General features: G+C 40.4%; 3 protein-coding genes and 2 non-coding genes across 10 annotated transcripts in view; 1 reads left to right on the top strand and 4 right to left on the bottom strand.

Annotated features, from left to right (window-relative positions):
- Positions 1-3164: 3164 nt before the first annotated feature.
- On the top strand, positions 3165-10810 carry IKBIP (IKBKB interacting protein). Of its 2 annotated transcripts, XM_009490711.2 has the most exons (4): positions 3165-3374; positions 5020-5137; positions 6085-6911; positions 9743-9800. In XM_009490711.2, the coding sequence occupies exons 1-4, from the start codon at positions 3181-3183 to the stop codon at positions 9762-9764; spliced, it is 1161 nt and encodes a 386-aa protein (XP_009488986.2). In that variant the 5' UTR covers positions 3165-3180; the 3' UTR covers positions 9765-9800. The 2 variants fall into 2 exon arrangements, with proteins under 2 accessions (XP_009488986.2, XP_009488987.2); XM_009490712.2 differs by lacking the exon at positions 6085-6911 and having other exon boundaries at positions 9743-10810.
- A 5751-nt stretch (positions 10811-16561) lies between these two features.
- Positions 16562-25912, bottom strand: SLC25A3 (solute carrier family 25 member 3). Of its 3 annotated transcripts, none has more exons than XM_075706840.1 (7): positions 25765-25912; positions 21978-22099; positions 18892-19071; positions 18593-18774; positions 17683-17855; positions 17015-17125; positions 16562-16897 (listed from the first exon to the last, which is right to left on the bottom strand). In XM_075706840.1, the coding sequence occupies exons 1-7, from the start codon at positions 25910-25912 to the stop codon at positions 16737-16739; spliced, it is 1077 nt and encodes a 358-aa protein (XP_075562955.1). In that variant the 3' UTR covers positions 16562-16736. The 3 variants fall into 3 exon arrangements, with proteins under 3 accessions (XP_075562955.1, XP_075562951.1, XP_075562962.1); XM_075706836.1 differs by lacking the exon at positions 21978-22099 and adding an exon at positions 21692-21813; XM_075706847.1 differs by lacking the exon at positions 25765-25912 and adding an exon at positions 21692-21813 and having other exon boundaries at positions 21978-22021.
- On the bottom strand, positions 18169-18408 carry LOC142597222 (small nucleolar RNA SNORA53). The gene has a single exon (XR_012832039.1). It is a non-coding gene; the product is annotated as a small nucleolar RNA SNORA53 (small nucleolar RNA).
- Positions 25913-32530: 6618 nt separating the features above from the next.
- TMPO (thymopoietin) lies at positions 32531-56710 on the bottom strand. 3 transcript variants are annotated; one of them, XM_075706231.1, is made up of 9 exons: positions 56287-56710; positions 46758-46884; positions 44164-44322; positions 42540-42640; positions 37146-37265; positions 36943-37038; positions 36296-36406; positions 34940-35034; positions 32531-33677 (listed from the first exon to the last, which is right to left on the bottom strand). In XM_075706231.1, exons 1-9 carry the CDS (start codon positions 56524-56526, stop codon positions 33413-33415), a joined length of 1314 nt encoding a protein of 437 aa, XP_075562346.1. In that variant the 5' UTR covers positions 56527-56710; the 3' UTR covers positions 32531-33412. The 3 variants fall into 3 exon arrangements, with proteins under 3 accessions (XP_075562346.1, XP_075562357.1, XP_075562367.1); XM_075706242.1 differs by lacking the exon at positions 37146-37265; XM_075706252.1 differs by lacking the exons at positions 36296-36406; positions 36943-37038; positions 37146-37265.
- Positions 56711-63869: 7159 nt separating this feature from the next.
- Positions 63870-63872, bottom strand: part of TRNAW-CCA (transfer RNA tryptophan (anticodon CCA)) — a 72-nt gene continuing 69 nt past the window's right edge. Inside the window, exon 1 of the tRNA in view lies at positions 63870-63872. This exon is cut by the window's right edge and continues 69 nt beyond it. This is a non-coding gene — a tRNA (tRNA-Trp).

Here is a 63872-nt window from a genome sequence, read left to right as displayed (position 1 = left end):
CTCCCCTCCCACTACATCCCTCAAATTTTTGAAATCCTTGGATCACGTGATTGGGACAACAGGATGAGAAAGAAGTCTTGTGGCTGACAGCACTGGACAGAACTACAACAGAAAAGAAACTCCCTGTGTACCAAATCCCATGAGATAAACTCAATTTTATCTCCAACTCCAGGACTCCATACAAGTACACTCGGATCTTGACACATGATGGAAGATGGAGCACCCACAGAGCCAATGAGTGAGCTATACCTTCGTCAGTATCTGACACACAACTATAAATTTGCGTTCTTCCCTTATGTCATTAAAAAAAAAAAAAAAAAGAATCGCCTGAAGACGATATCAGATGAAAACTATTGTCGACCACGCAAAAGTTTTTCAGTACGGATAGCTGCCCCTGAGAGCCCCTAACGATCAAATTGATCTCTCTGATCACTCTCCGCTGCAACGACCGAAGGCTCCCTCGGCACTTGCAAGCTCCTCCACAGAGCAACTCCGCAGCTGCCTGCACAAGTGTTCACCTTTTCCTTCACTCCCTCCTTCAGGAGCCAAGTAGACGCAGAACAGCTGCCTTTGGGCAAGCCCGCGATGGGGTGCTTCTTCCGCCGTACTGGCAGAATTTCCTATTTTCACTGAAAATTACGTGGTTAGGAAAGTCTTCCACCCTACCTTTACCCCACCGCACCGCTCAGGAAGGGGATTTGAAAGCTCTCCGCTACTCCCAGTCGAAAAACGTCCACGTTAATAATAGTAATAATAATAATAATACAGGTAAAGCAACTACAAAAAGAAAGCACCCCACAAACACAAGCCACAAACACACACCACCACGGGTTACCTCACCCACACCTAGGCACGCCTCACCGCAGCCGCCGTTACCAGCCGCTGGGAGAGCGAAACAGAAACCGGAGCGCTCCGACCAGCCGCCCGCCGCCGACCCCCACCCCGCCGGGCCGGGGGGCTCTGCCCGGCCACCTCCGCAACCTCCCCCCCCTCCCCCGAGGCGGGGGGTGCAAGCCGTCTCGCCGCGGAGGGCTCCGGAGCCGCGGGCTGGGGTCAGCCTCAGGGGCACCGCGGCGAAACCGCCCGGGCACGGCCCTTCCTCACCCCCGGCTCCGCCACGGCCACTCACCTGGCGGGCAGCGCGGGGCCGTCAGCAGCCGCCGGCAACAAGTTCTCGCCTCACCCTGAGGAGAAGCCGCTGCCCCACCGCGGGGAAGCAGCGCTCCGCCAGCACTTCCTCCTTCCGGGCCCGGGGGTGGGAGAGGGGCCGGGCCGCCCGCTGTCTTCCCCGGCCCCCGGCAGCAGCCCGGCCCCCGCCTGCCCCGCACGGAACAAAGCCCGGCGCTGCCGCGCCGGCGCAGAGCCTCGGCTGCCTCGGCGGCGGCGGCAGCAGCGCGCCTGACGTGGCGCGCCGCAGGCTGAGGGAGCAGCGGCGGCGGTTGGCAACGGCTGCAACGGGCGCGGCGCTTGGCGCGTGAACGTGGTAACGGCCCTCCCCGCCGCCTCCGCCTTGCAGCTGAGGCCGGAGGAAGCGCTGAGGGTACGGAGGGCGGCCCGGCGGAGGAGCGTGGCAGCGGCAGGAGGGGGTGCCGGGCTGCCCGGGGAGGGGGAAAGGAGGCCCGAAGCGCTGGGGCTCGGTGGCGCCGCGGGCGGCCGCTGGAGCGCCGGGGCCGCGGGAGAAAGGGTGTCGTCGGGGTCGGCTGGCGCCCCGCAGGCCTGCTGCGAGGGCGGGCCGGGGGGCTCCTGGGCTGGGGGAGCTCCCTGGGAGCCCCGAGGGCGGAGGGGGTGTGGAAGTGCCCCGGAGGGAGGGGGCAGCCGGGCGCTGTGGGTGCCCCGGACCGAGCGTAGGCAGGGCTGTGCCGGGGGAGAGGGACGAGGACGGGCATGGGCGGCTCGGGAGGGTCTCTGGCGAGCTGCGGCTCCCTCCTCAGCGCTGCACTGGGCTGCTCTCTGGGGTGTCTTGTTAAAGCCGGGTGGTCGTTCCTGTATTAAACTATTTCTCTAACTACCGTTCACATCTTTTTTTTTTTTTTTTTTACTTCATAATACGTGCTCTCAACCCCAAAGGTGTTTTAAAAGTTACAAAATAGCATTTTTACTATTTTTTTGGAGACCAAGCGGTGGGTTTTTCCTACATGCATCAAACTCAGAGCATGCTTCCTAGTACTGTGACTCACAAACAGCTCTAAGCTTCGTGCTCTTGTGACAGATTTAGATTTTAAACAGTGCCTCTTATGCATGTATGTGACTTTGTAAGTATCTCTAATACTTAAATGCTTATATTTTGGAATGTGAGTAAGCAACAATACTGCAAAATGATCCAGAAAGCAGCACATTTTTGTCTCAAATTGTGCTAAACCAAATCCACCAAGGATCTAGTCTATTTTGAGTAGTATAGTGGAAGATTTTAGGCTTAAAAATTCCACTCTGTACATCTGCTTGGTTAGAATATGAGCTTTTGTACTCTTTGGAACTGGAGATTCATATTGCCAGAATCTATTCGGACCTTAATTTTAGCAAAGAGGAAATTAGAGCTTTTTTAGATGCATTATTTCATTAATCTGTATTTTTCTATTAATGGCTTTCTATTAACTGATGTCTGTGCTTTTATAGATGACATAAAATCATTACAACAGAACTATTTCTAAATTAAATCTTCATTTGCAATCCCATTTTTAAAAATGAGAAAATTAATTTTCCCCTTTAATCTGGAATAGGTGATCATTTTTTTAAAAAAACCTACAAGTAAAAGAGGATAGTGAAATTGCTGATGAAATTGTGACAGTAATCTGCTATAAAAAGAAATGTCACGCTTTCAGTCCCTGTGATTTTAAATATATCTTCAAAATGGCTTATTGTACAACAGATGAAATATTTCTGGAAAGGTGAAATTAGCTAAAGTTTGAAAAGTCAGTTCAGTTTGAGAAAAATAGGAAAGCACTCTATAGTATAGAAAACAAACTTTCACAAAGTCTTACGATATTATGACACTTTATGAAAGTTCACATAACTAGAAAACATAGTAAACACTGAAGGAAATGTTTTTGGGGGTGTATTTGTGTAACTAAAGGCCAAAAATTGTATTTGGGGATGTTTAGAAGTAACTAGTCCCTTTTGGTTTTATTTTGTTCCCCCCCTCCCCCAGCTCTCTCTTTTGCTTCTGCTTTTTAAAAACACAAAATGTCTGAAGTTAAGCAGAGGAAAAAAGGTACTTCTTCATCCAAGACCGGTGAAGGTTCACAAAAGGTTGAGAAGCACAGTAATTGTGGGAAGCTGGCGAGTCCCAGGACCAGCGATAATCGGTGTTCCTTTTGGATGGACTCACGGACAAGCTTGAGCGTAATTTCCCTTGCTGTTTGCCTAGTGCTAACCTGGTAGGTAAGCCTCTAAAGTGGATTTTAATATTTTCTTTTGTATTCTGTAGTGTATTCAGTCACGGTCAATATGATTAGTTACATTTGAATAGAGTGTTTGGGTTAAGTGACTGTAGAAATTTGTTAAAGCTAGAAGGATCAAGAAAAGAATAGCAGTATTCACAAGTGTGGAAACATTGGCATACAGTGAGGTATTATAGAAGCTCGATCTGTTCTATCATGTTGGAAGTTTAAAAGGTGCCTTGATCATGAATTGTAAATACCTGCTTTGGAGACTACATCTAACTCTGAAGAACCTTAATCTGACCAATAAGTACAAAAAGGCTCATCTGGCATGTAATCAATAATCAATAGTAGAAGTGGAGTTTTCTGTAAATAATTTGCTCGGCAGTGTGGTAAATTGTTCATCGGGTGGACTCTTCAAGTAAAGGTCATATATCTTTGTAAAAGATGTTTTAGAATATCTTAGCAGCATCAGTACCTTAGTTCCATCAGAAACTGAGCTGCTTGCAGAAATGGTATGATGAAATTCTGAGAACTCTAGTGCAAGAAATGAGTGTAATAATCTGGACTATAGACATCAGTCTGAAAATCGAGGTAAAATTTGTTCTTATTTTAACATCACCCAGATTTCATTACCTAAAATCTCTAAGAAACAGAATGACACAGTGGAATAAAATGATTAGTGATGCTTCTGCTTACTGTTTTATGTATATCTGTTTTGCGTGTGTCTTATCTATAGCTAGCATTTTAGCTTCTATTGCCTAACTTCATCTGTATAGACTACTCTAGGTCTTTTGAAACTTCTAATTGCTATGCAATATACTAATAAATATAAATTTATGAAAGCACGAGTATTTTAAATAAACTCTATTGTTCTAGATAAAATTGTTCTTACTACTCAGAGGACCCCTGCACAGTCTACAATAAACCTTATTTTGGGATTAATAAATATCCAGCAAAATTCAGGTTTCTTGCATGGTTGTTGCATTTTCTTTTTAACTGTATAAAGTGCTTACAGTTCAGAAAGCTCCCAAGTTCACCGTTTATGAATCAAGAATGTATATAAAGTACAGAATTGAGATCTCTACTGTCTGTTCACAAAGCTAGCATCATCATAACAGTAGCTATACAAAGCTTTGCCACAACGCACCATGTTTTTGAGCAGTTACAATTAAACAACACTAGAGTCAACCAGCCTTTCTAAAGCCAAAGGCTTCTGTACATGATGTTGCAATGCTTTGCAAGAAAGTAGAAATTTTTTTGTGTGTGTTTTATTTCCACTGGTTAAATAATACTTTATCCATAAAATATGTTGTAAGGCAATGCATTACGAGCATGTAATGGCCTCCCTATGTCAGCAGTCTTATCTGATGTTTTTCCTCTTTGAATGGCATACAGTGTAAAAACGAAGCACATCTGTGGATGTTTCCTTATTTTTTCATGTCTCTTGGAAGACAACTCCAGTATGAAGACAGATCAACTTTATTAAATCCTAATTTTTTTTTTCTTCCATGTATTGATCTAGCAAATTCTGTGAACACAAATCCCTGCAGTAGCAGATTGCTGTGAATCGGGTCTCGGAACACTTAATACATGCTAATTATGTAGTTATGTTTACTGTTTATTTACTTGCAATTTGCAGGTTCCTATTTCAGCAGTCAGGTCAATTTGCTGATATGGAAAAAAAGTACAATTTCTTACAGCAAGAAGCTGAAAAATTCCTGGACGTGGAAAATAAAGTTAACTTAATTTCTGGAAAGGTAACCATTAACATCTTAATTGGATAATCTCTAGTGAATGTTCACTGTTGTTTTACTTTGTTGTCATTTAGTTAAATTTAACTGACTGTTTTAAAATAAATTTACATAATGTATTCTACTTCCCTGTGAATAGGCCTCTGGAGAATATTTCATGTGACTAAATGTGTCAATCCATACCACTATTCAAGTATGTGAATATAGTGATTGTATCTCAGTATTATTTTTTTAGACACTAAACTATTTTTAAAAACTTAGATTTATACACATACTTCATTCTACCAGTATTGTTCTGTGTATAAGTCTAATATACATTGATTTGAAGAAAATTTACAGGCATTTTTATGTAGTAGACCTGTTCTAATAATATGAAAGACATAATGAAGTGATAGTATTTTTTCATTGCTATTTTATTTTCTTATTTATGTGTGACATTATCAAGTAGAAAACTTGGGCTGGCTGCCAAATTATCCTCTGTATCTTACTGATAATGATGGGAGTGCAGCATGGCTTATGCCAGTGATGTTGTTTTAGCACTGATCTCATAATGATGTCATTTATACGTGATGTAATTTGGATATTTACATACTACACTTCAGATTGCAAAATGTTGCATGGGATTTAGGTAGTGTGATACGTTTTTAAAAAAAAAAAAAACAAAACAAAAAAACCAAAACCCCAACCAAAACCACCATGGAAAACAAGGGATTGACAACAAAGAAAAAGGCATGTATTCTATAGAAGTTCAACAACAAACATACCCTTTTCTGTGACTTTTTCATGCTAGGTTAATCAACAATATTTTAAAGCTGAAATATGAAAACAAATCATAGAGGAGCTTTTTAACAAGTAAAGTGGCTTCTAAGAGACTTTGTTAAATAAATGCAAGTGGTTTTCTATTCTTACTTTTGTTAAGTAGACATGGACATTGTTTTGTGTTACAAATGCAGCTTGAGTCTTCTGAAAGTATTCTACAAGAAGCTGCCACATCTATCTCTGTGATGACCGAGTTTGAGCAGGAAATATCTTCTCTTCATAACATAATAAATGATATTCAGAACAATGAACAGGCTCTCTCTATAAAGATGCAGAGCATTAATGAGAAGTTCCAAAATGTTACAAATTCCTGGAGAAGAAGCTTGGATGAAATGAACACAAACACTAGTGGTTTAAAATCTGAAGTGAAGTTCATACATACAGAAGTAACTTCCCAAATTAATGAAGTTGACCAAAGAATTAAATCCCTTTCAGAAAGAGTAAGAGATTTGGAAGACAGTACAGCCAGAAATATTAAAACACTAAAAAGGCAAGAAGATGATGAATTCTCTAGAGTTGAACAAAAGTTGGACTTACATGCAAAGGCAGTTGAAAAGCTAGAACAACAACAGAATACTCTCGTAGCCAAGGACACAGACCTGAATCAAAAACTTGAGAGCTATGAACCTAAAATTGAGGAGTGCAAGACCCATTTACCAACAATTGAAAATGCTATTCACTCTATTCTTAGATTATCAAGCGAATTGCTAAGTATGGAGAAAAAGATAGAGGACTTGACAACACAGCTATATACTGCGGAAAATGATATGTTGAAAACTGTTTCTGATACAGTGGCAATGCAAAAGGTTCTTGAAGGCATACAGTACAATGACAGCATATTGAAAGCGCAGAATGAAATAGTGGTTTTAGAAGAAGTAGTGCATGACATAAAAGTATCTTCAAAGGCAAAAGAAGTAACTTTAGAAAGCTACACCTTGGAAAATGACCAGAATGGGGATAAGTGAATTTGGACTTAGGGTTTTCACTGATGAAAGAGCACTTTAATTTATTAGTGAATAATGTGACTCCAACATGCTAAGGATAGCTCCAATATTGTCATCAATTTAAATAGGCATTGGATCAGGCTGAAAGGCAAACTTATAATAAAGATGATAGCAAGAAATACTTGTGGTGGAGGAGGCAATGAATATTTTCTTAATTTAAGGATTATTTTCAGCTTATTTATTAAAAGATCATTTTTATTAAAATGGAATTTAAAGCAAAGTATTTAGATTTAAGGAAAAAAAAATCAAAACCGGAGCCATCAGATTAAGAGTTATATTTAGTTCTCACTACTTTGTTTTTTATATTTTTCTTTTGGCATTATATTCTATGGACTTGTAACACAATGAACAACTAAATTCATATCTCTAGGCAGATACACATGTACCTCACTTTTAATGTATTCAGTACCATAATGGTTTTGTGCTTAGGGTACAGACTTCTCAATGTTGGAGTTGTTACTGGGATCTACATATTTTATTACGTGCAGGAAAGCACTGAGTACATTTTTAACAGCTGGAATATACAACAGCATTACAGAAAACACTAGTAAAATACCCCTTTTTGAGAACCTTCTCTTGTACTGGTATTTATATGCAGGGGGTTTCATAGCAGCTGGTGCTGTCTTTTATTTATTCAACCCCATGCAAGTAGCCTCCTTAGACCTTATTTCCAGCCTTTTCAAACTTTTTAAAATCACTGGCATAGTTTTGTTTTGCCATTGAAGTCGTTGGCCTCCATAGAGACTGAAGTTCTTATGAACAAATATTCCTGTTACATTCTTCCATCATTAATTTGCAAGTTTGGTGTGATCAGTTACTGTATTAGTTTGGGGATTGTTTTTGTGGGTTGGTTGCTTTGTTTTGGCGCTGTTAGAAACAAGTTTTAACCTTTTCTTCTGTAGAATGTTCTCTGTTAGGCATTGCATGACATGTCTGGTATTGCTTTGCATTTCAAAGGGAAAAAAGTTTGGTGAACTAAGAGCTGCAAAAGCTATTAATGAAAGCCATGGAGTTATATACTTGAGGGCAGGGAATATCTAATTTGTCCATAGATCTAGTAGGTCTCCTTCCATAGGACATCGTACTACCTAATAGGCCTGGTGGCTGTTCATTGAAATTTGGATCTCAGGACCACCATAAATTCGTGTCTACAGACTTATGTCTTCATAATTTCTGATTCCTGAACTCAGGAAAGGAGATTGCTTAGTAGACAGTATGAACCTACAACATTTATGACCTAATAAGGCTTCACAGTTGAATTATTCTGGTTATGTACATTCATTTATCTAGAACTCTACTGAAATCTTCACTAAACAGTTAATGCTGCCCATTCAAGAGACGCTAAACCAGTATTTCTCAGTGTTATAAAGTCTATCAGTTTCATATATTCCTTATGTATAGATTTGTATCTGTTTAGAGTCATATTCAATAAAAAAATATTGTAGTGGATTGCCCTGTCCTGGTGCATGATCTAGTTCAAAATAGATTGCTCTTCCAGAAAGGGTATGGAATAAATACTTGAGTATTCAGTGTTCCATTAAAACAATACTATTCAATACAGAAATGTTTTTAAAATATTTTTCGTAAGTGTGTTCCAGTGTGTTTTTACTTCATATATTTTTGGGGCAGGGTGGCTAAATTACCAATGGTATGCTCCCCCATTTAATGTCTTTCATTCATCAACCTCAACCCTATTGAAAGCTGAATGTACACAAGATTGAACAGGAAATCCTCATCCTTAGATTTAATGTCTTTCATTCATCAACCTCAACCCTATTGAAAGCTGAATGTACACAAGATTGAACAGGAAATCCTCATCCTTAGAGGGCATTACCTAGAAAACCAGCAGAACTCTCCACAACCTGAATTTTGGCATTTTCTTTTTAAGCAGACAGTTCTGTGCTAGTGAGGAATGACCAACACTATCAAAAAGTTTAAAATATTTGTTTCTTTGGTGATATTTGTACTAGTAGTGTCAATAAAAGGATTAGTATGAAACTAATTATAGCTTCCTAGAATGTGTTTCAGCTTGCCCGTTTGGTGTTTTTTCTCCAAGTTCTGTGCTGACTTATTGGGGATTGAAAAGAATAGTACCACTCAGATGTTTTCCTTTCTTCCTCTCAAACTTGAAAACCAAGAATGAAGCATTAAAAAAGCCCAAAAAAGTGAACTATCACATTCAGCCAAAAATCCAACAGTAGCATGTTTCCTCGCTAACGTTGCTTTTATGGAGGCAGGCTGTTGAAGTAATGTTTTTCCTGAGAAGTATTTTGGTGGCTGTTTAAAGGGAACCTTTGGCTTTTTCTTCTGTGAATCTCATGTTCAAAATACATATTCTGGTTTCCAAAAAAACACCCCCACATCAGTTAATTAAGGTCCATGATTTTTGGATAAGAGAATTTTAAAGTAGGCATCTTTCTAAAATGTTTCTGAATATCTTTCTACATGTGTCTTTCTGGATCACACAGGTTACAGGCTTAAAAAAATTTCTGTAAATCAGAAGATTGCATTTGATGACTTGTGTTTTCAGAGGTCATGCTGGAAAAGTCATATAGCACCTTCCTGTAATTTTTGTTACAATAGAAAAAGTAGTAACATTTAAATTTGTTATGTATACTGAAATGAAATTTTTGGTTGTGTTGCAACGGGAGTTTATTTCTGAAAGACAGGGTTTGCACTCAATTTCTGTATCAGAATAGTAAGGTATGTCATTGGAGTATAGCTTTAATTTTGATGTGAGTTGTTAAGCTAGGAAACTTGTGAAATATTTTTATTTGTATCCCTCTAGTGTGAAAAGACTTGGAACTTAATGGAACAGCTGGAAGATCTTGAAATAATTTCTCACATTAAACATCTGAAGGAAGACATTTATACAATGAAAACATGGTCTAGCAGCGTAATTAAAAAACAAGAAGAACTGCAGAAGAATTTAACAACTCTTTTTCATGCAGTTTCAAGTGTTGAACAGAATGCAGTTTCTCTAGTAAAAAATGTAACTTTGACGATTGTGACAGTAAAAACTGACATAAGGCGTGTTTCAGGCCTAGCCTCAGATATGACTGCACTGACAGATTCTTTGCAAACACTAGAAGATAAAGTAGAAAAAGGTGAAAAGAAAACAGTAAAAAATATAGGTGACCTGCTTACCAGTAGCATCGACCGAAGTACAAAACTACAAAGCTTGGCATCTAGTAACGCAAGAAAAATTGAGCAAATTAAGACAGCATTATCTGAGTTAAGGAGTGATTTTAACAAGCATGCGGATAGACTTTTGAATCTTGAAGGCGACAGAGCTAAAGTTCTGAAGACGGTTACATTTGCAAATGATTTAAAACCCAAGATGTACAAACTTAAAAAGGATTTTGCTGTCTTGGAGCCATTAATAAATGACCTAACACTGAGAATAGGAAGATTAGTGGAGGACGTATTACGACGGGAGAAGGAAATTGCTTTACTGAATGAGAAATTGGCCAATCTAACCAGAGTTCAAACTGAGATCAAAGATATGAAAGATGAAATAACCAAGATTTCAGACATGAATTGATCACTGTGAAATATCACTGGCTAAAGAACAGTAGTGTTTGAGGAGTGTTAACTTCATCACATGTAGTACTAAGAAGACAGACAATTTTTAAAGGCTTCATTTAGAAGCACACAAAACTTAACTAGAAATTTGTCCTTTTCCTTTGAAAAGGACAGAAAAAAGTCATACTGATTTCAGGGGACAAGCTGTAATGTGAGCAAAACCCATGTCTCTCTCCATGTATTTGTCTTTCTGAAGGATGACAGATGCTATATTTAATAAATTGCTTGTTTTGTACAATAAACAGTGTTAAAGCATAGAATGTTCTTACCTTTGGAGTATGCTTTTATGAAGAAAGCAGGACCCAAGACTGACAGATGTTCAGCTTTCCTTTTCTGCTCCAAAGGAAGGAATAAAATTGTGGTTTCCAGATAGAGTTGAACAAGAGTTAGTCAAACTGCGGTAGCAATTTAATATTTGTCTCAATATATTCACTCTATGATTTTTGTAAACTATAGCATTTTCCTTTTTTTTTTTTAAATAATCAACATTTAAAGAGGTAATGCAGTGAAACAAGCAGTGCCCAGAAATACTGCTGATATCTTGCAAAAAGTTTGTCACACATTTAGGCAGAATAATTTGTATAAGGTTTTCTGTGAGGCTTTATAATTGCAAATTGTAATTACTGTGCAGCACTGTTACGTCTTTAAAACACAGAACTGTATATGGGGATGATGGTTTGAAAGACCTACTAACCCTACTGATGGCTTTCTCCCAGTGTCACGGTATCTGCTCAGGAATCCTAACACTGTTATTCATTCATTGTTTCTTAGCCTGTAAAATACTACTGTGAGCAGCAGAATTAGCAAAGAGAAGCTACTTAGGTCCGAAAAGGTTAGACTGATATGAGCCACTGGCAGTATTTCTGTGGTGAAGAGCAGGAGTTTGAGAGATCCAAGACATTTGAAAATGCAGTAGGCGATAGACTGAAGTAACAAGATAATGGGAATGGGTTTAGCAGAGAAAAGGGGGAAAAGTGCATTATATAGGAATAAAAATTACTATAAAATCCCTATAAATGAAATTATATCAAGAAGTGCAAGCATACAGTAAGGCCTTTATAATTTCTGAATTGTTTAATTGGTCATACCTGAACATCTTGCAGCTACTAGACTCTTGATTGTATGGAAGATACAACCATTCCCCTCCCTCACTATTCTCATCCTCATTCAGCATTCCGATCTTTTGGCCTGCTTCATGTTGCTGGTCTTCTGTACCTTGCTTGCTTCGTTGCCCTCAGTCAGCCTCAAATGCTTTGTTTCATCAAGCTTTCCTCTTTTTGATATAGGTCTATTCCTACCTCCCAATTTTCTTTTACCCCTTTCCAGTCCACCTGACAAACTGCAAGGATAAGCCTATCAAAAGACAAGTTTTCCTAGAAAGCATCCACAGATACTATTTACCAACCAGTGTCCCTTTGGTCTTTCACACAATTCTTAAGCAAGCCCCTGAAAATAACCAAATGGCATTTGAAGGAGACAGAAAAATTAAAAAACATCCAGAATGATCAGCCATGTTAAAGCGTGTGTTGTGTATCATACCTGAAAAAAAAATATATATACGTACATGCACATACAGACACCATAAGAGTTTGGGTTTACATAATAAATATATCTCATTTGTATATTAAAGCCTGATATCCACTGAATCCACCAATCCTGGTGGGGAGAGGGGGTTGTGTGCAAGTTCATGTTAGTTCCATCGTGGAGAACACTTGGCATAATAGACACGGCTATCAAATGAACGTTGATAACAGCTGTGTGAGAAATCTATGCTATGCATCTTTCACTATGGCCCACATGATGCAGTTACCAGTGGATTAATTGCATCACAGGCTATAGTAATTTTATTTATCTGTTTTCAGCTTTATGAATGAATAATTTGTGGTCAGTAGCCAGTAAAAATCTGGGGAGGCAGAACTGGAGAACCAGTAGAGCACTATCTACACCAAGTGAACAGTAGTGGAAAATATGCTCCAGCTGCACAGTTAATCACACAGCAAAGAGGTCTTTCTGGACAAAAAGAGCACACTCTGGCACAGTAACCAGAAAATAAGGGAGCATAAACAACTTGATTTCACTTTCAACCCCCAAATGAATAACCTCAAAATCTTAGAACACATCTACTAGTGAAAAGCTGAGTATACAGTCCTGTTCATGGTCTCCATGGGAAGCTAAGTATGCAAAAAATATTACAGACCCATTAATTTATCTATAGATGTATGCAGAGCACCTACCCTTCCTTCCCAGGAAGTGCAGGTCCAAAGCATTATGATCCTTTCAGAAACTTCGTTGCTACAAACAAGAGAGAAAAAGTTTAAATCACATAGGTAAAGTTTACTTGGGAAAAAAAAAAAAAAAATCTTGATCTAAAGTTTACACATCCACTGTATTGTCCTCAGAAGTAAGGCAAGTGATCAGTAATTCTCCCATAATCGGTACAGGTATTACAAATCTTCATTTGCCCTTCAAGCACACACCTCCACTGTACTAAAAAATTAAATGCAAGTTTTAGAGTTGCTTTGTAATTACAGCGGTCTAAGGACAGAGGCAAAGCTCTTTCTACGGTGGAAAAGATGAGGCAGAGAGTGAGGTATTTTTAATAAATTTAAAGCAGACTGCTAACCTCATGCCTTTGGTTTAGTACTGTCAGCAGTGGGGAGAGCATCAACTCAGTACAACTACAACCCCTTACTGAGTTAATTTCTAGGGGCACTCAATGATACTCTACAATTTTACTAAGTGATTGATTCAGGTAATAATGAACATTACAGCTATGCTGCTTAAAACATATCATCCCACGCAGCCCAACCTGTAGTGATACTCAGGACACCTTTGCTTTTAACTTAGTATGCAGGTACAGAACTGGCCAATGACATTCTAGCCAGCAACTCAGAAGTTAAAAAAACCCACCAGAGCAGCAACAGCATTAAGTGATCAGTGCTGAAAAGTGACACGAGCAAAGTAATCCCAACATGTTAAAATCTACTTCTAGACACCAGAACTTCAGCTCAGCCAAGAAGTTTCTGCTAGCGACATCTTTCTCCCACATCACTCAAGCCATAAAAATTGTATCCTGTAACAAGGCCATGTAGCTACTAAGCTCAGCTATCCAAGGTACTCATCTTTGCTATAAAAAAGCAGGATGTTTATTGTTTTCACTGTGAACTACATAATTTCTATGTAGAAATGCAAATGAATTACAACTGTTTGTATTATTACAGCCCACTTTAAAATAGGTAACAAGCATTTCAGCAAGTATCAGCAACATCAGCATATTTGACCTGTACCACAGTCTGATAGAAACACAGGGTGTGAATGGAGTTGTTATTCCAAATTCATATAGACAGTACGCTTGAAACCAGAAAGGTGGTCTCGCCTCCAGTAATAGCAAGAAAGGATGTTTTCTCCTTCATAAAACAAAATACACAGGCAGCATATACATAATCCACATTTTACAAAGCACTTTTGGGTGTAGTGACTGGTCTGGAGTTATCCAAGTTATACTTGGTTCAAAATGGAGTGCTCCTTTTTGATACAGGACTTCCCTTGCAAGGAGAGCACAAGACCATCTGAAGCACTGCGGCTCCCCTGCTCCATGTTCTCAGCTTTTGGAAAACGTACACACATGCTACAAAGCACAGTTATCAATGACAAAGTTGACCTTTTAAATGCATTTTAATACTAGTTTTCTCACTGAAGCTTATTTAAAATGGTGACCCTTTAAGCCACAGCATTTTTTATATTAAACCCCTTCATCTCAAGCACCTGAACAAGCCTATGGCTGAATGTCAATGAAGTCAGCAGCTGCAAGGCAATTCTCTCCCCCTCTCGGGTTTTCCACTGAAACACACCACTAGAAGTAGCACTAAGTATATTTTCCCTTTCTCAGTTACAAAAGAACAGCACAGCTAGCTGCCCCTTGTAGTCTCACCTCAGATTTACCTCGATAAAATTATCTGAGCATCTATATGATAGCAGGAAGAAAATGGATTTAAGAGTCTCTCAGTACTTACTGCACATATTTAAAATATCTGCGCAAAGGTGACCCAATTCTAGAGAAAAATTGCGTGACGTTGCTCCACACACAGAATGACAAAGTCTTGAGAAATTTAGCTTATCATTGGATTACTTGACACTCAAGACTACCCTACTGTATAAGCCAAGTTTGTCTCACTCTTCTCCCAGCCCTAAAAGTTGAAAAAAGTGCTTCACTTTCCCAGGATTAGAAGGAACTTGAGATGTTTTCCAGCAAACAAAGAAAAGTCTACTGAATTAAAACACACCTTTAAAGAAGCTATGATGTTCAGTACACAAAAGTGATACTGCTTTTTCTAACAAGTTGAACCATGTACAAAAGCTAACTTAAAAAGCTGATTTAACATCAATGGTCTTGATACAAGATCAAGTCATAGTTAATGCTCTTCTCCAAGGAAGCTCTTAGAAGCATTTAATGATGCGTTAAATAATTTCAAAGCTTCCCTCCCACTCATGACGGGGCAACAAGATGTACATACTTATCTCACGAAATATATTTAATTCAACACCAAAGTACTTGTACAGATGTTTTATTTAGACTTATGGAATCTGACTTTGCTGTATAGCGCAGCTGATACCAACCACTCTAAGAGTGCGTTTAGTGTCATGGTGACAGGGAAATACAGCAGTTTTAGATTTTACTCCACATTTTGAAAGGCAGCAACTCTAAGTAAGGCTCAGCTTGCTTGTTTAGCATAACCATCCAAAATCTTGGAAGTTGGAAGGTTTTCCCAGGGGAAGAGAAGCTCAGTGTTATGGAAAATGGTAGCAGGAACATCAGACTCCAGTAAGAAGCAGTGATCAGTATATTTATGCTACTCCAATGGCACCTGCTTTAATTGTCCTTTTTGACTTTGAAGGACACAATTAAAGAGGAAGGAGCAGTACAACATACATGAATGCCAAGCTAAGTTCAATAGTATCAGCTCACATGCTGAAAGGCAGCATATCCAGTTTTGCACAAAAGACACTTAAGCTCCAGCTCTACTAAGTGAACAAAGTAGTACTGGATACAGTGAACCCTTCATATACCGTTAGCCATTTTCTGGATTTTTCTCAATGCAATTAGCAACTGTGGGTTCTTGAACAGGCAAAACCCAGAAGGCAGCATGCTCATCTTTCTGTAAAAGACTAGAAAAAACAAATTCATTGCCTTAACAATACATTGCGTGAGTGTCTTCCTCTTGCATACCTAGGAGCCTAGATTTCTTCACATCAAGTTAAGGTCCAAAAAAAATTGGTATGGCTTCTTGCACTGCAGAAGTGCATGGTTCAACCAAAACTCAGCATTACAGTTAAACTAATTCAGAAAAGGGGGAGAAGGGGGAAATCGAACTACAGCCAAGCATACAGAAAAGCTGGCAAGTCTGTCAAACTCTACAAGAGGCAAGCCATTTTTATCTTACTATAAAGCTGTAGTAAGCTTTTAGTGGTCAGGTATCTTTAAGAATCTTTATGAACATCAGCTTTTTTGTTAAGGTCGCAGCTACTGTTTAATTCCACAGTACAACCAAAAGCACTGAGTTCTTTGGTGCGGTTTAAAGCCAACAGAGGCAGAAATTAGTCAAGTAAGCACAAGTTAGTTATGTTGGGATGACCACCCCAAAGCAGAAATGGCTCTGTTATGTATAAGGTTCCTTTTATCTCTATGGAGAACACCAATATTATGACCAGGATGCCCTATCAGACTGCACTCCCATCTCAGCCATTCAGGAGTTCAGCTATTCTACAGTAACAGCTTATTCTAGGCAAATAAAACAGTGGACTCAAAGTGCATATAACTGCAGTTACTTTGTGCAGTTCTGCAAGGATAGGTTCTTGGTACCTCTCTGGAAACAGTGAAAGTCTATTTTTGTTAGAATTGTTTCTCAGTCCTCTAGTTCCTAAAGTGTAGAACAGGTTAATCTGGGGACGGGGAGGGGAAGTATTTGAGGTGTTTGCTGCTGTGAAATGAAGCTTACATATGCAGTAGTAAACAGACACTAAGCACTCTGTTTCTCATTTATTTCAGGCAATGACAGTGGCAAGATTTAAACCCTCATGCAGGATGAGGGCACAGCCAATAATGACATAATATAGAGTTGTTTTCTACATAGTCAAATATATAAAAGTTTCATGAAACTCATCACTGGGACAGCCAGCATAGTCAGTCCATGAGTTGTCTATTCAGCTAGACCAAGCTTCTTCTTCAGAGATTCTGGCATTTCAGGTGGAGGTGGACGAGGAAGTCTGAAATAAACCTTCACAGAATCGTAGATGAACCACTGTAGTGCGGTCAGGGTACCGATCATAATGATACGAGCAAACAGACCTTTCCATACACCTGTAGAGCAAAACACAAAGCATGAGTAGCTTAGAAAGCCAGGAAAAAAAGAAATCCTCCCCAAAACACAGAACACCACAAACACTTGATCCAAAATACATGAAAGTAAGCATGTACCTCTGAATCCAAGCCTCATAAGAACCTGTGAGGCAGAACTGCCCTTTTCTTTGTTCAACACAGACACCACGGAGTCAGCAGGATGGGAAACAATTGCACAGAACACACCAGCTGAAAGAAGAATTTGACATTAGTTCCACAATGTTTTAGCTGTACCGTTATTGTGTACACTAAGTACAACCAATCGAACCACACCTTCTAATTGCACAGAAGTTACATCAAGCCTCCTGGTATCCTAAAAAGACAGCAGGTACATACTTGTAATGTGACATGAATATTAGAAAACCCCTCGATTCTGCTCCTGCAGCACCTCCTCTGCTAAAACTAAACTCCTTCTGAATCTTTGGATATTGCAAATCCCCCTTCCATCCAGATTCCTCCGCCCTTCCTTCAACCTTTCCCAGCCTCGCAATGATGCAAGTTTTTTTCACTTAAATCGGCTGCAGTTTCTAAACTTGGACATTAACATTGGTAATAGAGGAACAATTAAGAGTATTGTCTTACTACAGACCTGTTTTCCACTTACAGATTTAATACAGTCTTTTTCCCCTGCATATTTGAAAGTTACAAGTAAATTCTCCCATTGTAGTTACATCTATTTGATATTGAAAAGGTTTCTAAAGTTGGAGTAGTCCATTAATGAAGTGTAGGACTTAAAGATTTCTTACCAATATAGCCTGCAATAAATGTGACTACCAGCTGTTCTGGTTTTGTACATTCACTTCGTGGCTTGGGAACGACGTACTTGTAGAGAGCTTCAACAGTACGTTCAAAGCAGGCAAATTTCATCATTGTGTATGGAATCTGTCTCATCCATAGCGGAGCAACACCTTTATAGAAACTTAACCAGAGAAGAGACAAACTCAGTTTCATTTTCTCCAGTATTTAAGGTACATTTCTAACTTGAAAAAACATTAGTTAGCTTATTGTTGCTATCAGAAATACAATTTCCAAGTACTGACACTGTAAGGGTTATGTGTCTCAATACCTACAGAACAGAAATTAAGTTTTATTAGTTCCAGGGTACTAGCTTAGAAAAGCAGCACAATCAGAATTTACCTGACCCCTACACTGCACAGCTGTTTTTGTAGTCACTTTTCAGATTACAATGCATTGCAGTAATGCAGTACTGATACTACAAGTGCAGTAAGGCTCATGTCTGCATACCAGCCAAGTCCCGATAGCGATAAATGACTTGTATATTTACAGCCACTTCTATCAGAACAGAAAGCTAACATGCAGTTATATTACTCTTACATGCCAATGACTCAAGCATCTTTGACTGTACAACCAAAAAGTTGCTGAGTATCTCTGACTGGAACTGCTAGAAACTGAAGTTATCCAGCAGAACTCAGCACAAAGATACTCACAAAGATGGATCTAAGGAGCATGTGGAATTAACTGCCAGTCCAGCACAGATTCCCTGAAGTATGTTAAGTTGTTTTCTTGAAATACAAATACCAGGAAGTATTATAAGCTAAAGCCACCATCATTTTTAGCAACAGTCTTTCATTAGGAAAAAATACTCAACATCAAGAACCTGAATAAAAACAAAAATTAAAATCAACAGATACTTACGCCCAGATGCCTTCTTCTCCAAACATTTTAGGTACAGCCTGCCGCAGAGTGTTAGCATATCCAGGCTGTGTCTGAATACGAACTTTAGCAGCTTCCATTGGAGCCAGAGCAATGTCAGCAAAAAACTCCGCACTGGCAGATGCAGCTAAATATAGTGAAGTACGCCACAAATACGCATTTTCCTGAAGTGAATTTAAACACACGCTTTGATTAACAAATCATGCTTTTGCAATTATTCTGCGTTACCAATACTATTATGTTGCAGATACATAGCCTGATGTAAACCACTTAAGGCTTACCTCTCCCAGCATGTTGCCATATAGGATTTTGAAAACTTCATAGAAACCAAATTTACAAAGCCCCTGCATGGAATAGCCAATAAAGGTTGGAGCCCATCCCTTAGCCAAGCCACGAACGCCATCTTCTTTGATTGTCACTGAGAATCCATTGAAGATGCTCTTGTATTTTTGTGGATCAACCTAAATGGAATAGGCAGTTAATTGCTTGATATAGCTTACTATTTCCCTTCTCACACCCCCATCCAAAATATAAAATTCTTAAATTCCTCATACAGCTGGCTTCCTAAGGTTCCCTGGACAGACAATGTTCTTACCACAAGGTTACACTAATGTAACTGTAATGGTTACTTGCTAGTCTCAAATCCTAACTGAACAGCCAGTGCGTTCCTCCATACTCAGGAACCAAACTGTTTGAATTTTGCTTTACGTTTATTCTCCAAATCAACAATAGGACTTTCTGTATTGAAAAGATTTACTGAAATCACTATTCTAACACTGTCAGTAGTATACTGGTACAATTATGCTTAGATCAGATTCTTTAAAAATTTGACAGCTTCTGTCAGCAACCTCATCCACTATACATGTCACACCTATGTACACCCAAGTGTCGCCACACACTAAACCTGACGATTCACTTGATTCTTAATCAGAAAAGGTTATTTGTCCACTGTTAGTGTGACCTCTCCACACAGTCAGACTAAGACAGATGAGCAAAACAGATCAAAAAGTACTCAAGAACTTCTACACCTGTACTCTGGCTTCACAGTAAAGGCTACATACAAAATATTTTCTGCACACAAAACTTTGAGTGAGATTCATTAACAACTTAATCAGAAATTTAAAAAAGACCAACGTGAATAATTTTGTTTCATGTGAAAGGAAACCATTTAACAGAAATTCTTAAACAGGTCATTCTGACAAATTTCAAGTTACATCACACTGTTACTTTTCATATTTGACATCATCCAACATTTCCTCAGAGAGGTAAGAAGGAAGGTATCAAATTAGAAGTCAACCAAAGCTTTCAGAAAGAGCCATGGGACACGCATGCCAAACTACAGTGACTGATATTTTGTCTTGCAGTCTGGCAACCACCTACTTGAAAACTAGCTCACCTAAGCATGTCAATTTTAAGACAGAATTTCAGAAAATTGTGTATTTAATTGGGCACCGTAAAATGAGACTATGCTCATGTCAGAACCATGCTTAATTATCAACTACATAAAAGGTGACCTCTTCTTAAAAAGACATGAGAGGGCAGGCAACAGGTTTCTTCCTGGAGAATCTAGGAAGGATCAGTAACATGCTCTGTACTGGATCTGTAAAGAGATAAATGCTGACAGGTTTTACAAGGTCACACCTGGAATCCACATGGAACCCTCCTCTTGCACCTTCCTCTAAGTACTGGAGAAGGAAGGGGAAGTATTACTGCCCTTACCACATAAGAAGCCCAGGACTGGTAGCCCAAGCTGAACGTACCTACCAAGCCTGGGAAGTATGAGGCCTTGCTCCCAGCTGCATATGCAGCATTGTACGGCTTTCAGGCTTTCTGCCCATTAACCCAATTTGCAGTCAGATTAAGAACTGTTTGAGATGCTACATCCTCTCTACCCATGATCAATCTCCTTCTCAGGAAACTCAACCTTAGGCATAGGTAGTCAAGCTACTGATCTTGAAGTCCATAACAACAGAAGAATGCACTTAAGTTACTTTTTCAGAAATAAAAAACACATACTCAGCTACAGCTATTCCCTACTAGTAGAAATAGGGAATTCCTACAGTTAACCTGGTCTAATGCAGATTTTGTAGAAAGCAGCATGCTGCCCTCATTTGATGCACCCCATGTTTGTCTGATGCGTTACAGAACTACTAGTTTGAGACCAGAATTTCAGGTGTTCTCAAGTACGTGAAAAAGCCTCTCTTGTGAAGAATGCTAAATAAAGGCCTTCCAGAAGAACACAATTTTAAAGAGTATCACATGCAGTACTCCTAGTGTGACTAGTAGGTCTGACTAATTCATAGCTCCCTCCTAATTTCAGGAGTTCTATCATTACAAAATTGCCACTTTTATAATCAGTGTCAGTCTATGCAACAGGGAAGTCATTAAATACCATAGCTCCAGAAATTCAGATGTGTGCTTTAATTTGCTTCATTCTTGAGGCACAGATTTGCCTGAATAAATCCATTAGTATATTTTTATCCATGGCTGTTCACTAGATGATTTTAATGTGGAAGCTGGTATCGCAAACTAATGCAATGTGACAACACTTCTTTCGGTTCAATCAAGAACCACTTCAAGCAAACTAGCCACAAGTACTGATGGCCTTACCAATACTATTTCAAGTTTTACCCATTCAATTCCAAGTGGCATCATTAGAAAATCCATAAGCCATGCAGCGATATCCATAATGTTAATGGATCAAAGTATACATGCATGTCACTCCAGGCTAAAAAAAAAATGCAGATCTTCAAAACACCAAAGATACTATTACCTTCCTCCAAAAGCACACGAATAGTGTGAGATAGCCTACCAAACAGCAAAGAGTAACATTGTGGTGGGTGCTTTTTAGCAAATATAGTTAGTTAAATGTGCCTTAAACGTAGTTAACAATAACTCATCCAGATTATCCTAAATGCCTCTGCTTCTTTGGAAAGTGGTATTTTGTTAGTCTCACAGCAGAAAAAGTAGCATTCAGGTTTACTCACTTCCTGTCACCCAGAAAAGACTGCATCCCTACTGTAAACTCTTAATATGCTGGCTACATAGAGAAGTTTAAGAAATGTTTAAGTTAATACAAACCTGCATACGACATTTCACTAAATCCAGAGGTACAACAGCAGTGTGTGTCAGGCCACAACTTAGGACCCCACCAACGCCACAGAGAGCATAAAACTTGAGCGAGCCATATTCACAACTGTATTCTGCAGCAAAAAATAAAGACACACCATGCTTTTACATAAACTCCATGCACTGTTGGACAATGTTGTCCAGGGGATAGTTTATGTCTCCAGTTCATTAGTAGACTAATTATACCACTCTAAACATGCTTTGTCAATGTCACCACAAATCAACGTGCAGAACAAACCTGTATTCTGCATTTAACCAGGTCTAGAGGAACCAGCGCTGTATGTGTTGTTCCACAGCTAATAATCCCACCAAGGCCACAAAGCATAAAGAATCTGCCTGAGCCATATGCACAGCTGTATTCTAGTTAATTGAAAAAAAATTACACATATATGATCAATCTTAAATGGTAACAAAGATCAGAAAAGAAACAAAATTAACTGAGCACTACCTTCTCAAAAGTATTAAACTAAAATAATTTCCCATGCTATATTATTCAGCTTATTATTCAATTATATTGCTTTAAATTAACACATTTTGGACTGACAAGATTTGATTCTAGGCCTTCTAACTCGAGTTTGTTCCTTTAAAAAAAGCAGTGGAAGAAACAGTCAAGTTTTAGCTCACAGCATGCTTAAAACATAGAAATAAATCCCAGAAGCTGCTAGTAGAAATTATGACTCAAAGTTGCAACGTCCAACATTTTCTTATATCAAGGAATTAATTAAGCAAGAAAAGTGTTTCTCCAGTATTCTGGAGACAAAGCTTCTTTGGTTAAATATTCTGTGATAGTGCAACTTTGGCATTTAAGTAGAGATCATACAGATCTACAAGATCAGCATTGGATTTTTCTTTATACAGATATATTTTCAGGAATTTTTCAGGTTCTTTATACAGGTTTTTTTTTTAATTTTATTTCAAATACAGAACCTTAGATTTATACAGCTTATTTTATGAAACTGCAGAATTTTGTTAAATTAGTCATCACATTCAATGCTCATAAACAAGGTTCGTTCAAGAATCTTTCAGATCACATTTAATCAAGGGATATTTCATTTGCACTGTTCCATACAGTAGTGTGTATAAAACCATCCAGTCTTAAAAGAGCAAGTTATTAATTTTCACAAACTCCAACAGAGCAAAGTTACTAGAGCTGAAAAACAAGAATCAGTTTCCCCCTTCCATTTTTGAAGAGGCTACAGAGAGTGCAATTATGTGAAAGCAGAAAACACTTAAGTTTACAATTAACAATGTGAAATAAGCACAAGGTAGCAGCACAGTTCTGCTACTATGCTTAGCATTTTAAATATATAAGCAAAAGTAAAACTAATACACTGAATAAGCACACGGAAAACAATACACTATGTAGAAAATATTCCCCAGAGTAGAAAGGGATAATCTAGGTTCTTTTGCCGTTAGATCTAGTGGTGTTACTCTAATATAATGGAATAGACACTAAAGTGTTACACCAACTTAGTAAGAACTATCTCCAGAGAAAAACTAATGAAAAACCAAAAGACAGCAAAAACCTATCTTATCCAGAGCTTCTTTGCCCTGTCTTTTTGCTTCTGAAATAAATTCCTTTATGAACATCAACAAAAATTTATAATTACATTCAACAGCACCTACAGAGCACCCGTTCACACTAGCAGGCTTATGCAGCTCATAATTTCGCTATTATAAGGGAACTTCTTTCGCAAAATGTTGACATTGACATTTCTCACCCTACTCTTCAAAATTAATCATCAAGACAATAAAAATGTCATTTTTTTCTTCATTCTAAAATAACAAATACCAAATCATAGACACTGTATTAAGCCTAAACTTAAAGTGAGGAATCAGTTAACAGTCAGAATAATGCATAACCTATAAGAATTTTTTTAATTGAGATACTGATCAAGACTGTAAATATGCTGGTCTGGGACTTACGTGCACCTCTAAAATAGCTTGGTTATGCTAGCAGATTTGCAGACAGCAGTAATATTCTGCTTACAACTTGCCAGAGTGACTGGTTAAAAAAAACCACAAGCAAGGCTTTCTATGCAGATGTAATCAGAGAACAGACTCTGGATCTGTATTACAGAGCAGTTCTGTCTAGCTGCATCTTTGGCCTGCAGCACAACAGTACTGCACACTCACCATGCTGCCCAGATACCAGAATTTTGTTCTCACTTCTTTTTTCACAACAATTTACCGTTAGAAGTCATACTCCTCAACTAACAGAGACAGATGTTTGTAGAAGCGACAGGGAAGTAGAGCTTTATGTATCTGCTTTATCACAATGGTATTCAGACTGACCTGTTGGCTAAGCGTTCAAAAACAGTAATTAAGAAAAGCAAGCCAGTATCAATGAGGCTTGAGCTCTTTACAGGTACCTATGTTCGTAGTCATATAGCAGCATTAGGAAAAAAAGCCACAGCAGATCCCAGACTTTCTATTTCAGAAGTAGAGTCAAATTTCCTAAAAACTGTTACCTGAAAAGAGAACCAACTAAACACGTGGTACAGAGGGCAAGAAAGTTATTCTGACATACCTAGACCCTGACTTAAGACAAACACCCTGAAGCTATTCAAATATAAATATACAGCACAAAAACATGTCTGCTCTGTTAAGACAGCTACATCACAACTATTTAATTTCTTTGCTTCCAGTCTGACGTGTTAACAAGGACAAATTCGAAGAGCTGATCATAAAACACTTTGTCTCTGAGCTGTTATGGTTCATGGCCTGAGCTGAACTCAAAAGGCCTTGTGGTTTGTACTGACTTTGTATGACCTTGCATAAGCTCAGATATCTTCTGCAACGTGTTACTCTCCCAACACAAAGGCCAGAGAATCAACTGGTACATGAAATAATGAACATAGCAGAAAAGACTACAAAGACTAAGAAACTCTGGTCACCTCTGACTGCAACTGCCTACAAACAGGATGAAGATTAAACATAATGCTTTTAAGAAATAAGTGCGCCTACGGAATATATTTAGCATACCGAAGCACAATTTAGGGCTTCAGTCAGCTAGCAACAAGATTACTACAAAGTTTACTACACTGAAAGCCATAAGTACTTTCTTGAAAACTTAATAAAATCCAACACCCAGTTCTGTCTCACACATATTACATGAATGTTCATGCAAAAGTACTAACATACTTCAATAATCACAGTACTTCAGAAGAGGTATCTTGCTGAATGCACTTCATTCTTTTTAAATAAAAGCAGAGAGATGTTTTTAAGTTATTAATAACGATAATTGAATTTCACCATTTACCTCCACTATTAAGAGTATCATCAAGGTCTGACCTTTAGAAGTCATGACAGCGATCAGGAATCATACCAGAAGCACTTACACTTAAATCTAAAGTGCACCACTGCATCTTAGACAGCAGAGCTACCAGGTGTGTGCCCCACAACTACGAACGAGAAAAGAAAAAACAAAAAAGAAAGAAAAAAACCCAGAACAGCTGCAGGCACCTCTAATGGGTCTGGATGTTCAAATTTCCAGCTGTGAATAAACAGGAAAAAAGAAAAAAAAAAGAAGAAAAAGGAAAAGACAAAAGGATGGGAGAGATGGTCTTTCCAATCCATCCAGATTCATATCCTGCTCTTCACGAGGGAGTAAGTGCAGGCCTTACAGCCTCAGCCCCCGACGCTGCAGGCCTAGCAGAACCAGAAAAAGCACTCTCTTACCCCCAAGACAGACTCCACCGGGGGTCTCTGCAATTACCCTGAACCAGAACCTTCCTGTGTCCTTTCCCGGTAACACCGGATCCTTGCTGCCACTCAGCACACACCGCACGGGGAGCGGAAGAGGCTGCCAGCGCCTCCCCCGCCCGTGCCCTTCCTCGTCCTCCAAGCGGGCGCCTAGGCCCGACGCCGGCTTCTCCCCGGCCCGGCCGAGCCCCGCCGAGCGCTAACCCTTCCTCCGCCACCCCGACGGGCACAGGCCCACCCGAGCGGAGGCAGCTCGGGCACCGGCACCTCCACCACCCACAGGCCTCGCCTCCGCTGCGACCGCTCCCTCCCGCTCTCACCTTCGGCGGCGGACGCGGCCGCCAAGCTCCGCCGGGTGGTAGGCGCCGCCGCTGGCTCCGCGCGCTTCCTCACCCCGTCCTGGGCCAGCTGGAAGTGCGGCGCGTAGAAGGGGTTGAGCCGGGCGAGCGGCGCGATGGACGAGAACATGGCGACCTGAAGCGGGGGAGAAGAGCAGAGCGGCGTGGGACGGGGAGGCCTGCCGCAGGCCCGGCAGGATGGCCCCGCGCGCGCCCAGGCGGCCCGTCGCCCCAGGGCGAGCAGCGGGGCCCCTCCGGGCGGCCGCCCCCGCGCCGCCCCGACTCACCTCCTAAGATGGCGGCAGCGCGCGGACCCGCTGCTCAGGCGGCAGCTCGGCGCAGAGGCTGGCGGCGGGCCCGGCCCCCTCACTTTGTCCTTCGCCGACGCAAGGGGGCGGAGCCACAGCCCAAGGAGCTGCGGGGCGATTGGCGGAGGCGCGCTGCCAACCGCCGCCACCGCGCAGGCGCAGCCGAGGCCAACGCCCTTCCCGCCACGCCTGGGCACCGCGCCCCTCGCGGGGGACGGGGCAGGCTCGGTCACCGCCCGGGGCCGCCGGCGGGCTGGGCTGGCAGCAGAGACCCTGAGCGGGGGCCCGGCGGCGGCTCCCCGCCGGCGGCTCCCCGCCGGCTCAGGGGCCGGTTGCCGGTTGCCGGCTGCCCTTGCCCTCGCAGAGGTCAGGCTGGCGCCGCTGCTGCCACAGGCCTGAGGGAGGCGGTGAGTTCTGGCTGAAGGCCCGGCGGGCGGGGAGCGGGGGAGCCAGGGGCGTGCACCCTCCCTGCGCCCAGGCTTCTGATCCTTCCCTTCTTGCTGCCCGGCTCCGGCTGCTTGCCAATTAGTCCACGTGCTTCCCACCGCTTTCAGGCAGCCGTGTCACAGCCCGGGGCAATGTCAAACCAGAGACACTCCCCAGCTCCTGCTCTGGAGGCACCTCACCCGTGTGGCAGCAGCCTGCGCCTGGCGCCGGCAGGCTACCCTTGGATCCATGCTCTGCAGCCGCTGCACTTTGAATCGCACCCAGTTTCTACGACGAGTTTAAAGGAGTCATCGGTATCGCCCCAGATTCCAGTAATACTTTCTATTTAGAGTCTGGTAAATGCAACATCCACGATCTCTCTCACCTACTTGTAACCTAATTTTCTTTTATGCACTACTTCTATGTACCAGATACACACACACACACACACACATATATATAATCCTTATCTACATAAACCGTTGACCAAGTCTGAGACTGAGAGTGGACCTAGCCACACCTAGACTCCTCTCTGAGAGTTTAGAAAGCAAGGGGCTCTATTCTGAACCTCATGCCTCAACAGGAGGGTCTTCCTTATCCCCTACATACACAATCCCTTTGTGAATCACTCCAACTCAGTGTAATTGAACTTCACTTTATGCACTTCCATGTAGTAACAGAGTGAACCTTGCCATCTGTAACTAAGTCACTCTTTTAATCAATTTTGCCTAATCACTTTGTTAATCACCGATGACTGCTATTAAAATATTACAATCAAATCCTGTGATTTGCTACAAGTAAATTCTACACTGCTACTGAATCAAACTGTGTAAAGTCACTCATTCGCAATAAATTAACATAATCGGCAGGATTCACAAGCCTGCATTCGTGACTATTTGGCTCTCTTAGCAAAAGGTCACCCCTCTCACCAGGCTCCCACTGCAGCCCAGCTTAAGACCAAGCGTGGTCAGGAGGTAGGCCACCAAATGCGCTGGCTGCAGCCTCCTTCAGCTGCGTTTCGCCTTTGGAGGACAAGCTTGCAAGGCATCTTGACATGGCCTATGCTACAATGGCTGCAGCCACTCACAGCATTCTGCTAGTTACTGCTAGTTACTGGTGTGTTAACAATAGAATGTTATTTAACAGCACCCACGCTTGGCCTCAACTACCTTAAACTATGCCTTTCCTAATACAGTGTGACTTCACTCATTTTAGTGGATTTACATAGCACAAAACTGGCAAAGTTTTGTGCCAGTTACAAACATAGCACAGCTCAGCTCTCCAGTTCCCGAAGAGGCAAGAACTCCACGTTTTCACCACCTTGGTCATATCCTTTCCATTACAGTGCTCCATAACAACATAAGCACAGAAGACAGCAAAGCAGGAGGCACATACTGAATATCCCAGCTGTTAACTTCTGGGCACAGAGCCATAAATGCAACTGATCGCACACCTGCACTACCAGGCTGAAGAAACACCCCTTCGGTCAGCTCAGCAGCTCCTATCGAACTTCCCTGGAGAATGACCTCCTGCTACACCAGCCTTAGGACTTGGCTCTACTTGCTGTATTTCACAACAAAGTTGATCCAGGCAGACCGTCATACACAGGCAAAAATGACATATGCCTAATAGCACTGTCACAGAAGTCTAGGTTGGCTAAGTCCCTCTTGAGTAAACTAGATTCCAGCTGCCAAGTAGGAAAATGTCAGCTGAAACATGCATTCTTTAAATACTTTCATTTAACAACCAGCTGAGAGCCTGAAGTGCTGTGCATTTCACTGCCACTGGCAGCAATGAAGATGGGCCAGAATTGTTCATTTTGCCATTACTCATCCTGCTCTACAAACTTGCATCTAAACAATTGTTGGTAGCAATGCTTTATCTAAAAGCCAAACACTGGCACTTGTTTTTAATTAGCTGATAGCCTCTAAACACAACTGAGACTTGGGCTCCTATCTTGAAATTACATATAAACAATGGCAATTCTTGCAGACCTTTCTGATTTTTAACATACAGAAAACCTCTGCTCCTTCCAATTACAAAGGATGAACATGTGACTTTATATACATCTAATGGCAACTTGTGTGCACAACTAGTACTGACACTTAGAGTTACAGTCTGTGGAACAATCAGTTTCTTCTGTTGTAGCTGACAATTAACTTCTAGCAGCTGTACTATTGACAAGTACTATTAAACAGCAGTCTAACATATCCCTGTGAAAATACAGGGATAATATATGTTCCTGCTGAGTGCATACCATTTTACATAGAAAATCTCTCCAACTTTTCCCAGATGTGAAAGAATAAAATAGCAATAGCCTATAATTGGAACCATCTAGATTAATCTGATTTCTGACACATACTGAAGGTACTAATAGATGAAGACTTGAAAGGCATTACCTTTTGGCATCCACCTCTGTCAGATTCACAGTAAAAAGAGCTATTGTAAATTAAATCCATCTTTTTAATCAGTAGCTTTTCAAATTTTGGGAGTTTAGGAAAATGTCAGTTTGGCAACTCCAAAGTTTTCCTCATTACATCTCTCCTTCTGCTATTAACACCCACCACACACACCCTCCCATCCCTCCTCACCCCCAAGTGGCATACAATCAAGAAATCAGATCAATTCAAGCTGTAAGTAAGTTTCACAGCCCAAGGGAAGCCTTAACACTGCAGCATCTCCTCCCACAGGATCCAAACTAGCTAGGTTGAACTACAGCAATCACATCCTCTGAATGCAGGAAGTAGTGAAACCTCTCCTATTCTTATTAGTCAATGCCATAAGTGTCCTTATCTGATAATCTTTTTCTAAACTAAATTCTCCCTAGACATTACATGTTTTTCCTCCACAAAACATCACTTTTCCTAAATAACAAATAAAGAAGGCAATGCAGATACACTTTTTAACCATGAACTACCAATGCTGACAAAGAACTTCAAAGTGAGGTGGGACAGAAAACCTGAGGAATTATTCTTTTAGATATCAATATGTCCATACTACTTATAAGTGTATAGGCCACCTTAGGACTATTTTACAAGTTGAATTAACTTGTAGACCCTATGCTGTATGAATACATGTACGCATACATCTGTCGAAGCTTGCTGTTGCACTGGTGCAAAGCAGCCTGGTATACTCCCTATGGAAAAAGAAAAGCAAAAGTCATAGGAAAGTTTTAGACAAATGCACAGTAAGAGCTATATTAACAGACAGTGAAGGGTATGCTAAAAATCCTAAGTTTGTAAACACAAGGTTTAAAATTATACATCACAACCCACACCTGTACCTATCTTGATCAGTCAGATGAAGTTTTTCAATTTTTTTTTTTTTTAAAGCTTTTCAGCCCAATATGCAACTTCAGCCGTATCAAAGCAAGCCAAAAACACCATGCACAAGACATGCCACAGAATTTTACAAGTTTCATTTACAATTACACTTTTCTTTTCCCCTGCTGAAGAGACTCCTTTTGGAGCCCTATTATTTAAAGGCACTCTTTTTTTACTCAGCTTTTCTGATTTAACTCTGCACAAACCAGTTAATTTTTTTTTTTTTTAAGATATTTTGTCCACAGAACCACCTGAGAAGGTAATTAGCAGGATCTGAGGATTTTAATACCATAAAGATTTTTGCAAGTTGTGCCACAAGAAACAAACCAAAACACACATATACCAAGCCTAGAAGAGACCTGAAAGCATTCTGTAGAGCAGTACTGAGCATACTGCAGGCAAGTAAACTTGGAGAAGAAAGAGTTCCTTCACAGTTTCCAGCCTAAATACAAATCAAGGTTTCAAAACACACAAAGAATTTAAATTTAAGACCCTCCTTGAGATTTTCTTGTCTCAGACACTAGGTAAGCTCTCACAGCCTTATCATGAATCAGGTGCAATAAAATTAAGTCTCAACACTGCAAGTGATACCCTCCAGTGATTCACAGCCTGATAACAGGCTCCTGAGGCTGGGTTCATGTTAAAAGATTAGCACACAATTTAAAGGGAAAAGCACAAGCTTTGTGTTACAAAGCTGTAATTCAGACAGGCAAATCAAGATCTACTATGTTTGCAGCACAGCATTCTAAGCAGTACGACCAATTATGACAACAAAACCCACCAAATCCAAAAAACATTGTCATGCCTATTAACTTACACAAGCCTTCTTCCAGACTTTTTGTAGCCCTTGCCCTAAAAGGGACTTAAGTAATATTTACTACGTCAGAACTCAACTGATTTTTGCAACTGGAATTTGGATACTAGTATTGAGTCCACAAAATTGCTCTATTTTGTGATTGGTTCTGAAAGTTTAACATGTCTCTGTCTAGAAGTCAAAATAAGCTAATGGAGCAAAAGTGAGATTATTAAAAAAAAAAAACAAAACAAAAAAAAACCCAAAAAACCACAACACAAAAAACACTTCCTATTGCTTCAGCACTTTGATACAAAGACTACAGTATACTTCAGTGTAACTTATACAGCCGTATTTAGAAGGCTTTAAGCACATGCAACTATTCAGCTAGTAGCACTATTACTACATGTGTTACTCTTCAAATAACGTGAGTAGCTTTAGGAATGCTGGTAAATCTGTATTTGGGGCTGGGTGAGGAAGGAAGAGAGGGAATAAGAAGGAAGAGGTTACTCTTAGGGCTATCTCACATCATTAAATACCTCAAGTATAAGAAGCTCATTCATTTCTTTAAGATACATTGTCTTCCAACTACAGCTAAGCTACATGTAGGTTACTTTGAGGACTTACATAGAAAAGTCTTTACCTTCTGTGAAGTAACACTGAAGTTGAGAGGATTCTCCAAAACAGTGCATAAATGCATAAGAATGACGACATTTAATTGCATTGCAGTTCAGTTTGGGGTTGGTTTGGTGGTTTTTTTTGTTTTGTTTTTTTTAATGATGCTAATAGTATCCCTGAAGGAGGTCAACTGAAAGTATTTCATGTAACTAGAAGAGAAAGACATATTTCATGTTAAAACATATAGCAAAGTGGGGTGAAAAAAAAATGTAAAGTGAAAAGGAAGTTCCTTAAGCATTGAAAAGCAAATGAAGACTAGCTTCTCCCCCAACCAAATTAAAGGCCTAACATAGCCTAAAGGATTATGGTGCAAAACTATTCTTATACTGCAAGTATGATGAGTATTCCTCCCACTAAATGTTGACATGAACTGCTCTGGTTTAAAAAAAAAAAAAAAGCTGATAGTAAAACATGGAAGACTGTAGCAGCACAAAATGACACCACTGATACATCAGTTGTCTTGCTTTTGCTGCTTTTCAGCAATGCATTTATTTTGATAAGGAAAATCCACACACATTAAAATCATTTTTATTTTTCTGCATTTTGACACCAAAAGTGAATGTCTTCTGTTACAATTTTCTATAGGATAGACACAAGTTTAGCAATTTGGATTACTCAAAAAAACAGATTAAGAGGAAAAAAAACGTTACTCTTAACAGGAAAAAACCACCAACTATTGCTTTGCTACAAATTACCATGTTTGTCCCAAAGTTCACAGAAAGTAAAGCTTCCCCATAGCTATAGTCTACACAGTAATAGTACCTAGAGTAAAAAGATATTTTCTATTAACTAATGTTCTCAGCTTTTTATAAGTAGCACTTTAAGAATAAGTAGTATGATTTATTGCGATTTTGTACCAAGCAATAAGACTGAACATCTGTACGCTGCAGATTTAAGCACACCAAAATGTATACATTCACCTTAAAAAAATTTGTTGCTTATCACTCTTTATTGGTAGTAGTGAAGTCAGCTGCCTGCTCAACTAAGTTACACAATATAGAGTGTTTTAGCATGCTTCCACTGAGAAAAATATTCAACTGCATGAGTAGTAAACCTCACCTTAGAAGATGAAACTGTAGCAGAAAATGCAGCAATGCCCTCTTCATACAAGAATAAAACTTCATATGGAATTTTCACGCTTTGATAATACTTCTCTACATGAATATTCAAAGATAATCACATAAAGCTGGACTGGAAAGACCTTGCTTTTTTTAAAAAAAAAAAAAAAAAAAACAAAGACCACTGCTAAAGTCGGAATTTAGACTACTTCAGATAACAACCTTGACTCAAAAAAGTGTTTTAGTAGCAAATTATATTGATGCAATTTTTATTTTCCACGCATATTACTAATAAATAAGTTCCTCTAAGACATCTCTTGCCAATTAATTTGTATTCAGCTCCTACAACACTGTAAGCACTAAAATGAAGGGATACATTAAATGATGTTACGCTTAAACTAAGTTACTAATATGATACTAAGACTTTTACAGAAATGCAAACAGATTTACAGTTACATTTACTAAAAAGTTACAGTAATCTACAGAAAAGATTGTCGTTGTACTCTCCCTATACCCTAAAAGAGATCAAATTCGGTTACTTTGTTACTGAAAAAATGCATACAGAAATGCATTTCCCTTTATCACCTGTGTTAAAATCCTCCTCCACAACAATCTAGAGACAAAAGTACAACTTCTCTTCTGTACAAAGGAAAAGCTTTAAAAACACAGCTTCACATTTTACTACATTTTTGCCCTTCTCAGCTTCCAAGTTCTTGCAAAAACAAATATACAGTTTCTCAAAAATGAATTTAAAGGATGTCCACATTAAAAAAATAAAGCCTACAAAAAGTTCAAAGATCTAAAAAAATGTTACTCCTATGGCAAAGTGATCTCCTACTAGTCCAAAGTCCAGAAAGTTACTGATGTCCATTTAATATTATCTTGCTTCATTTATCCAATTTATCAGGTTCCAATCACATTATTTGTAAGAAGTCCTTGAGCCAATGAGAGGGCAGAAGAGTTCTCTACAATTAAAAACAGGAGATCAAATCAGGTGTGCCTTTCAGAAAGATACTCATTTGGCATTGCCCGGAGAGCCAATATTCAGACATCCAGAGACAAGGATTTCCTTGAATTAGTTTCCATAGACTGATAAACCAAAAACAAGAAGACCGAAACAACAACAAAGACAAGAACTTTTATCCACAGGGGAATGGAGCGTTCTTTTTTTGTCGGTGGCTTCTCTGACTTCATGTCAGTTGAGGTACCATATTTTGAAGCATACTTGGAGAAACTTTCCTCCATTCTGAAGTCACTGTACTCTATAGGCCGGCTAGCAGCTCCTTTGATCGGTCTACGGCAGCTAGCACTGTTAATTTAAAAAAAAAATTAAAACATTGCATATTTAAAAGAGCACTCTAAGGTATATAGGAAAATTTTAGCATAATTGAAGAACTAAAAATTATTTCTAGTGAATGCAGTACCTGAAATATCTGTCTCAAACTCTAGCATGGCTATCATTACTATTCTTGAAGTTAAACATTCAGTGTTCAAACACACACCCCTTCAAAAAAAAAAAAAAACCCCACTCAAATGCCACTTTACTTCACCCTATCCACATAATCAATGGATCATAACAGGCAATAAAACTCTAGGAAGTGTGTCTCTCTCTCTGTATCTTTAATGATCACTTAATGCAGCCCCACTGGGATTTCTAAACCTAAGATTGTCCCTGGCCATTAAAATATCTACTGATGGCTAAGCCAATACAGAGCCAGAAGACAAAGCAGTAAGGGTTAAGAAACACACCTACATCGCCAAGTCCTTATATACAAGGATGATTTTTATTTTAAAAAAGTGGCATAGATTTAACTAGATCAACAGACCTCAAAACAAGAGAACAAAGCTGAGTGATGAGCAGATATGCCATGGTAGTAGTAACTGGTACCATATACTCACAGTAAGACTTTATGCAATTGCAGTTTAAATTGAAGCTGCAATTAACATGTTGGAAACACAGGAGTTGATTTCGCATCTTAACATAGGGAAACTTTTTCTCATCTTCTCTAAACAGGGCAAAGTTTTATGAATTGTTTAATTATCCAGAGCATTGTTTCAATTTTTGTTTAAATACAAAGTTGCAAAGAAAAATGTAATAGCCCTTCCTAGATGCGGTCCTTATTCATGCTAAGAGTAATCAACAGGACTGCTACATAAAGGAAAAAATTCTTCTTTACTTTCAAAAAGAAAGCCCTAATCTATGCTGGGAGATCTTTCCTTAATTTAACAGCAAGCCTAAAGCAGCTGCATCTATCCAAAAACTTGAATATTGTGAGCCATTACCACAAATAAGCCCTTTCCATTTAACTTCCAGCATTCAGAAGTTCTGGTAGTAATTCCTACTATAGTAATCTTTTGTCTTCCCACCCCCAATTTAAATAAAGAAGAGACTGTTTTGGCTTACAAAACTATGTACATAGAACAGAAGAGCTAGGTGGTGATCTCAACAGTCATTCAGCCAGAGTGCAAAAACTGTTCCTCAGAAATCTAGCAATATAATCAAAAGATACTTCCCAGCTCAAAGAGGTTTACAAGAACTGAGAAACAAGCCCCCATAAACCTTAGTAATACCTAATTCCTGTAGGTGTTGATACTTCATAAGGGAACATTTCCTTAAGAATATCCCTTTCTACTCTTCGTTCTTCTGTATGAGTTCTCTCCAGCACCTAGGAAACAAAAAACAGTTACAGGCCTAACAGACGGCAAAACAAAAAACTCCTGCATAGCTATCTCAGTGACCATAACCACATGCAATTTGTAAGAATGAATGAGTCACCCAGTGACATTCAAGAAGTTTACTTTTTGGGTTTTAAAAGTTAGTTTAACCTTTGATAGTGGCAGCTGTCTGGTCACTTTTGGTGTCTTAAAGCATTTGGTGCTCTCCTCAGTTTCCTTTAAGATAAAGAATACACTGTACAAATACAATATACCTGCCAGCCAATGATGTAGGTGATCAAAAAAAAAAACTTAACCATCACCTCTATCATGGCTGTGTTGAGCAGATCACAGGATTGGTTGTGGCCAACATGATTAAAAAAGCACTGATGTAGGCAATCTGTCTCTTCTTGCTGTAATAAACAATGCCACAGTACAGTAGAATACTAACTGAAAAAAAAAACTTACACAGTCTGAAATAGAATATCTAGTTTCCCACAACCTTCTATTTGATAGCTAAGTCTACATTGCAGTCACATTATAAACAAATAAAGCAGCCCATTTCATAAATCTCAGACCCACTGGTAGAGTAGGCTTCACAAGTATTAATACAAGTTTTATCTACAGTAACTACCTGAAGCAATGAACTCCATTTAAATTCAACCAAGCATTATCTTGTAGTGTAAATTTCCAAAATATTACAGTACTACATTAATACATTACATATACTTGCAAGTGCTTTAGACCGTTCTCCAAGAGGTATACAATTTTGACAGCTTGAATAGGTTAACAGCAAAAGAATTATTTTCTTTCTTGATAACTGACAGGAATCTACAGATGCTTTTTAAGTTCAGGGTTTTGGTCTAAAGTAATCCTACTCTGATTCCCTAAATTAAGGCACATTGTTGTTTTTCAGGATAGGCTGATTTACAAGATAACCCAATTTTGCTCTCAAAGAATTTAAAAGAAAAAAAAAAAATCTACATTTTGTACAGAAAAATAGCAGCACAAAGAGAAATAACAAACCCAAACATATTTGGCAGGGGGTGGGGAGTGGCAGGGGGGAGGCAAAGCAGGCTCTCCACACACACACACCCCAAATCTGAACAGGGAAGATAAAAATAATTTTATATTCTCTCTTTTATGCTAGTCCATTTTGACTAGTGCCACCTGGGCAGTGACATCCTCCACCCGCTCTGTACTAATCACATACACACAAGAATCTTGTTCACAGAGAGTAAGCGATAGCAATCTAAGTTTTAATTTATTTACTTCAGCTGTCATCAGTGGTTTCTTTGGTGTTCTTCTGGGCATGTCTGAGAGTTCACTGACTGACAGTGTAGCAGCTGCATGCTTGAAATTTCCAGGCACCCTATTGACAACCTGCCGAGATTCAAAATTGTTCAAACTCAGAATCAGCCAAAATACAAAATAAAAGGGAGAAGGGGGCAGAACCAAACAACAAAACCTTTATGTGCATTGCATATATGTATGTTAGGAGTTAACTCAAGGTTATGTAACAGATACTCTGAAATAAGCACAGGAAACACATTGCTTATCATTCCAAGAAGTTTCTTTTAAGCCATTTAGAAACATAAAGGCTATTTAGTTTGCCAGAAAAGCCAAACTTAAAAGCAGATATTCTGCACGTACTTAAATAAAGACCTGAGCTTTTAACGTGGTTCTTCTCAACCCTCCCCCCAAAAAAGACATTAGATGGGACCTAGGCATCTACCTAGTCCCATCTCAAAGTGAACAGCATGAAGTACTAATACAGATATCGAATATATGGTTTCAAAGACTACTGAATAGAAGACTGTTTTAAGGAAAGTCAGACTACCCGTTCAAAACAGAATGATTCTGTCAGTAAAGAATACCACTTGCATGATTTATTAAACATATTTACTAAGCATATTTACTAGGGTCTCGTTGCTTGCAGTCAATATAGTTTCAGCTATGGGAGTACTCTCTGTTATTACAGCATCATCTACAGGCAACTGTGCTGTAGCTTCCACCTGTTTGTTTAAAACAAACAAAAGAAAACAATTGAATAAGATAACCACTGGGACCCTAACAATGAGAAAAAAAAAAAGCTTGTCTATTATAATAAGCCTCTCATCACCCTTTTCCTTGGTGTTCTTCTTGACACTCTTGTAGACTCCCTAGAAAATGCCTGCAGAGGTCCACTTTTTGAAGATCCACTTGTCCAGACAGTCTCAGTAATTCCATCTTGAGAATAGGTCTATTCAAGCATCAAACACATGATCAAAATACATGAAAGCCAGCTCTCAACATTGGATACCCACAACCAAAAGCCAGAATAGCATGCATACTCCAGAAGCAGTGTGCCTACAATCCAAAAAACATTTGGATCCCAATACAATCAATAATGAATAGCTAGCCAAATTAGTAGTGTTGACCACAATACTTACATTAGAGCACATTATTCTTCCAATACAGAACCAACTAGACAACGCTCAACAGTGAAAACTGATAATCTGCTCACTGCAATAGCGTGAAATAACTAACGCTACAAGTAGTTACGTCAAGTCACGGACAGCAGATATGCTAGCTTTCAAGCCATTACATTACCTGCCTACACAAAAAAAATTCATCTATGAGCATAAGCAGAAAGCATCCCCTTAACTCTACCCAGATAGGGGTCTATTCTCTCAAGCAGAGATGGGAATTGGTTTAGGCACAGCCACCTGTATTTCAACAGGAACTAATCTCCAGCCTCATGGGGCAGGGGGAGATGTTTTATAATCTTAAAAGTTTCCACATACAGAGATGAAACTCACACAATTTTCATGTAACAATGGGTTTAAATGAACAAGCCTGACAGATCTTTACAAATCTAAGTAAACAAACTTTTATAGCCATTAACAAACACAGATCATTCCCTATGCCTTATCACAAGTTTCATGCTAGAAGAAAAAATCCTTCTTAAAACTAATTCCAAACACAGACCTGGAGGGAAAGGGAGATGAGGGACTGCTTCTTCTAGATTATATACAAGATTTTTCCTTTTCATTTGGTTAAGTTTAAACATAAAAATAAAAATTATTACTTTGTTAATACTGAAATTACACATTAACACCTCATGCATTGATACCAAGTTTTTGGAAGTTGCACTCAATGCTGATGGAAGTTATACAGACTGGTGCAACTGTCAATTACAGGTCTAACAGCAGAAATAACTTAACTGGAACTGTATTAGCCCCAAAACGATGTGTTAAGAGAGCAGGCTAGAAAGTATTTAATTTATCAAGGGGGGTGGGGGGGAGGGAGGTTAACAATTCCCTTATCCAGTCCCCACTTGTATCTTCAAAGTTACTCCACTGAAACTAGAAGCTGAGCAGCTTTATGATTCTTAACATAAGTTCTGTATTACAGTTGCTACATATCCAGCAGAGGGAGCACAAGTATTTCGCTTTACTCCAAAGTCAATGAAATACTTTGAAAACCAAATGATGTGTATTTATGCACAGACCTCAAATCCAAACAGATTCAGATGTTTCATATAGAATTGTAGATTTCAGCCTAAGTCTCCAACATTCTTTTCAATTTAAACATATTTCTGATGAAAGATCTCCCAACCCCTCTTTATATATTCACCATACACTGGCTTCTGTTCCCTATTAAGAAAAGCTTAACCTGCAACCTTCAATCATGGCTCCTTAACTCACCCCCATACGCTTTCTATTTGAGAGGTGTTCTTTAGAAGCTTAGAGAAAAACACTAATTTCAGAGTGGTTCCACTCAAACACATTCCACTCAAGAAAGCAGTAAGGCAATTCCCTCATCCGACTACTGGAAAGCTCTCCTGCCCAGGCTGTTTGACTAGGAACTAGTTTTCTTCTAATAAAAAGTTAGAAGTACTTCAGCAAATAACTCCCTCTCTCCTTAATTCTTCAGATGCTTGTCAGTCATGTGTTTTAAGTACCAAGTTTCAAGTTTTTTCTTGCATGAAAAGCCTAGGAAAAAAACAGAATCTTCTGCATAAGACCCATCCAGACCTCAGCAGAGCATATTCAACAGACAAAATTAAAAAAAAAAAAACCAACCACAAAACCCAAACAAACCATATTGTCTGCAGTTATAGTTATCCTCACTGTCAATTGAGCAGGCCTTGTCTGCTTATCCCACAAATATCTGAACTAAATAAACCCTATTAGAATGCAATATTCATGTTTAGGTACACCAGCACCCTCTATATAACCAGAGAAAGTTACAATGGTGTGGTACACAAGTACTGTTCAGCATGTGCTTTGAACTGTCACATTATTCATGAGCAGTGAAGCTATAGATTATGAGTTTAACTCAGCTATCACTTAGCAAGTTTTTTATTGGGTGTATGCCACATGAAATATGTATGCCAAGCAAGTTTTTTATTGGGTGTATGCCACATGAAATATGTATGCCAGTAGCTGCAATGCTGCATGTTATATTTTTAAGAAGCCCAGCTATACATGTAGTCCAAAAAAAGCAGGGAGGACTTAGAGAACGCAGCACATGCAGAATGTCACTATACAAAGTCTCAAGGAGAGGAAGTAGTTCTATGTTGCTAGGACTCATCAACATTTAAGTTGTATAGCCCGCCTCTCTCTGTCCAGTGCCATCTACTGTGAGGCCTTAGGCTTAGTTTTGAACTCTTAACTCTATATTCACCTACCTGATTGGAGGGGGTCATTCAAGTTAGGGTGTTCTCCCAACTTTTCCAGTTCACTATGAGGTGGCAACTAAGTACAAAGAGCGGGGCTCAAATTCATCTAGCCCTCCACTGCTAACTGACTGACAAGACCGATAAGCCTGCTCGACTTCCCCACCCAATTTCTTTTGCACCAGCCCGCTTAAAGACTATTTGCACTCTTTTCTTAAGAGAACAGCAACATCCATCCGTGCCAAATGACAGACAATCCTTTCAGCTGTGTACATCTGGACTAAGACTAGTACTGGACAGGACCCAGAAGTGACTAACGAGTCTGCTCGCACAACACTACCAATCTATTCAGCCCCACCACTCTTCAGAGCCTCATAATCTTTGAGCCAATGCCACACAGTGCATTACCGTTGCAAATAATTCTGCAGAATAAGTATGGTCACTTGACACATCAGATGCAAACATGAGATCCAATTTCACAGGAAAAGGGAAAGAAAAAGGATAACATCTTCCCCATCTTCCAGTTTTATTCTCAGCAAAATGTATGACTAGACGCATTTGCTAGCCAAAAACATTGAGTTGTTCTTGGCTTCAAGCAGCTGTAAATTTTTGTTGGTGGCGTTTTTTGGTTGTTTTGTGGGGTTTGGGGGGAGGTTTGGGTTTTGTTATGTGTGGGTTTTTTTTTTTTTTTTTAAACACAGCAGTCAGGAGCTGAAATGTAAAAGGCTTAACAAGCTAGAGAGTTAAGAGTTCCCGAAGAATTCAGCATCATTTTGAAATTAGATCATTTTTTGATTAATCAAGTGATATTCCTTTGACTAACTGCTGGTAATTAAAATATGCAAGCCACAAAATATTGCATCTGTACTGCACATGTAAGATTGCAAGACAAAACACAGTAATGACCTAATGTTATTACAGTGAAATTGGATGACAAAAATTTGAGTAAGCACTCATCACTTGAAAATGCCACAAAAATACATCACTGTATCTCTTCCTTTTTATTCTGTAAGTGGGTTCCTGAAGACTAGGAAGCTTTGTTTATGGATAGCTGAATTAAATACCTGTATTACACTAAGGCTGGCACGGATTTCTGGGTGAATAGTGATTTAGAAAAAAGTAATCCTTAAAATAGAATGCCCTCAAGATTCAGATTCCCATTATAAAGTCCATCACAAGCAGAAGTTCCCTGAATAAATTAAGGAATATTTTGTGTGTTGAACTATGTGTGTGTTTTGATTTGTAGAAGTGAAATCTGTTCAGCTTGTACCCTAAAAATCCAATTAAAAATAAGCAGAACTAGTTATGATCTCCATAACTGTGTTGTATTACCCAAGCTCACGTAAAGCAGGTAACATGCTGCTAAGAGGCACCCATACCAAAAGCATGTTTATACATACACACACACTACCAAAATAGGAAGCATCTGGCATTTACCATACTATAAAGTAGTGAGAAAAGTCACTGATCTGCTAAAATACATCAAGCCATTAACAGGTCAGATTTCGTGTCACCGAATGTGTTCTATACAAGTCCTTTACTGCAGCACAACTCCACTACTTATTGGTCAGATGAGTAACACTGTAAAGATCCTAAGTAACCTAAGCTGGGGAACAGGATATTTAGTGACACTGTCACATCACAAGGAAAGATCAGCCACCAATTACCAAATCCAGCATTCAGCCAGCAGTTTGAAAACCTGAGGTGCTTCTGTAAAATCCCTCTTTCAACAAGACAACAGAACTAATATTATCTATAACTAAAGGACAAGTGGTACATATAGCAAGATTTAAACTTGTTATTTATTATTTTTCTTCTTAGGACAAGTTTTCCAACAAATTAATGTCTACTCAAGTAGTGCTGCTACAAGCATAGTTAAAGAAAAAATATTATACAGATAGCTAGTGCATGTGTATACACACATACACACACTTCTATATATATAAATATAGGCATAATACATGAAGTAATGTACTTCTGTATATGCTTAAGTTACAGTCATTAAACAGATGTATACAAAATGCATACATCTATGTATAGATATCAAACCAGACAGATGTTATGTATTTAATAACGTTTCTAAAAAACCACACACCAAAAACCCCAACCTTTTCCCCAATTTTTTTTTTTTTTTTTAAGAAACTGCTGCTTTTATTTTCAAGCATTGGAACAGGCTGCCCAGAGAGGTGGTGGAGTCACCATCCCTGGAGATGTTAAAAAAAACATGTAGATGGGGCACTTCAGGACATGGTTTAGTAGGCATGGTGGTGTTGGGTTGATGGTTGGACTGATGATCTTAGAGATCCTTTCCAACCTTAATGATTCCTAGTTTTTACTTTCATTAAAAAATAATCCAGCCACCAACCCAAGAAACATGAAATTAATTATTAATTTACCCTTAACTGGTTTAGTGGTGGATTTGGTAGTGTTAGGTTAATAGTTGGACTTGACAATCTTAAAGGTCTTTTCCAACCTATGACTGAATCAAGTTGTTTACAAGCATCCAACAGGATGACATCAGCTCATCTGACATAAAAACCTGTCAAGTTTCCAAAACTAAACATGTGAAAGTTCCCTATTATTTTTCTCTGAGAGGTGCTACAGCAGCTGGTAAATCAGACAAACAGCTTTTAGCAGATCATAATTCTGAATGTTATCAGTCAGGCTAAGAACAGCAGCTATAGTTAATTCACAACATTTTCCTGCTGTATTAGAACAGGCTTTCCAAAATAACTTTGCAAAAACAGCATAGTCCACTTAGTCAAATACAATTATGTTACAAGTAGTGAGGTGTTTAGTGAGCACATCACCTGCAGTTAGTAGCCGTTCCAGATGCCACTAAATTAAACATACCTGGTTGTGTTCAACAACTCTTCTTTGTTTAAGTGCTACTGGAGTCTTCATCCTGGCTTTCAATGGTTCTCTCTTCTCAAGCCTCAGCTCACTCTTCGGATCTGTAACCAGTTTTAATATAACTAGTTACTATAATACTACTGCTTGTTGTACTAGTTTAAACCAATTGTATTTCAATAAAAATTCATTTTAAAAGGCAACATAACTCTTTTATGAGTTACCATTTCCTTAAAAAGTTGTGAGCTACAGGTACATTTCTCCATTGAACGTAGAAGAACAAAGACTTTTGAAGAATAATCTTAAAAATTATTTTAGAACACTGACCCTAGTGTTTCGGTTTTGTCCTAAAAATCCTACATTTCAGATAAGCTTCCACCAATCTAGCAGTTCCATTTAGAAACTGGTATCAAGTTGCAATCACTTTAACCAAAGTACCATTATACTATTGACTGTAGTACGGGTATTGAAGCTTTTCAACATTGCTTAGGCTGTTAATTTCATTTCCTTTAAAACAGGTACTTTTGCATAAAACTCTTTTTTGATGCAGAGGGGCAAGTGGTTAGCTGTCATCTTATCAGTAAGAGAATATATTATTTCCACTCCCTTTCTAAAATTCTAATAGCATTACACCAACATATTTAGAATGTATTTATAGAAACCCTTTTTTTTTTTGGCAGAGGGAGTGTTTGGTTTTGCACCCCCTGCCCCAGCATTTGAACAGTTTGGTAATTAGATGAAGCATATGTAAATATAAGGAGATAGCTGTCAGTTGTGACTGGGCTCTTGTCTGTCCTAAAAATAAATAAATAAATCTCTAACATCCCTCCCCACCCCCAAAAGTGCAAGAGATTAACGTTCATAAACAAGCCCCAAAATGCAAGGGAGGCCCATTGAGTTCCTACTTGTATTTCAACCTGGAAGTTCCTGGAAAAAGAAAGAAAGAAAGAAACAAAACAAAAACCCCAACCAACCAAACCACCCAAAACCAAACCACACAAAGTAAGAATCTTCTAACATGCCATTCAAGACACTCTTTAAAGACTACTTTTTACTTTTTGCAAGATGTATGATGGTATGTTTTAGGTTCCACTTCCCCCACTCCTATACTTTTTTGATGTAAACTTGACATTAAAACACCCAAGACCAATCAATCAACCCACCCCAGACTAAGTCCATAAGGAACAGAGCTCAAAAGGGATTGAGTCATTCATGAGAGACATTAAACAACATAAAAAAAGTACAAAGTTTAATAAACAAACATTCATACACTATCCCATAGTAAAGATAACTACTGTAAGCACCATAAGACAAAAACTGCACTTGCACTGCAAGATGAAGCGCAAAGAACACTGGAACGCTTCATATGCAGTTCTACCTATCAGAGTTACAGGCTCCAATCTGGGGAAAATGGACAAAAGGGAACAGTTTAGTAGCAAGAAGTTTCCTTTCCCAGAACAGGCACCTGGATCACTGTGCATGATCAAGTACATGACCCACATGGTCTACAGCAGTATCTTGGGGCCTCAAACAGCCAGATCATGCCCTCTTTAGGTATTTCTTCTACTGCAAGTATTACTGATGTATAATTTGAATAGTTCACATGCAAGTTCCACTTAAGTCTTACCTTCTTCATTGTCACTGTACTGGTCAGAATCATTATTTCCATTCTGTCTGGTGTTCTCAGCAGTTGAAGAAATCGCTGGGAGAGGCACAGGTGCCTTCAGTTCTGGACCTTGCTCCATGAGCTTCAATAGTTTTTTCTCATAAAGTTTCCTAGTAGTAGCTATAACAAGGAAGGATACATGCTGAAGATACGGTTTTCATCTTTCCTGACTTGATTGCTAGAACTTGGCTGTTACCTGTTTCTTGGTAATCTCTGAACGTACTTTTTTTTTTTTTTAAAATCTGTCTATAGGGCCCAAAGCATATACCTCTGCATATGTAACACTACCTCTAAGGCTTCTAACTTTTTGGTTTGAGAGAATTCTTAAGATATACCTAGACCTGTTAGTACACTGAAAGTTACAAGCATTTATCTATGGAAAGGGAATTTACCTGCTGCTTAGATGTTTTGTTTCATATGCTGCAATACACAAGTTGTTATGCCCTCGCAAAAAATTTAGTGAGACTGATATTACAAGGGCAACAGCTTCCATGCAGATTCAACTATTATCCTCTAAATCCCTTTACCCTGGAATTAACACCCCTTCCCCTATAGTTTAACCTTTACCCTCAGTAAGTTTGCAGACGACACCAAACTGGGTGGGAGTGTCGATCTGCTGGAGGGTAGGATGGCCCTGCAGAGGGACCTGGACAGGCTGGACCGATGGGCCGAGGCCAACTGTATGAGGTTTAACAAGTCCAAGTGCCAGGTCCTGCACTTCAGTCACAACAACCCCATGCAACGCTACAGGCTTGGAGAAGAGTGGCTGGAAAGCTGCCTGGCCGAAAAGGACCTGGGGGTGTTAGTAGATAGCCGGCTGAACATGAGCCAGCAGTGTGCCCAGGTGGCCAAGAAGGCCAACAGCATCCTGGCTTGTATCAGGAATAGTGTGGCCAGCAGGAGCAGGGAGGTGATTGTTCCCCTGTACTCGGTGCTGGTGAGGCCACACCTCGAATACTGTGTCCAGTTTTGGGCCCCTCAATACAAGAAAGACATTGAGGTGCTGGAGCATGTTCAGAGAAGGGCAACAAAGCTGGTGAAGGGTCTGGAGCACAGGCCTTATGAGGAGCGGCTGAGGGAACTGGGGTTGTTTAGCCTGGAGAAGAGGAGGCTGAGGGGAGACCTTATCACTCTCTACAACTACCTGAAAGGAGGTTGTAGTGAGGTGGGTGTTGGTCTCTTCTCCCATGTAGTTAGTGATAGGACGAGAGGAAATGGGCTCAAGCTGCGCCAGGGGAGGTTTAGGTTGGAAATTAGGAAAAATTTCTTTACGGAAAGTGTGGTCAAGCATTGGAACACGTTGCCCAGAGAGGTGGTGGAGTCACCATCCCTGGAAGTGTTCAAAAAACGGGTAGATGTGGCACTTCGGGACATGGTTTAGTCTAGTCTACCCTTGATTGGTTTAGTGTGGACTTGGTAGTGTAGGTTAATGGTTGGACTGGATGATCTTAAAGGTCTTTTCCAACCTTAACGATTCTATGATTCTATAAATTCAGTTCAATGAGCATCAGAGGTGTTGCAATTAAGCAGAAAAAAACAGAACAGCTGTTAGCTGCAGAAAAGTCTAACCTTAGAAGATTTCAGGTAAGAGGAAGCCATCCTCAAAAAGAAGTGGCAGACACTCACAAGAAACAGAATCCATACCCTGTAAGAACTAAGGCTTTTACTTAGACCAAATTTGAACATTCTTCCAGTGGACTGCATAGCTACTTGAATTTTTCAGAAGACTTGAGGACTGTGCAAGAGGAATAGGTTGAATAGGAAGGCATACAGAAACAGCTAACAGAAAATATTATGCATAAGACTTTGAATACACACAGGACTCCAGGCTCCATCACTGACACTTCCATCCACCCAGGATTTCAAGAACATTCCACAGAAGGCTCAGCATGCTACAAGCGACCATCTTTTTTGAAGAGTTGTGAAATCAAAGTCCTTTGCCATTAGGGTAGTGCACAATCTGAAAGGCAAGGAGCTTTGATCCCACATCATAGATGAGTGCCCAAGGCAGGAGATTAAGCTGGGGTCAGGACTTCTCCTGATGTAGGTTAGCATGCAGGATAGAATGCTACGTTCAAGGGGCCAGAAAAAAATTAGCAAAGGAAAACATTACTGCACAATGCAGTGAGTAGGAAATGCTCTAGGGAAGGAGAAGTTCCATGTTCTCATTCTGCTCTCAATGCTATTAGCTTATTACATAAGATGTATTTTCTATTTAAGCAGGCCCCAGATCTCAACCTCTGTATCAGAGGGCCTAATTACCCCAACATTGAACTTTAACTAACAGTTACACAGCTTCAGAACAGAAGTTGGAACATCTCCAGCTGGCCTAGAACACAAGAGGAACAAACTGTGGACTCACCTACACCACAATGCTTCAAGTCTTCTCAGTGCAAATAGTTCAATGAAAACATCTTAAGTGCAAAGTCGGCTTGTAACAATATTGGCACTAAACTTCCTAAGCAACTGTATCAGAGAAGCTTAGAGTACTCAGAACCGAGGTTTAGCGAGAAATATGCTGAACGGATGAGTATTTGCTAGCTCCATTGACTTACCTACAATTGGGCCAGGATTTAGTCCATACTTCACAAGCTGCTCTTGAAGATCTTCATTACTCATCTCTGTTATCTCTAGGTCATCCTTCTCCTCTGGCCTGGGTTTGTCAGTCTTCTTCGTGGCTTTCTGTGAGCATGCGAGCAAGAAACAAAATACAGAGCATTTTCAGTTAATACAGAATACATCTTTTTCTTTTAAGGGAACAGGAAGATTTGAGTCCTAGTGTACAAAACCAGAAATTATATTCTCCCCATCCCTCCCCACAGTAAAGCCTATGTGAAACACTTTAATCATTTACACCTACTAAACAAACAGGCATGAGTTTCCTACTTACATAAGGAAACACCCATTACAAGCCTCCTCTATGTATTTAAAAAAAAAAAAAAAAAATCTTGCTCATTATTCTGATCCTGTGTCTTAATTTGAAGCTCAAGTATACAACAGGAGAGGATTTCTTTCCTGTGACTGGAAAGGTAAGCTTCTAGCTGTTTCACCAGCACTCCTCTAAGCTACAAATATATACATTCCATCGGCATTTCTTCACATTGTTCTTCTACCTAGCAGGTCAATAGTTCTTCCTCTAACAATACAGAACAAGTTCTTCAGTACCCACACCCTGTGAACCAAGTTCCCAAAATCCCCATTCCCACTTATCCTGGTGTCCTCTGTAAGATTACATGATGTTACAAAGCAAGTGCAGGAAAGGCAAAACCAGAAACGCCCTTACATTTTCAAAACCCTGCCTGTCTGCTCAGGCCGCTGCTACTGTAGCTCCAACAAATCCTAAAACCAGCTCTGGCAACACTGCTTGAACAGTTGGCAATGCACCACCACCACATACAGATGGTTATCAAAATAATCTGCCAAGATGCTACTCCTAAATTAGCAGTTTCCACTATATCCAAACAGAATGATCATAACATTTGTTCAACTTGGGAAGCCTTTGTTACTACAATAGACATTTCAAGCTCCAAGATCTGCAAGAGAGTGAGGAGGTAAGACAGAAAAAATATGCTTAGGATCTGCTTGCTCTCAACTAAGAAAGATCTTGATACTGCTTTGAAATAAGTCATATTTGTATCTCAAAGTTGGAGGACATAAAATCAGATACAACTTCTACACTTAACATGTTTTTCTACTTGGTTGCCCAGAGGGCCTATGTGGGTTTTGTGGTACTTACCAAAGACTAAAATTCCAAATACAAATACGCTATAACATTCGGTCACAATTTTTTCTTGTTGTCTTTAGTAAGACAGCACTAAAAGACTATAATATAAGATGACTGACATGAGTCAACAGTATCTAGCTAGCCACTGATGCCAGTTCAACATTGGTTTGCATGCAAGCTTGGTCTTGCCTCAAGTGTCTTGATATTTAAAAGCTACAGAGGGACTGTATGAGGTTTTCTAAAATCTGACTCCTTAATTAAACAATTTTCCTCTAACTTTTTCCTCTAACTCCTGGATTGTGAAAAACCCAGCATGATGAACTTAAAATCAGCTGCTGAAAAGCAACAGAATCTCCAAGAACTCATGTTATTTCTTAATTCTAAGAAATAGACTCCAAGCAGTCTGAAGAAAGGATAGGATCACTAAAGTGACAGATTTGACTAATGACAGATTTACAGCTCACTTTATCAATCATTCCATTCCCTTATCACATAAAAATCTAATTAGTTTTTGAAGCAACTGAGACTACTTATCTAGTACACAAAAATCAACAAACCTGCAGCTATAGGAGACTTGTATTTACTTTTGAATGTGTTGGTCATAACACTATTTCAAGTTAAGTATCATGTTAACAGGAACTCCATATTCAGTGCATTTTTTTTTTTCTGGACTACTGAACTGCCCAAACAGTGGAAAAGAGTTCCAAAACATACAGTGGGTTTTCTTGTTGGAATCCGTTTAGACTATTGACAGCTCTGGTGTTTGCACACATCACCAAGCAGATTAAATAAGATGCTACTTCCATATTTCAGACGAAAACAACTACCACAGTGCAGGAAATCAACATTCCAATGGCACTTTAAAGAAACTGGAAACTTAATTTAATGTATCTCTGCCTTTGTATCACTTAGAGGCCACAGAAGAGACTATAACAATATACACCAGAAGAACCACTCAGCATTCTACTAGACATTTTACCAAAATCTTAACCACCAGAAATCTAACTGTACCTACTAAGTAATACAGTTCTCTAACACAAGTAAACTCACATATTTCATAGTATCTTTGGTATTTTTTTTTCTTCCAAGTACTATTTCACTTTTTCCTGCAGTATTACTACACTTTGAAACCACCAGAATAGTCAGTTTCAGCAGAGAAAAAGGGTAGGGAGGGGATGAAAAGTTGAATATAATCCGTGTTCTTCAGTAATATGACCAGATGCATCGACTACCTTGTCTTGAGGTCTTCAACTTTTACTTTTGAATGCCTATTCTCCTTAAAGCAGAAGCAAATTACTTCATTTGTACAAGTAAAAGCTGCCACTGAACCACTTACTGGATCATAAGATCAGTCCCTAGAAGGATAAGGCAGGATAGAAGAATTTCTCTCATATTTTGGCTGTGGTATGACACATTAAGCTCAGCAACAACATTAGCTTTAATTACCAGTACTATTACAGTATAAAGCACCACTACACTTTCTGTGCATCATCACAACTTATCCATGGGACTACCCTGTGTGACAGATCAAAAGAGCTAGCTTTAAAATTTATCATTGCAAATTAAAACTAAACAAAAAAACCCCACACCCACATTTTCTTGATCTGGTGACCATTAGTAAAATGAAAGTTGTCTTACTGTGGTGTAGAGGTAAAGTGCTTAAAATGAAATTGTGGCGAACACCAGGATTTGCCAAAGTAGGGTGGTACAGCTGACCACCTTGCATGTAATGTAAATATGCTTGCAACGCTATACCCAGACCAATAAATCCTCATCTGAGTATCTTCTAATTCCATCCAGAGCAAGCAGCAGTAAAAAAATTATTTCTAGTCATTGCCATTTTCTAGAAAACAGAAGATTGAAGAGGATCTGCATATTTCACTTGAGAGATTTGTTCACACCAAAGAGATGGCAATTTGGTAGTGGTATCTGTCAGGCTCAGTTTCAGATTAACTAGGACCCAACCCTTCAAACAAATACTAAACTGAATTATAAGCTTGGGGCTCCTACACAGAATTCTCAGTTCTAGGGCCACAGGAAAACAAGAGCACAGAAGTAGTTCATCTTCTCAGAGGTCATCTCTTCACAGCAAAAAGCTTTCACCTTCTTTCACTAATGAGAGGAGCAGAAAATGCAAGTGATGAGAAAACAGCTGAAGCTATCCCTTACCTCATCTTCAGCATGTCTGCTGAACAGAAATCCAACAGCCACGGACCAGTTTATCAGACAAACTTTATGGCTACCTTTACTAGTTCTAGCACTACTCCACCAAACACAAGCATAAATAACATCTTGAAGAAGCCATTAAATAATGTAACAGACAACTACTGGGTATCACCAAAATAAGCATTTTCAAATCCCAAGTTAAATGGCACCTACGTTAGGATATTCAAGGCCTTTAATCCCAAACAGGTGCAGCTTCATCACTAGAAGCAGAAAGGCTCAGGGCTTCTTTACTGTTTCCCTGAATGAGGTTAAGACAGGCTAAGAAAGCCCAAATCATGCCAACAGAATGCTCTTTAATTCTCCAGTTTGTACAGTGTCCTCTCTGGTAACAAGTAACAATATTTCTCTTCGGGGAAGGCAAGATAAGACTTTGCATGTGCAAAGTCTCAATAATAGACTGATACTGTGAAATAGAGGTCTCTATTCCCCTTGCACTTTTTATTCTACCATACACAAACATTTCCTGCAGTAGAATTTTTTTTTTTAACTAAGTCCTACTGGACTTATTAACCTCAAAGGCCTCGAGACAATATTTACTAAAAGCTACAGGACAGACAAAATAAACAATGGAAAGGAAATTATGCAGCAGTAATTCAGAGATACTGATACACTCAACTTCAGGAATTCTCTACCTTTTAACCTTAGTTAGTGCATGCCAGACTTAGAATTTCCAAGCCTATGACTGGTTACAGTCCTAAATTATAAGATTAGGGACTACTTAACCCTTCCACCCCCATCCTCCTCCCCAGACACTAAATTCTATGTTACTCAGTGAAGGGAACGTACGCGTTCTGAAAACAGATGAATGCTGCATAATGCAGAGTTCTTTCCAGAGAACTTAAGTGGAAGAGTAAAAAATTCACAACAAAAAACAAATCAAGAAACCAAACTAACAGATGGTCTCATGGCTCAATCAACTGAATGCTGACCTGGAGATCTGGCTTGTGTATGTCTCCCTGCTGAACAACTGACATGCACTGCTAGACAAAAATTACTTCAACTGGACTATTTAAATATAACAGCCATTATTACACCAGCACTCTTAACAAGCATGTCTCCCTAGTTCATGAGTCTAGAACTGCAGAAAGTCTGAAGGTGCAGAAGAGCATGGCAGGAACTCTCACTGCAGCAGGAATTACTCAGTCACCTCACCCCTACTGCCCACAGCTGTCACTTAGACAGCAGATGAGTGCCATTTAAAAGGCCACAAAGGTGTTAATCTGTATTCTGGGTCACATTTGTAGACCACATCATAATTGAGAAATACAGCCACAAAGAAAACACTGAACAGATTCTCTTCCTTCAGTGGGTAGCATATATGCTACATTCTCTCACCTATCCTGTCCGAGCATGCAGTTTCACCTTCCACACTCCTAATCTTCTTGAACTACCAGTTTTACTATTACCTTCCCTTTTCCAACAGGGAAGGGGTTGAAACCATACAGTTACATCAGCTACAGATATTATCACTACCACACCATTCTGACCATAAAGAGCTGAAGCTAGCTCTTGATTTACTTGACTACTTGATTAAAACAAACAAACAAATCTTTACCTAATAGGTCTCTTCTATAAACTTTCAAACAGGCCTTTCAGGTCCAGATGCTCTCATTAACTTGAGGCCCAAACAAGCATGATTTTAAGAGCTTGTCCTCTCTTGGTAAGAGTATATAGCCAAAGTGAGTCCCCGCCCCAAATAAGAGAAGTGTTACATCTAGAGAAGTGGCCATACTTAAAATGATACTTTCAGGTATTTCACAGGAAAGCTCTTTAAAAAAAAAAAGTGCTAACATTCAATCATATTTTTAGTAAATTTGATTTGACAGCATTTGAAGTCATCTTCTACAAAGCAGACAACGCTCTATGCAAAAGGAAGGGGTTTTGCTGCATCACATTACAAAGCATGAAAATGCTGTCTGAGTTTCACTGACGGGAAGTAAGACCTTACTACAGTAAAACAGTTTCATTTTTAATTTTAGGTGCCAAAAAAATGCTAACTGCCTAGAGACTTTGCTGTTCCAAAGCACGATGGTTTCCGGGCCTCAAAACAACGTGGTCAGAACAAAACCCCTAGAAGTTCTGATCTGCTCATACACGCATATTAATCGTCTGTATGTCCACTACTGTATCAGAATAAAAAACAGGTCAAAATAAACCCACACAAATATAACTGAAACAACAGCAGCATCACTATGGATGCATGATACTTGTCTTAATACATCAACTTTACATCACTAGCATATTAAGGTTTTTATTTGTTCTGAGAGAGGTATAGGTTGGATGTAGTACTGACAGAGCTGTGCTGGAAAAGTGATGGATTTAAAAGACATAGTTTGTAGTAGGATTAAAACTGTAGGGTTTTGTCTCATTGCTGCACAGCTTTTATCAATAGAAAATGTGCACATAAATGCATTATCAAATGCCCAGAACTTAGTAAAAAGAACACTAAAATGACAGTGTAGACAGTTTAAAGTTACTAATGACTACAGCAATGTCAAAGCTTTAACTGCCAGTATCAAGAAACCTGGTTTAGCTTTACAGTCTTTTCAATGACTGCAAGATGGATATTCAGAGTATACGCCTTTGAACTTGTTTCTCATGCCTATTTTAAGAAAAACACTGCTCCCTCACCCTGGGCAGCCCTGGCCCCTCACCCGCTCCCCCATGCCGCTCTAAGCCCCGACCACCTCTACACAAGACAGGAGCACTGCAACTCCAACTGGCTGCAGGCTCAGAAAGGGCTCTAACTCTCTGCACTTACTAAAGGGAAGTGCTAGCAGACCCAGAGCAGGATGGGGAAAGGCTCAGTGACCAGTAAATCCCTCCAGTGACTGACAAGTCAGGACCACCCTTACTCAGGCCAACATGGTATCCCGATTACAATCAATTTTTCACACTAAAAGCCATATTAAACAATATCTTTTGTACATCTTTGATAGCCTATGCCCATAGAGTAAGGACAGACTGCTTTTTGACTGTGAGCCCAATCCTTTCAGAGGACTTGAGCAACTGAGAAGATTGCTCACTCAGGGCGTTTGGACTTCAGCAGGCAGGCACACACACACAAGAATTTAAGCACTCACAACTGGTATTACTACTGAATAAGCACTAACTTAAAGAGATTGTGTCTCAATAGTGTTGCTCTTCTCTATTCAAATGTACTCATTTCTTGGCTCCAAGAGCAATTCTGGCCCTTTTCTACCTCTCCCTCTAAGCATCCAGCATGCATTCATTCATCCCAGCAGTAGGAGTGAGTCTTCATTCCCAAATCATTCCCCCAAAAATGTAGTGTGGGTTTTGTTTTTGTTTTGTTTTTTTTTTTTTTTAAAGGATCATATAATATTAAAGCTATAGCCAAAGAAATACCAAAAAATGAGAAATAGCGGAAAGCAGCGAGACAGAACCCTCCAAAATGCAAACTTATGCAAGTGCTCTTTCAAATGTTTTTACAAGTTAATACTAGCCTTGACTGAATCATCTGGATTGAAGAGACTTTTTTGCAATTTTCAAGTTAAGCAGTATTCAAATTTTTAGAGTGATACAGGAAACACAGAATAGAGCTGTCCAAATTTCTTGATCCCACAGAAGATACCTTTGTAATATAGCAAAGTATTTTGGTGTTCTAAAAACATTAAGTAGTTGATTGCCCAAAAGTTTGAAACAGCTGGTTTACACCCCCTCAATGTACACAATCAATACTACAATTTCTAAGACCTGTAATATACATAAAACCAGAACTAATAAAGCATTGCAATTTTGTTACTCAGATCTCCACCTAACAACAGAAAAGAGCCATGTTATTATACCAGTACCTGTTATAAAGTACTTTTATGCACCCAGTGTGAATTGTTTTCTGGTCCTTTTAAACATACACATAAAAGAAATACTTAAGATAAAATAATGAAGTTACACAGAGGAGTAAAAGACAGAGGTTGCTGAATCCGCCTTTGTTTCCAGAGCCTACAAAGTGACTTACAGGAAATAGGGGATTCCTTTATTTTATTCCTCCTTTCCGTAATGACTTGGCAGTCCCAGCTTCCTCCCTTTGCCCCTTATTTCTAGTTTCTTCTCTTTCAGAGGTTTGAGTGCTTTCCCTCCTGTTCTCTCTTTACCTTATCAAGCTATTTTGCTTTGTTTTCATACCAGAATCCCACTCCCCTGGATGTCAGACTTCCTTCACTCTGCCTCTCCCTTCCAACTCTTTTGGGGGCAAGTCACTGTGGAGACCTGTACTTTACTCTCTTGGAAGGACAGCAGAGCAGAGAAGCACCCTTATGCCAGAAGGCATTAACAGGGACAACAGCTACTCAAGCTACTACAAGCAGTTTCAGAACTACCTAAACTGTACTAAGTACACAACAAGCATACATCAACCCTTTTTTTTTTTTTTTTTTTTGTTGGGTGCGTTGGTTGGGGTTTTTTTGTTTGGGTTTTTTTTGGGGGGGGGGGGGGTGGGGGTGGGGCGGAACGACGGGGACGACCCAAATCCAAGCAACTGTCACTAGAATATTCACTGAGGTTTTGGAAGTTATGGTGACACACTGCTCTGATATTAACACACAAGACTAACAGGAACAGCACAGAGCCTTCCAGACATTGTTAACAAAAGTGTAAGGGTGCCACCCATTCTGGAAACAACAACAAAAGTCACCCATAATTGTTTAAGCTTAAGCACTGGGGAAGGGAAAGGAAAAATCAGATCGAGAAACTTCAGCAGTTATGAGACTTTCCTTCTCCTACAAGCGTGAAACGTCACATTCAAGCTCATCCTATTTTACTCAAAAGCACTTTACAAATGCTACAGGCAGACCATTACAAGTCAGAGAAGTCTCTACTTCACTGTAAAGTTTCTCCAACGAATGCCAGTTAAGTATTTGAATTAGACAGACATTAAAAAGAGGTAAATAATTTGGTTAGAAATCTCTTTCTCTTTTAGTTACAGTTTTCCGTTTCTTAATTCAAGAACTGTTTCTTGGGTTTTTTTAAAGATTATAGTATGAAGGACCTTCAAAGGAGTCTGCTTCTCTGCACTCTCTTACAAATGAGCTTTGGAAGACAGTATTTCAGATACTATCATTAAATACTTATAGTATCATACATATTACAACTCCAGTAGACAGCAATCATTATACAAGCCTTTACGCAAGACCAGACAGCTTAGAATTATGAATTAAAACATTGCTTTCTCAATATATGCAAATTTACAGACCACTTATTAAAAATTAAAAAGGAAATCACATTTTCTAAAAGGGAAAAATTCCAAGTGCCATCAGTTCCCCGCCTCTCTCCTTACATGATTAAAAAAAAGTATGTCTAAGAAAGCAAGTAACAGTGGACCAGCTGAACATGCAGCAGAGGCACTTTGCTATAAAACATATGCTTAGAGGTATGAGAGAGACAGCTACATTAAGCAGACCCTCTTTACACTAAGCAGTCCACTCCATTAAACAAAACAAGCTGTTCCTTCACAGCTTCATCCTTTCATCTGGAGGTATTTACACCGACTAGCGCTGCTTCAGTACAACCGAGACAGCCGACGGGGGCCTTCTTTCCAAAGTTGCAGCCTCGTACAGAGCTTCTCTTGCTTTACTCCTCCGACACTTAAGCGTTTCACTTATGAGACCGCCCGCCAAATCAAAGTAAAGGCTTCCCAACTTACACTCGGGGGGGGGGAGGGGGTATCACGCTCCACGCGCGACCGCGCTGCCTCCCGCCCCGCGGCCGAGCCGCTCCGCAGCCGCCGCCACCGAGAAGCGCACACGCGGGACGCGACCTGAAGGCGAAGCCGGCAGCCGCCCAAGCACCGACCCCGCGGGTCCCGGTTCGCTCCCAGGGCGGACGCCTGGCAGCACGCCCCTCCCCCAGGCGACAGCGACCGTCCCCGCCGGGCACGATCGCGCCCTCAGCCGAGCCGGGCCGCGCCTCAAGTTAAGGCGAGGCGGAGCCATCCCCGGCCCCACGCGGGAGGACATGCGGGGAGCCGCGGCGCCTCACGCCGGCCTCCGAGGCACGGCCGGCGGGCGGGGACGGGCGGACCCATTCGGGCGGGAAAGCGGGCCCGAGGCCGGCGGGAAGCCGAGGGAGGGCGGGCGGGGGCCAGGATCCCGGCGCGGGAGAGGGGCGGCGGTACTCACCCGCCCGGCGGCAGCGCCGCGGTTCCTGGCGCCGAGAGGCGTGTGCTCCCGCTCCTCGTCGCTGGAGAAGTCGGGCTGCGCGGCGGCGGGCGGGTTGCGGGCGGTGAGGTGCTGCAGGTAGAGCTGCACATACACGTCCTTGCGCTGCTCGCCGCCCGGCAGGCTCACATTGTTAGCGATAAGCTCGCTCTTCAGCTTCTCCTTGGTCAGCACCGACGGATCCGCCAGGAACTCGGGCATCGCCGCCGGCCACCGCCGCCGCCACCCTCCCGGGAGAGGCACCAACAAAGCGCGGGCAGAGGGGGCGGGGGGAGAGGGGGAGAAGGAGGAGGAAGAGGAGGAGGAGGAGGAGAAGAAGGAGGAGGAGGAAGAGGAGGACTCGCCTGCCCCGCGCCAGGGACCCAGCTCCACAGCGGGCGGGCGCGCACACCGAGCGCTTCTCCCAGACAGCAATAAACCGCACCCCGATTGGCGGAGAGGAGAACGAAGCGGCCCTACTATTGGCTGCCGGGCGGAAAAGAGGAGAGGCGCGCGGGACCCAGCAGCGTTAGTGCTTTGCGCGAGGGAGAGTAACGCAGTTTAAATTCGGCTCAGGCGGGAGAGGCGCGCGGGGCGGTGCCTCAGGCGGCGGCGGTGGGGGCTGCCAGCGCCCCGCTCCGCCCGCTGAGGCGGGCCCCTCGCAACAGCGCTTCCTCCTTTAACGCTACCGCCGGGGGCTCCCCGCCGCCCTTTCCGGCGATAAGGAAACGGCAGGCTGTTTTCCTCTGGCGGGAGAAGGGGCGGGAGCGCCCCGCTGGGGTGGCGGTTCAGGGCCCGGCGTCGCGTCCGTCGTGAGGTGGCCGTGGCCGTTGAGGAGCTCCCCGTAACCTGCTGTGACCCCTGTGACCTGTTCTGACATCTGCCAGCGGCCCTGTGCCCGCCGCTGCTCCGCCGACACCGGCTTCCCTGGCGCGATCGGCTCGCAGAGCTTGCCGCTGCCGCCGGCTTTTCTTCGGTTTGCTGAGGCGACGGCCTCGCAAATACGCTCACAGGAGTTTTCTCCCAGGGTAACCGAACTTGCTGCTGTCGCCAGCCAAGTGCTTCACTTCGTGTCACGCGTTATCAGGCTCGAGAAGAAACCCAACCGGGGAATTGGTAGCTAATTGTTAGTGTAACTGCCGCCGTTGTGATGGCTTATACATTAAAGAAAAAAAAAAAAAAAATTGAAGCGCTTCTATAGTACTGCAAAATTTGAAAGGTGCATAATCGTTTTATTGAGCTGACTTCAAAAATTTCCTGTGTGTCCCCGCTGGGGAAGTAGAACTGAGTTTAAGACTGCACGGTCTTTAAACAAGTGAGTTCAATCTTTCTGTGTTTACACGCTGCTTGCTGGGAACACACACTGCTCTAAATTTCCCTGTATTTTGTGATGGGAACGGTTTAATATTTAGATCTGACTATTTATCCTATGCTTTTGAGAACTGTGTTACAGTATCAGAGATACAAATTGAAATATCAGTATTTTCATTTGCTCATCAATCATGGATGTGAAACAGGATTCTTAGTGTTTGCACCCACTCCTCTTCATGTTCCAAAAAGAGTTTTAAATTGCTGTTGCGGAAAGGGATTTCCTCTGTTTTGATTTGCTCCATCGCTGAATATGGTGGCTGTTATTCCTGGTTACCTAGCCATTATCACAGTATCAGCTAGATGAAGGTGCTGAGGGCTATTTTTGTGGAAGGTAATTTCGAGGCAAATCAAGGACGCACCCACAAGAAGCCTGATGCTTCCAACTGAGGAATTGGTGTGGTGTAACAAAGTAATTAATACAAGGCAGAAGCTTAGTTTGGGGAATTTAATTTGCCTTCTAGTGCAACTAGTGATACGAGGTGGCCATCATCTGCAGTTCATTATAATTTATATCCAAAAGTATTTGGTTCTTGGTGTTGTATATACTTTGCCTGTTCAGTTTGTTAGACAATGAAGCTGAACAGTGGGTGGGTAGAAATGTGTTCTTTCCATTGACAGCATACCCATGCAAAGCAAATATTCAGATACCAATGTGGATTGACTACCACTTGTAGGCCTGAACAGAACAAATTAGATGGTTCTGTTTATTTTTCAGCAAATCTTACCCAAACTTTTTTCCTGGAACATGGGTATCACATGACAAGTGTTTTGGAAATGCTTAAAGGAAATTGAATTCCTCTCCAAATTCAATAGTAATAAAGTGTATATAGTATGTTTCACCTTGAAAAGGTACCTAGGAAAACAGATCCTTCCCCCACCTTTAAGAATTCGCATCTTACTCAGATATGAAACCTGATGCAGACAGACATAGCATACTTCAGAAAGGCAGCAGCAAAGAGATCCTTCAACTATCGTACTAATGTAAAAACTAACACCCTTGATTTGTATCAAGTAAAAAAAAAATGTTGTAAAGCAGTGTAAGGGGGAACTGGGTCTGGGAAATTTTAACCAAAGTTAATGGTGGAAATGCAATCTAAAAAATTGGTGCAGACACCATCTAACATCCCCATGGGCAATAATGATATTATACTTCAGGCCTGAAGCTTGTTTTCTGATGCTGCTGCTTAGAGGAGTGCAGCCGCCATTTGCAACTCATTGTACTGTTCAGAATGTGCAATACGCTTGGTGCTTGCTTTTCTTGTGAGTGACCCTTAGGAGAGAAGGGACGAAAACTGTTGAGCTTGAAGTCAGTTTACACCTTTCAGTCTAAGTACCTTGATGCTAAGTCTGGTTTTAATGCATTAAGTGTAGCATAAAAAAATGCAACAGCAATATGGTATGAAGTAGTAAATCACTACAAAGTTACACTCCCAGTTCAGCTTTGGTCATAACAAATGGATGGGTTAACTGGCTTTATCCTGGATCTGTATTTTTTGTCTTTTCGCTGTCAGGCAAAACTGGCATAGAAGCATAAAGACAGCAGAAACTCAGCCTCGTATGTTTTGGCTAATTGTTCAAAATCCGATACAGTGGTTGCAGAGCCACAGCCTCAGATTGACATTACTTACAGTTCATATTTACAGTCCATTTATGTTTTGGGAGTTATTTCCCCAGCTATAGAAATATGTATTATCTTTCGTGAATTACTTTCTTAGTTATGTTGTTATACTGACATAACTCCCTTGCATGGACACTGGGCTCTTACTGGCTTACATTTAGCTGCTTCCAAAGTCACAAAAGCTAAAAAAGCATGGTGTAACACTTTAGTGTCACCCTATTTCAGAGCAGTAGACTTCTCTGGGAAGCAAAGTCCATACAAAAATCCTCAGCACAAAACTGTCCTTTATTCCCTGGCTCTACACTTTTCATTGTCACTCCTTGGGAACAACAGGCATTCTCCAGGCAAGGTGAAGACAGGGAAGGTAATATGAGAAAGCGCCAAAATGTGCACATACATAATGATTAACACTGGAACCTGCAACTGCCACCACACTTAGACCTTAATACAGCTGATGATCTGTACCTTTATTGTTTATTTTGTTTGAAGGAAAGAAAGCTCGCATTTTGTAGCCTAAAGCAGCAGTCAAAGGGGATAAGGGAACAAGTTCATTATGAATGAGCTCAAAAGATCCTTCTAATGTTTTTACAGGGAAAAAAACCCCCCGAGGTGGTCTCTATGCCTAATATATGATTTGTGTCTTAAAGGTTGGAGTACAAAACTGTTGTTTTGCCATGCCTTCTGCAAAGTGTTCTAGTACTTAAACGTTTATCCCTAACAGCAAGTTATGGTTTTCAAAGACCAGAATACCTGCCTCTACCTGAGCAACAGGTAGTCACATTTTACCTCTTGTCAGTACAAATGGTGACAAAAGGAAAGGTTAGGGAAAAAGTGCAAATGGTGTGAGACTATGGCCATTTTCAGTGGTTGAAAAACTGCTGTAAGCTTGCCTAAAAATGTGAAATATGCTGAAAGTAGAAGCCAAAAATCCTTCCTTTGTAGGACCCTCCCAAATGTCTGGAATCTGTTAGCTTTCCTTAAGCGTGAGAAAGAGATTTTCAGTCATAGAGTCTTCTTTGACATGAAAACACTGAATGCCTTCTAAATTATCTCACATTTCTAGCTTTGAGTTTCCCCAAGTTTATGATTCGTAACTTCTAATGCCACCCATTAAAATTAGACAGGTAGCTTATGTTGCGCTATACTGAAAAAATGAATTTTCTGTGTATCTGTGTTCAAAAAAGTATCCTAAATTCGGTGGAGGGTTTGGATAACATTTAATCCATAATGAAGTATAGATGTACAATTTGCATTCACCTGTAATATTTGCCTCATAATACATAGTAAAATTGTGAAGGCTATAAATCCATTCATGGCAAAGGCATTTAAGGAAGTGCTACAGACATGCCCTTGTCTTAGACTGAACTGATATGGAAATCTTCTTAGCTAAAGGAAATGTAGAAAGCTATATGAAGTATTAATTCAGTCTTGGTGCCCAGCGAGTTTCACATTGAAAACAATACTCCTTCTCAGAAAGGCAATAGAAACTGGAAAGCATTACTATAAATAAAATAAGCAGTTGCCTGATCGTTATGGCACAGTGTAACTGTACTTCCTAGAATCACTCATGTCTTCTCTGCATTCTTGATTAATTTAGAAAAATTAGGTGGCTTTTTAACTGCTCTAGCTTATCAGAAATGTCTTTAAGCATAATCCAAGTAGACACAGCAAAGTGGTAAGAAAAAAGCATGCCTTACTCCAATGGGGCATATCGCTTCTAGAGCAATTCTCCTACAGAAAAAATTCCATCTCCTCCTGAATTTGCCAGTGGGTGTAGTTTTACCAGGGGGACAGGCCAGGTGACTGCACTCTCGCTGGCACCCGCACCAGCTGGGGAACGCTGCTGTATCTGTGCTGCTGGAGGTGGTAAAGGGTCGGGTGGCTGCCCCTGGTGTGAATACAGGGGGGCCCAGCGCTGGGGGGGGTCTGTAGGTCTCCGTCCCCAGGCAGGGAAAGAATCGTGCGCAACTTGAGTGGTACAGCTGTTTGAAAGCTTCTCGCTGCTGACGTTCCGATAGACGAAGGCCGGTACCAACAAGGATTGAAAACTGAAGTGTCAGCTCCTACTTAAGCACGCTGACAGAAATGAAGTGAAAAGGACAATTTACAGGGCAGTTTCCCACACTGAATCATTTCCAAACAGGAATTATTTGGATATCTATTTTTATCACATGCAGACAGAGATAGTGCAGAAGCTATATTTACCATATGTAAGCTATTACTTCAGCTCCAAGATTTTTGAACGTTATGTGGATTTAAGTTATTGTCTATATTTAGCCAGTAACAATTTCATATGAAACAAACACCTGTGTTAAGAGATCGGTCAGGTTACAAAATTAAGTGTTTAAAAGTTGGAAAGGGACAAAAGTGCAGAAGCACACTTACTGTACAAATGCTGGCGAGAGACAAATACCCACCAGCGTACTTGACTCCGTTAATTACGAGACACTCAGCAAAACAGCTGTGAGGTTAAAGAGAATAATTATCCCCATTTTACTGATATGAAATTGAGAGGGAGAGTTTGCACGTAGCTAAGGCGCATTTAATTCTTTCATTTAGTTTTGAAACATCAGCAGATTATTTTGATTTAGGGACAGTAGGCTCTCCCTCCAAAGAACAACTCACAAAAAATTTAACCGAACCATTAGTAGCTGTGGTGGTTGTTGAAAGGGATGATCCTGCTCTCTATCCTGTCCCAGGCCGTGCACTCCTGACGTTTTCCTTGTGTTGGATCTAGCAGTTGTGCCGCCAGATCTGCGTGCTGAGCCAGCAGCTGTTGCTGCGCAACTGCAAGACGCGATCCACGCGGAACGGGGGAAACACGCAGGCAGGCATGGATAGGGCAGAGCGAGAGGGACTGTTCTGTGACAGCCTGTACTCATGTTACGTTAGGTATGTTAGTGTGAAACCACACCCTGGAAACTTCGACTCCTGTTAATAGATCTTCTGTATCGTCAGTAGATGAACCCCTCGCTGCAAGCCAGCGGTATTGTCTGGCAACAATCTGGAACGCTTAGAGCAGCGCACCTGCTTCGGCAGCAGTACGGGAATGCAGGCTGACTGCCACCACTTCTTACATCCAGCTCCCCGGTGCTGCATCCAATAAAAAATGCATCCATCTAACAGATTGTGCATCAAAAAGAAAAAAAAAAAAAAAGGACTAACCACATAAAAAGGACTAACCACATAAATGGAAGTCCAGTCAGCACAGCACGAGGCAGCCCTCCTCTGCCATTCAGACCTGGTAAAACCTGAGTCAGCTGAAATACTGTGACCAGTTCTGGGCACTTAAAAATGCAACTCATTTGGAAAGACTCCAGAGGCAAGCGATACAAATAATCGGAGGCCCAGCAAACAAGGTCTGTTAGTGTAGAAAAGCTATGGAGAGGCATAGTGACTTTCAAATACGTAAGAAGTACCTACAAAAAGGAAGGGAATGCACTGCTCTCTGGTGCAATAGCACGAGGGCTGGATTTAAGTTATGGTAAAAGAGACATCAGGGTTGAACTACTCATAGTCGCTTCATAACAGTAAGGATAGTAGAGCGCTGGAACAGAGCACTTAAGGAAGATGCAGAATTTCTGTATTTGAAAGGTTTTCAGGGTGTATGGAACAATTATTAGCCTGTAAGAACAAAAGTATTTATCTTAAAAAAACCCACATCATTTGATGACCCTGCTGATTCTGGTTTCTAAGACTTCTGTATTCTCTTCTTTTTCTGCCATGGTTTACAACACTAATAATCAATTCTTACAAACTTAGAATTCTCTGGCATGTTTCTCTCTGTCTCTCAAATTGTCTGTCTCTCAAATCTCTCAAATTCTCCCTTGAGAAACTGTTCTGTTTCCCTCCTAATTAAATTTCATTGTGTCAAACTTTCCAGTCCAGCCAAATCACTGAAGTATTACTTCTAGGACTCGCTATCTCATATCTAGATCAAAATTAAGTTCCTCCTGTGCCTTTCTGCCCCTGGCACCTCAGCGTGTGGAAATGGCTCCTCTGAGAAAACTCTTCAGTTCCACGGCCTAAGCCCATCACCCTCGGAAGCGCCCACACTGCACCCTGCTCCCCTCGCCCTCCCCGTCAGGGTTTTGTTTGCCTTCAGGGCTCTTGACGCAGCATCTGCCCGAGCTCTTGGCTCCTCCAACCACTTGCTTCCCCTGCCTTTGCTTCCACTCCTTTTCATGTGAGCTTCTATACTGGAAACACACTCTCCCTGCCATTTTTGGGGCCTCTGTCCCGTTTGAAATCGAAAGTTGCTCTTTCTAGACATCTTTCTGACTTTTTCTCATCATTTCCACACAGTGGGGTGTCTCTGTAAAACGCGAAGTAGATCTTTGACACGGTCTTGGCTTTTGTGTTTAAGCTGATATTAGAAAGTCCTGTATACGTGAACACCATAAACAAAGACATGTCTATTTTATCCAGCGAGATCTTTATGATTACATTGCTACAGCAGTAAAAAAAAAAAAAATAAAAAAAAATTTAACGTCCCCCCGTTTTCTCCCAGATGAAGCCGGTAAAGGCCGCCAGAGGAAAGAAAGAATAAGAGAAAAAAAGGGAAAAAAAAGGCAAGTGA

Source organism: Pelecanus crispus, chromosome 1 (assembly GCF_030463565.1).
Source record: "Pelecanus crispus isolate bPelCri1 chromosome 1, bPelCri1.pri, whole genome shotgun sequence".
Lineage (NCBI taxonomy): Eukaryota > Metazoa > Chordata > Aves > Pelecaniformes > Pelecanidae > Pelecanus > Pelecanus crispus.
The sequence above is the reverse complement of the archived record's forward strand: the minus strand, read 5'-3'. Positions and strand labels throughout refer to the sequence as shown.

Coding starts and splice junctions, on each gene's coding strand:
- TMPO (XM_075706231.1), bottom strand. CDS start 56,526: ATGCCCGAGTTCCTGGCGGATCCGTCGGTGCTGACCAAGGAGAAGCTG. Junction 46,885..56,286: donor GCGGCGCTGCCGCCGGGCGG/GTGAGTACCGCC, acceptor GCATGCTCACAG/AAAGCCACGAAGAAGACTGA. Junction 44,323..46,757: donor AAATCCTGGCCCAATTGTAG/GTAAGTCAATGG, acceptor TCCTTGTTATAG/CTACTACTAGGAAACTTTAT.
- IKBIP (XM_009490711.2), top strand. CDS start 3,181: ATGTCTGAAGTTAAGCAGAGGAAAAAAGGTACTTCTTCATCCAAGACC. Junction 3,375..5,019: donor GTTTGCCTAGTGCTAACCTG/GTAGGTAAGCCT, acceptor TGCAATTTGCAG/GTTCCTATTTCAGCAGTCAG. Junction 6,912..9,742: donor AATGACCAGAATGGGGATAA/GTGAATTTGGAC, acceptor GTATCCCTCTAG/TGTGAAAAGACTTGGAACTT.
- SLC25A3 (XM_075706840.1), bottom strand. CDS start 25,912: ATGTTCTCGTCCATCGCGCCGCTCGCCCGGCTCAACCCCTTCTACGCG. Junction 22,100..25,764: donor GGCCGCGTCCGCCGCCGAAG/GTGAGAGCGGGA, acceptor TCAATTAACTAG/AATACAGCTGTGCATATGGC. Junction 18,775..18,891: donor ATGGCAACATGCTGGGAGAG/GTAAGCCTTAAG, acceptor AATTCACTTCAG/GAAAATGCGTATTTGTGGCG.